At 40.4% G+C, this 72,089-nt stretch overlaps 1 protein-coding gene across 1 annotated transcript; it reads left to right on the top strand.

The window, feature by feature from the left end:
- Positions 1 to 30,288: 30,288 nt before the first annotated feature.
- Positions 30,289 to 70,691, top strand: LOC142660181 (uncharacterized). Its single transcript, XM_075836761.1, has 43 exons — positions 30,289 to 30,361; positions 31,402 to 31,416; positions 34,103 to 34,165; positions 35,244 to 35,297; positions 36,631 to 36,684; positions 37,004 to 37,265; positions 38,797 to 38,914; positions 39,498 to 39,588; positions 39,753 to 39,868; positions 40,540 to 40,756; positions 41,434 to 41,559; positions 41,677 to 41,794; positions 41,992 to 42,130; positions 42,896 to 43,006; positions 43,139 to 43,208; positions 43,324 to 43,461; positions 43,957 to 44,121; positions 44,337 to 44,431; positions 44,622 to 44,748; positions 44,877 to 45,132; positions 45,480 to 45,535; positions 46,013 to 46,113; positions 47,037 to 47,191; positions 47,293 to 47,431; positions 47,515 to 47,622; positions 47,753 to 47,932; positions 48,131 to 48,370; positions 48,581 to 48,737; positions 49,178 to 49,306; positions 51,774 to 51,918; positions 53,090 to 53,130; positions 53,910 to 54,257; positions 54,917 to 62,437; positions 63,315 to 63,447; positions 63,553 to 63,668; positions 65,923 to 66,021; positions 66,630 to 66,670; positions 66,998 to 67,126; positions 67,655 to 67,816; positions 68,030 to 68,158; positions 68,937 to 68,991; positions 69,219 to 69,351; positions 70,368 to 70,691. The coding sequence occupies exons 1-43, from the start codon at positions 30,289 to 30,291 to the stop codon at positions 70,606 to 70,608; spliced, it is 12,966 nt and encodes a 4,321-aa protein (XP_075692876.1). The 3' UTR covers positions 70,609 to 70,691.
- Positions 70,692 to 72,089: the final 1,398 nt, after the last annotated feature.

The following is a 72,089-nucleotide window of genomic DNA, read 5'->3' as shown; positions in this document are numbered from 1 at the left end:
ATTCGTGCATTTTTGCGCACCTGGTCTCCAGTTGAAGTCTATGTGTGCTGTCCGTGTACTGTCCATGTTTCACGCATCAGTTACAAAGAAATGCAGAGAAATTAAAAAAACAAACAAGTGCTTGCACGGATGTGAAAAATGTATGCCACACGCAAAGCAAACTGATGACATTGCACGCGAACATGTACTGCGGGAAATACCCTGTGATTTTTACGTACGCAAATTGGACACACTTGTGTGAATGTAGCCTTACTGCTATACATGACCCTGACCTTACTACATATGCACAGCATAAAAGTTTCCACAAAAAAAATAAAGATGTCAAATCTTAAAATAGTAACTGTGTAGCTAAGTATTTACATATGGAACATACCGTATTTGCTTTAACATCTTGAAAAACGAGACAATGTCCTACCACGTCGCTTGTTTAGTCATGTGTCATATGCTTTCCCACAACTTGCAGTTCTTTATGTAACTGTTTGGTGTCTTCAAGAACTGCCGCGTAGTTTAGATACAGAAGAAGGAGAAATTTCGATTAGAGGCATATTAAACTCCATTCCCTAAGGGGGGTTTTACACTGGCAGATTATCGTGCAAACAAGCGTTCATAGAACGCTCGTTGCCGATAATTGCCCTGTGTAAACAGGGCAGCGATCAGCAGATGAAGGAGCAAACGCTCGATCATCTGCTGGTCGTATCGTTTTAAAAAAGTAAAATATTATCGTTATCGGCAGCACATCTCCTGGTGTAAACAGTGGCGGATTAAGTAGACCATGGGCCCTGGGCTGTTACCCAAACTTGGCCCCCCCTTCCTCACAGCCGCCCTGCCGCACCGTAACTATTTTTAACACTACTTTTTTGGGCAAGCATTAACAGTGTTACGATTCCCCTTGTCACAGGGCTGTGTCCCTACATACTGACAGTATCACACTGTGCTAGGACACATCCTCCTGAGAAGGGGAATTGTCTATCAGTCCTGGACCGCAGAAAGACTTTTTGTGAAATACAAGGATTTCCTATAATAAACATGTCAGGAGAGGTGACAGATTCTCTATAAATCTAGTGACTCACAGGTGACGACGTAGTTTTTTTCCTCTTCTCCATCCAGTCCAGACTTCATGACGACTTTTCCCGGCCATGACCCATTTCTGCAGAATTTGCCACTCAGATGTCTTTGGCTCCTCAATTTTCCAACATTTCCACACCTATAAACAAAGATAATATTATCATGGTGCCACACACTGTGCCCCTAAATATAATAGCACCAAACACTGCGCCCCTGAATAAAATAGTACAAACACTGTGCCCCTAAATATTATAGCACCATAGACTGCGCCCCTGAATATAATTGTGTCAAACACTGTAGATAGCACCACACACAGCCCCCTGTAAATAGCGCTACACAGTCCTCCCCCTCTGTAAATAGCGTCACATAGCCCTCCCCCTCTTGTATATAGTGTTACACAGCAATCCTCCTTAGATATAGTGATACACAGCGCTCCCTTCTATATAGCGCTATACAACAATCCCTCCTTGTATATAGTACTACACAGCATCTCCACCCTTGGACCTGCAGCTCTTGTAATTGCTCAGTATAATGTCCCCCGTAGCTGCCCCCACAGTATATTGCCACCCATAGCTGCCCCCACAGTATAATGCCCTTCATAGCTGCCTCTACACAGTATAATGCTCCATAGCTACGACACAGTATAATGCCTCCATAGCTGCCTCTACACAGTATAATGCCCCCATAGCTGCCTCTACACAGTATAATGCCCCATAGATGTGACACAGTATAATGCCCCCATAGCTGCGACACAGTATAATGCCCCCATAGCTGCGACACAGTATAATGCCCCATAGCTGCGACACAGTATAATGCCTCCATAGCTGCGACACAGTATAATGCCTCCATAGCTGCGACACCGTATAATGTCCCCATAGCTGCGACACAGTATAATGTCCCCATAGCTATGACACAGTATAATGCCTCCATAGCTGCGACACAGTATAATGCCTCCATAGCTGCGACACAGTATAATGCCCCATAGCTGCGACACAGTATAATGCCTCCATAGCTGCGACACAGTATAATATCCCCATAGCTGCGACACAGTATAATGTCCCCATAGCTGCGACACAGTATAATGCCTCCATAGCTGTGACACCGTATAATGTCCCCATAGCTGCGACACAGTATAATGCCTCCATAGCTATGACACAGTATAATGCCTCCATAGCTGACACAGTATAATGCCCCATAGAGGTGACAAAGTATAATGCCCCATAGCTGACACAGTATAATGCCCCATAGAGGTGACACAGTACAATGCCCCATAGAGGTGACAAAGTATAATGCCCCGTAGCTGACACAGTATAATGCCCCATAGAGGTGACACAGCATAATGCCCCCATAGCTGACACAGTATAATGCCCCATAGCGGACACAGTATAAAGCCCCATAGCGGACACAGCATAATGCCCCATAGCTGACACAGTATAATGCCCCATAGCTGACACAGTATAATGCCCCATAGCTGACACAGTATAATGCCCCATAGCTGACACAGTATAATGCCCCATAGCTGACACAGTATAATGCCCCATAGCTGCGACACAGTATAATGCCCCCATAGAGGTGACACAGTATAATGCTCCATAGCTGACACAGCATAATGCCCCATAGCTGACACAGTATAATGCCCCATAGCTGACACAGTATAATGCCCCATAGCTGACACAGTATAATGCCTCCATAGCTGACACAGTATAATGCCCCATAGCTGACACAGTATAATGCCCCATAGCTGACACAGTATAATGCCCCATAGCTGACACAGTATAATGCCCCATAGAGGTGACACAGCATAATACCCCCATAGCTGACACAGTATAATGCCCCATAGCTGACACAGTATAATGCCCCATAGCTGACACAGTATAATGCCCCCATAGAGGTGACACAGTATAATGCCCCATAGAGGTGACACAGTATAATGCTCCATAGCTGACACAGCATAATGCCCCATAGCTGACACAGTATAATGCCCCATAGCTGACACAGTATAATGCCCCATAGCTGACACAGTATAATGCCTCCATAGCTGACACAGTATAATGCCCCATAGCTGACACAGTATAATGCCCCATAGCTGACACAGTATAATGCCCCATAGCTGACACAGTATAATGCCCCATAGAGGTGACACAGCATAATACCCCCATAGCTGACACAGTATAATGCCCCATAGCTGACACAGTATAATGCCCCATAGCTGACACAGTATAATGCCCCCATAGAGGTGACACAGTATAATGCCTCATAGCTGACACAGTATAATGCCCCATAGCTGACACAGTATAATGCCCCATATGTGCGTACCTAATAAAAAAGAAAACATAATTACTTACCTATCCCGGTTCCCACGACGGTGGGGGATGCGATGCTTCTCCTCCTCTGCACTGTGCTGTGCTGTGCTGTGAGTGACTCCGTGCAGACAGGCGCGATGACGTCACTACATCGCGCCTGCCTGCACCGAGCCGCTCATGGCAGAGTGAATGCTGGAGCGAGGCTCCAGCATTCAACCCAACTGAATCTGCGTCCTGCGGATGCAGATTCAGTTGGAAGCGGGCAGCGCTGCATAGTTTTTGAAGTTCGTGTGCGGTTCGGGCCGCGATGGGCCCCCTGGCAGCCTCGGGCCCCAGGCGACCGCCCGAAACGCCCATATTATAATCCGCCATTGGGTGTAAACAGGGAGACGCACTGCCGACATGATAATAATGTATGGGGACGAGCGATCGGAGTAACGACTGCTCGTCCCCATCCATAGATCCGTGTGACAGGAGCAAATGAGCGCCGATCAACGATGACTTGCTCGCTGCACCGGCTGAATATTGGCCAGGGTAAAAGGCCCTTAATACACAAGATTGTTTCCCAGAAGGGAACCTATGCTAAATGTTATAAGACTTGTGCACACAGGTTTTATTATCTTTTGCTCTCTATGAAATAAGCGTCTAACGAAGACAGAGGAAAGGTATGAGAAGCTCCACCATTCTTGTACCATATGGTAGGCTTAGATACAGGGCCCAGCAGACAGGATCACTCATGGGCCCGGTATCCACGCCTACATTGTGATAGACTTATCAATAAAATGGTTTACGAGGGTTGTGTGTAGGTTTTTTTTATTTCAATAAAAGATTTTTTCTATGTTTTGTATTTTTTTTAAACGTTATTACTATCGCCTCAGTAATTGCCGCTGGCTGATTGACAGCATCCATTAGTAAGGCGGGCTTAGTGTTAGCTGGTGAAAAGGCTAACACTAACCCCCCATTATTACCCCGGTACCCACCAGGGGTAATAATTTGTAGTGATGGCCGGGTACTGGGGCGGCCGAAGGCTGGTATTATTAGGCTGGGAAAGTACAAAAACAGCTTAATGTTAGGCGGTGAAAAAGTTAACACTAACCCCACATTATTACCCCGGCACCCACCTCCACCAAGGGTGCCGGTAAGAGCCGGGTACGATCCAGTACCTGACCATCTGCAGTGATAAACGGGCACTGAGAGGGCCAAAGGCTGGTATTATTAAGCTTGGAAAACCCAAAAACAGTGGGCCTTCCCAGCCTGGTAATGCTAGCCTGCTGCTGCTATGTTGTATCTGGCTGGTTATGAAAAACTGGGGGGACCCCAAGTCATTTAGATACAACATAGCAGCAGCAGGCTAGCATTACCAGGGTGGGAAGTCCCACTGTTTTTGGGCTTTCCCAGCCTAATAATATCAGCCTGAGGCCGTCCCAGTGCCTGTTCATCACTACAGATAGTCAGGTACTGGATCGTACCCAGCTCTTACCGGCACCCTTGATGGAGGTGGGTGCCGGGGTAATAATGTGGGGTTAGTGTTAACGTTTTCACCGCCTAACATTAAGCCCCGCCTTAGTAAAGCAATTAAAGTGCTGGAGCCTCAATGTTAGCGAGGAGGAGCACTCCCCTCATGAATACAGTAGACTTATGAATATAAGTCAATTGTATTCATTGCTAACTCATATTGGTCAAACTGCACAATATTTATTGTTAATTAATATTAATTTGTATTACTAGTGCAGCAGACCTGTTTCCATACTATCCTGCCCTATTGAGAATCTGTCATGGGATAGCAAACTTTAAACTACAGCTTCTATTAGATGCCCTACTTAAATGATGCCTGTGAGTGCTACTGATCAGCCTTTTGAAGCAGACTTATACTTGAAGAATCTCTGCCTGCTTACTACATAATTACTCTTAGGAGGATGCTCAGTGGGTGCCACGAACACTATTTAAAAAGGGTATCTAATAAATATCCTAGTTAAAAGAGGACTGTTTTGTTGTAAGCTGCGACCTAGGTGGTATACAGCTTCACGCAGGAATGTTGTGTAATAGATGGCAGAAAGACAGGAGGTAGTTTCAAACATCAAACTTTCATTTTCTTAGACCGGCGCCAATGGTGCACAGGCCCCACGTATATTCAGTTGTTCCCAATATATAAGGCACAACAATTAGACACGGTTCAGGGAGGCTAAGGTGGCTGGCTTGCTGTAGACACATCTCAGACATTACAGACAGGGCCAAGAGCAACCCTCCTCGATGTAGGGGTTAGTCTGGCAAAAGGCCTAGTAGGCGGCAAAATAGTTGCCAGCTCACCACTGGTTTGTGGGACAACTTCTACACAGGCCCAGCCACCACTACTCACACGTACAGACAACACACAATGGGGAGACTCCGACGTCAAACCACTGGTCGCTCTTCAGGACCTCTGCCACAGGCCTGACAATCAGCATCGACATCCACAGCAGATTTCCAGTAGCTCAATCTCCTAACCAACTTTCTATCTCAACACTCTCTCCTCACAGCATCAGAGCCAGGTCACGGCGACTTCAGCCCTCCACTGAACATGGTTTGGCAGGCTAACCGCTGTTTTATACCAGTAGCGTCACCCCCTAGCATGACTCCTACTAGGGGGGCTGTATGGCACTATATACAAGGGGAGGGCTGTGTGGCACTATATAAAAGGGGGAGGGCTGTGTAGCACTATCTACAGGGGGGAAGGCTGTGTGACACTATACACAAGGGGGATGACTGTGTGGCACTATCTACAAGGGGGGGTCTGTTTGGCACTCTACAAGGGGCGCTGTGTGGCACTATCTACAAGGGGTGGCTGTGTGGCACTATCTACAAATGGGGGATGTGTGGCACTATCTACAAAGGGGGGCTGTGGGGCATTATCTACAAAGGGGGGCTGTGGGGCACTATCTACAATGGGGGGGGCCCTGTGTGGCACTATCTACAAAGGAGGGGGCAGTGTGGCACTATCTAAAAGGGGGAGGGTGTGTGACACTATGTACCAGGGGGCTGTGTGGCACTATCTACAAGGGGGGCTGTATGGCACTATCTACAAGGGGGGGCTGTGTGGCACTATGTACAAGGGGGAGGGTTGTGTGGCACTATCTACTATGGTAGGGCTGTGTGGCACTATACAGTGGGAGGGCTGTGTGGTACTATATACAAGGTGGATGGCTGTTGAGCACTATCTACAAGGGTGGATGCTGTGTAACACTATCTAGAAGGGGGGCTGTGTAGCACTATCTACAAAGGGGGGCTGTGTGGCGTTATCTACAAGGGGGGCTGTGTGTGGCGCTATCTATAGGGGGCTGTGTGTGGCGCTGTGTACAGGGGGCTGTGTGCAGCGCTATCAACAGGGGGCTTTGTGTGGCGCTATATACAGGAGGCTGGCGCTATCTATAGGGAGCTATGTGCAGCGCGATCCACCGGGGATGCTGGGGTGCTATTTACAGAGGGCACGAAAGGGGCATTATTACTGTGGGGACACAAAGGGGTCACGGTTACTGATAGGGCACTTTTATTGTGTCGAGCACTGAAGGATAATTATTACTGTCTGGGGCACTGTGGATTACGAGTTTGTTTAGAGGATGGGGTATAGGTGGGTAGGGTGCTTGAAAAGCAAGAAACCATCATGTCTGTATGTCAAATTCTGCAGAGACGACTCGTGGTTGGAATAAGTCGTCACAGTGGTCTGGGCCAGATGGAGAAAATAAGGAAAAGTTAAAGACTTTAATCAGAAAAAACATCACCTGTGAGTCACTGAATATAAATGTGCTGTAATCACTTATCGTCTGCAGAGCTCCTGTGTATAACTGGCATCTTCCACTATATGGTCACTATATGCTGGTAACATTGGTCTTTGTATAGTGGTTTTTATTCAGTAACAGTATGGGGGTATTATTCAGTCACGATGTGGTTATGGTGTGGCAGTATTATTCAGTAACAGTATGGGGGTATTATTCAGTCACTATGTGGTTATGGTGTGGCGGTATTATTCAGTATCAGTATGGTGGTATTATTCAGTCACTATGTGGTTATGGTGTGGAGGTATTTTTTCAGTAACAGTATGGGAGCATTATTCAGTCACTATGTGGTTATGTAGTGGTGGTATTATTCAGTATCATTATGGGGTATTATTTAGTCACTCTGTGGTGGTAATATGTGGTTATGGTGTGGTGGTATTATTCAGTAACAGTATGGGGATATTATTCAGTCACTATGTGGTTATGGTGTGGTGGTATTATTTAGTCACTATATGGTTATGGTGTGGTGGTATTATTCAGTAACAGTATGGGGATATTATTCAGTCACTATGTGGTTATGGTGTGGTGGTATTATTTAGTCACTATATGGTTATGGTGTGGCGGTATTATTCAGTAACAGTATGGGGATATTATTCAGTCACTATGTGGTTATGGTGTGGTGGTTTTATTCAGTAACAGTATGGGTGTATTATTCAGTCACTGTGGTTATGGTGTGGCAGTATTATTCAGTAACAATATGGTGGTATTATTCTGTCACTATGTGGTTATGGAGTGGTGGCATTATTCAGTAACAGTGTAAAGATATTATTCAGTCACTATGTGGTTATGGTGTGGAGGTATTATTCAGTAACAGTATGGGGGTATTATTCAGTCACTGTGTTTATGGTGTGGGTATTATTTGGACCATATATTGTGTAATTATTGGTTATATTGGTCTTATAATAGTGAGTTGTGTTCAATAACAGTATGCAGGTAATATTTAATCTGGTATAGTGGTATGATTTAATAACTGTATATGTATATAGATTAAAAAAAATTGTGGGGGGACATATGCTTTGGGGCAACATTCTTGGACACGCTAGAAATCAGCGATGGCGTTCCCTGCACACCACCTCAGAATTTACTGCATTATTGATACAGTAATTCAGAATTTGGGGCCCCACTTTTAACTTTGCCCAGGGCCACATGACACTGTGTGTAGCGTCCATGGCCTTGGGCCGTCGGGTTTACTCACCTCCCGACGCCCACAGCCATGGATCCGTGAGCGCTGGTCCCCATCTCCTTCCTAGGAGACGCCAACGCTCACTTCCGTTCCGGTCTGCTGTGTCCCGTAGGGTGCGCGTGCACGCTCGTGCCCGGCCTTAAAAAGCCAGCGCGTGCACCAAGGAGATCGTCATCATCATCAACTGCCACGATTTCCTATAAATCAGGCCTTCTGATCCTTGCCTGAGCGTTGTTAGTTTTCCCAGTCTGTTGTTTCCCGTTCCAGTTGTTACCCGTGCCTTGTTCCCTGTTCCTGTTTCCCGTGCTGTGCCTTTAGTATCAAGCCTCCGGTGGATAGGTTATCAGTTTTCAGGAAGTGGACAACACCTTTAACATCTTGAACTCCATGCATACATTGTGTATTTTAAAAATATAATATTTTGATGTCCCCCCAAGTGTTGGGGCTTGTATGAGTAAAATTATGCACTATACTGTTGTTCCTCTGTACACAATAGTACATAATAAAAACATATTGTTTGAAAAAAATATGTGTGCGGTCAACCAAGACTGGGTGCTCTGTCTGTGAGCCCCATAGCACCCATGCAGCATGGACACCCTTGCAGATATGGGTAGTGCTAATGTAGCAGATCTTCTGCCAAAAAGAGAAACCACACAGTAGTTAGATAAAAGCCAGTACTATATTTTTTTCTCCACAAAAGGAACAATGTGCCTTCACTATAGTGAGCCACCATAGCCTTAGGGCTGCTGTGGCTACTACTACCATAGTTAGGGCAGATTCACACGAACGTTGCGTTTTTGCGCGCGCAAACAACGCGGCGTTTTGCGAGCGCAAAAACCATTTGACAGCTGCGTGTGTCATGCGTGTCTGATGCGCGGCTGCGTGATTTTCGCGCAGCCGGCATCATAGAGATGAGGCTTGTCGACGCCCGTCACTGTCCAAGGTGCTGAAAGAGCTAAATCTTTCAGCACCCTCGACAGTGAATGCCGAACACAACAGCGAAAAACCTGTAAAAAAAAAGATAAAGTTCCTACTTACCGAGAACTTCCCGGCCGTTGCCTTGGTGACGCGTCCTTGGTGACGCGTCCTTGGTGACGCGCCTCTCTTGACATCGGGCCCCACCTCCCTGGATGACACGGCAGTCCAAGTGACCGCTGCAGCCTGTGATTGGCTGCAGCCTGTGCTTGGCCTGTGATTGGCTGGAGCTGTCACTTGAACTGAAGTGTCATCCCGGGAGGTCGGACTGCAGGAAGGAGACAGTAAGTAAGAACTTCGGTTTTTTTTACAGGTTCATGTATTTTGGGATCGCAAGTCACTGTCCATGGTGCTGAAACAGTTTAACTCTTTCAGCACCATGCACAGTGAATGTCTCCCGACGTCGCGGACCGGAAATTTTTGGGCTGGGTTCGGCCAAAACGAGTTTGGCCGAACCCGGTGAAGTTAGCTTCGGTTGTCGGGGTTCGCTCCTCGCAAAGACACTCCGTTTGGATGCTTGGAAACAGAAAAGCACGTGGTGCTTTTCTGTTTCCATTCATCCTTTTGACAGCTCGTGCGCTGTTCGCACGGAAGTGCTTCCGTGCGACCTGCCTGGTTTTCACGCACCCATTGACTTCAATGGGTGCGTGATGCGTGAAATACACAGAGTTATTGAACCTGTCGCGTATTTTGCGCAGCGAACAAACGCTGCGCAAAATACACGGACTGTGTGTACTGCCCCATAGACTTCTATAGGGCATTGCGTGCCGCGCGAAAACCACGCGCCCTACACGCTGCCAAATCACGCTCGTGTGAATCCCCCCTTACACTTATGGATTGAAGTCTGTGAGTAAACTGTTTGGATTTTCTGAAGAAAAAAAAAGATAAACAATAACCTTTACATCTGATATAGGGCACAAACATATTGTGAACAATCAAAACTATCAAATATATCATATCAAGTCAGTACGACAGGTGTGCCTTAATATCCTCAATTCCTATCAACAGCCAAAGATTATATGTACATGGGGCATGTCAGAATGCCAGTATAAATACCCTTCTACACCTGAACACTTTTTATACATACAGATATGCCCTCTATACCTACTCAACATACAGTAACAGCACAATTAACATGGTATCTGCACAATCAATAAAATTTATTTTGTGAAATTAGTGATCTAACAAGGTCGCATGAACTCAGTATTCAATAGACACTATTCACTTTGTAGCAATAACTTGTACTCGCAAATTCTCTGTGATTACTGCAGCTATTCTTGGTGTAATCCCTGTATTTTTTTGTTATAATGAGATGATTACAGATTTAACTTTACGTTTTATCTCTGATGTTCCCTAAACTTCTCCCTAATCCAGATTTGTAAAAATTTACATAAACCTTCATCTGAGCTTCACAATGTCACAATGACTCAGACAGACTGTGGACATTGATCATTCCCTGCTCTAACCCAATTACCAGTGATATAACCTTCTCCTTGTATAATGGAAAAACTATTAATCAGCAGTGTTTGGGCTGGACTGACAGACTAAAGGCCCTTTTACACGGGCCAATTATGGGGCAAACGAGCATTCACAGAACGCTCTTTCCCAGTAACTGCCCTGTGTAAACAGGGCAACGATCAGCCAATGAGTTCATCAACTCGTTCATCAGCTGATCGTATCGTTTTTAATTCTGTAAACAGGGAGACGCGCTGCCGACATGATAATAAAGTATGAGGACGAGCGATCGGTGTAACGAGCGCTCCTTCCCGTAGTAACTACTTGTGAAAGTAGCAAACGAGCGCCGATCAGCGAGCTGTCTCATTGATTGGCGCTTGTTTACATGGCCCACGTCGGGCCGAGTAATACTACCTTAACTCTATAAATTCTTGCAGCAGAAGTATCTAGCAGCACCTTATTTCCGTCTCCCCAATGAAATAATCATGCATGCTTGGCCAAACGTCCATGTTTATGGGCAGTCGGGAGAGAAAGCTTGTGGTCGTATAAACAAACATTTGGTCAACAGCTATATAAGTTGTAGGGCCAACTTTCGTCCCTGGAACCCTGACGCTTCTTGGCAGAGGATTAAGGGTTCCCTGTGCTGTCAGTGGTTTTCTTACAGAAATTAAGACTACATGTTCATCATTTTCAGTTTTATTACACGGTTATAAATGTCTGTATGGAATAATGTTAGCTAATGATGGTTAGTAGAGCACGTTATCTCTTATATCCATAGCTAAATATGGGGCATGTCTTTCCATCCGCCCATGTATGTAAGCTGAAAAAGGTCAAACAACACAAAGCTTCACAATTCCTTATATCTATGATTTCTGGAGCTTCTAAATAAAGTTCCTGTCAGCACATTATGAAATATCAAAAATAGAAGAAAGTAGCACTCAATTGGGGATCACCAAAGTTAGCAAGGTCCAAACCAGTTCCAGATGTCCTATTGTGATCTGTTCAGGACCCTCATCTATAAGTCAGAATGGAGAACTGTTACAAAGAACATCGCTCTGTCTGGAGGATCCAGTACGTCCATATATTAAACTGTCAGCCCATTGATTTTAGTGGGCACAGTGTAATACTTAATTTCACCTGTGGTGGAGCTGCTGTAGAATTGAGCACTTGCTGTCAGGTTCTCCCACATATTGCAGTTGATAGCTGGTAGTCCCTGGAGCGGGACACTCTGTGATCAGCTTATTGACGGGAGATCCTAATAAAAAGAGATTTTCCAAAGTGGACCACCTCGTGTTCAGAATCCCCACCACTCTGGATGGAAAACTCATGAATGTACGTGGTCTTTTTGGAAAATAATACATTTGTCTGTAATAATAATAATAATAATAATAATAATAATAATAATAATAATAATAAGAAGAAGAAGAAGAAGAAGAAGAACAACAACAACAGCATGACTATCTGTTACTACTCTAGTTTCCAATGTGACCTCTATAGAATTATCAACCATATCTGTTGTATTTATGACTTCGTATAGTGTATTTTTCATAAATATATATAGTCTTCATAAAAAATAGAATACAATTGGCAGTTACAATATTAAAAAGTCTGAGCACGTCTAACAGCCACCAATATATAGGTTCCGGTGCAGCAGGCCAGACCATTTGTAAAATTTATAATCTGTCTCTCAGAGGTTTGACTTTTGTGGCCCCTAGTTTCATCATTTCTGTTTAACTTAGCATTGTAATTATTTCATTTCTGTTGTGTTTGGATATTGTTCATGCCATGGCAACCACAGCTTTCCTTTTCTCGGAATTGTGACGGCCTGTGACGAGTACTTTGCTTTTTGGGTGTGTTTGTAGACTTATTAGAGGGGCCGGCTGGACAAACCCGGAGAACAACGATCAGCCCACTAATGTACATATTTGACACATTTACTAATTGCAATGTGGTATTGGCTGTGTGCCATTTATACACATAAATAAAAAGTAGCAGGGGATTTGCAGGTGCCTGTTCTGATGTATGTGAACGTGGTTGGGTGTATTGCCCCATAAAGAAGAAATACAGAAACATTAAAGTGAAGAGAGTGTTTTTTCTCTATGTACTTCCATATTGCATGCAACACAATTGATCTATATGTATCGACTCCATCTTTGAATAGTCCACTTCTCCACTTCATCATTTGAGTGCATTTTTAGACAAAGTTAAATGTATCATTGTAATTAGACTATGAAGGGGTGTTATGATTTCAGCATATAAATGTAATTCTTTGTATATTGAAAATGTATTAAATTTTCCATTATATTTACTGTTTCCTCACAGTTGTCATGATCTCTGCTTGCTGTCATTCTATAGGAATATTTTAATTGCTTACTACCTGTGGATAAAAAAATTGTCATGGTACTTTCTTGATCCCGCAGCGCTCCGTGTTTCAAGGGTGCGTGAGTAGGCTTCCACGCCAACGTATAAAAAATGGGAACTCGGCACTCCAAGGTATTATGCAATAAGTGATATTTTAGTTCACATATAGCGAAAAGTAGTAATCCAAAAATAGGTTTAACGTTTCGGTCTATACATTCGACCTTCTTCAGACACGGATTACGTCCGTGGATAAGGATATACCTCGGTCGCTGTTCGGTATACCATGCATTAGACATACGTTTTTTTACTGTATGCTTTTGTATAGAATAGCCTAGTTTACTACACTAGTGCAGATCAAAAAAGGAAAGGTATGCTAACGCATACTGGCCCGGCGTATGCCAAAATTACACTCTTTTGGCATACTCTGGGTGAATGCGGGCTTATGGATAAGTTCTGCATATATGCCAGGAGCTTTCCTGGCGCATATGCCAGACATAGGGTCAAAATTTGATGTGAATAGGCCCTTTGTTTTATTATGGGGGTGTTGTCTTGACCATGGGCAAAATGTCCACAGGTAAAACAATAATATTGCTGGATCTTAACTCTCATATGAAAATCTATCTGTGACACCCACTTTACAAGTACTGGGGGAATGCATTGGTATGCCACCTGCACATTCACTCCAGTGCCAGTGGGCACAATACTGGTCCCCCAACACTAAAAAGAGAGGATATCTTTTTTTTTATATTGATCCTACTGATCAATATAAAAGTTTATTTGTGGGTAAGAACTCCAAGCTTGTATAACCTCCTTTCCCACCCCCCAAATATTGAACTAACCTGGAATTTCCATCCCCTTAAGCTGAGAGAAACGGACGTGTCCTTCCTTACCTTTTCTCTTAACATATTCTGAGATGTGTGGAGAAAAACGACCAGCTTTGAAAAAAAAACATGATTTTACAATACTCACGAGATGTCTATGCTACATGCATCTATGTGTGGCCACCCAGTGGTTGTGATGTGCTTTGCAGCCTGTCAAGGGTTTTGCTAGCATGTCGCGATATTTTATTGAATTTGTTTCATGAGAAATAGGAGTGCTTATAAATTTGAAGCAAAGATAATGGTGGGCACATCGGTATCTCTCATTTCTCCCCTTTCAGGAGTGTACCCGAGAAGGGAGTGACTGGCAAGGCATGTGCCATGGGTGCTGCTCTATTTTGCCATAATGTCTAACTTCTTTTTCCTTACAGAGGCTGTATTAAACGTTGAGGGATGCAGTACCCTATGTTTATGCAAACAGGCATTAAGTAATCAAAGTTAAACGTATCATCTGGTCACTACTATAGAACTATAGTTAAAGCGAACAGCCATCTTTGGAGCTACCTAAAAATGATTTTAGGAAATGGCATAAATAGCAATTCCTTATTATAATGCTGTGTTCAGAGGCACTCCTGTTTGTCGCAGTAGCATTTCTATAATAAGGCTGTGTTCAAATCTCGTTACGTGAACAGGTTTGGCGTACGCACCGAGAAAGCTCTGTCATCAAAATACTGCCATTGTCTGCTGACGGACTTGCAGGGTAAGCTCAATGAGAAAAACATTTCCCACAATTTTTTATGTTATTTCTGTAATTCTGCTGTAGCCAAATGTGTTCCTTCCCCACTCACTCTTCTGCCTTCTTCGGAGGTTCCATTTTTTTACATTTTCGGGAACACAGTTTATGAACTTTGTTGCTGGTCTATGCTTAGTATCGTTATTTCTTCCGCAGGTCTGCTCAGCGCCTTCTCTCGTTGTTATGGTCATTGTTCCAGTTATGCTTCATCTTGGTAAATAGTGATAGTAATTTGTAATACATGACCTCCCTTCCTTAGCACAGAGCAAACAATCTCTATCATGGCTTGACTAATTACATTTCTGGCAGGAATAATAATACAATGGATTAGGTAAGCAAGCGATGGAGAACAAAATACAGATACGATGGTCCAGGATGCCAATTTATGAGATTAACGCTCATTGTTGCTTTGGAAGAAACGAAAGGTAAAATTTTGTTCTCCAGGACAAAATATCGTATGTATATATATATATATATATATATATATATATATATATATATATATATATAAAGATAGTGAAGGGACAGGGGCTCACTGGACTGTCACATACCCCTGATGCTGCCGATCCCCACCAATCATATATTGATGGCCTATCTCAGAAAACCCCTTTAGGCCACATGCACATGATGCGTGATATCTGCGTATTTGCCACACAGATTTTCCTGTGCCAAATCTGCAGAGTAATACAGTACTAACAAAGTAAATAATTTTTCAAGTATTCTCATCTATACATTGCAGAATTTTTCTGCACGTAAATTGACCTGCGATTCACATTTTAAGATCTGCAGCATGTCAGTTTATCTTGCGTTTCCGTCTCATAATTGCATCTGATAAGTTTATCTGAAAAAAACGCTAAAGTACACAGCATAAAATCCTTTCCTGTTTCTGCATCAAAATGTAAAAAACTAACCTAAAACATATAAAAAAATTCACCATTAAGTGCGGATTATCTTTGCGGAACTATCTGCATTTATTGCGGCTTTAATGCAGATTTTCTGCACAAAATTACGCAAAGTGTGCATGTAGTCTTAATGTCCTTGCAGATTATGTGCTGGTGATGTGCATTCTGGGCGGTAAAGTCTTTACAACGGAAATTTGGTAATATTAGTAGGAAGAGTTAAATCTCCCACTGCATTATAGGAGCTTATCTAAACTGTTTGGTATGTGTCTGACAACGAGCTTGTTGACGGTTTCCAATGACAACCAACTTGTGAGTGCAGCTCTGCACTGTAATACATTATGTAACTTAATAGCGGGTAGAGCCTTATTAAAGCAAAGAAGTTACTCAAATTTTTATGTAGAGCTTAAACTAAAAAAATGATTATCGAAGGTAGAACAAACTTTTGACTGAGCCCCCCTCTCCTGGGTACCACACACAGCCCCCCTTTTAGATTGTGCCATACAGCCTCATCTGTAGATTGTGCGATACAGTACCACCTATAGATTCTCCCATACATCCCCCTGTAGATAGTGCCATGCAGCCCCCTGTACATAATGCCATACAGCCCCCTATAGATTATGCCATACAGCCCCCGCAGATAGTGCCATACAGTCCCCTGTAGATTCTGCCATACAGCCCTCCTTGTAGACAATGCTATACAGCCCCCACTGTAGATAGTGTCACACCCCCCTGTTAGATAGTGCCACACAGCCCCCCTGTAGATAGTGCAACCCTCCCCCTTGTAGACAGTGCCATACAGCCCCCTTGCAGATTCTGCCATACAGCACCCCATAGATTATGCCAATCAGCCCCCCTTAGATGGTGCAATACAGCCCCCTGTAGATTCTGCCATACAGCCCTCTTTGTAGACAGTGCAATACAGCCCCCTCCTATAGATAGTGTCACACTCCCCCTTGTAGATAGTGTCACACAGCCCCCTGAAGATAGTGTCACCCCCCTTATAGATAGTGCCCCTCACCTCCCCCTTGTAGATAGTGCCCCCATCTCACCCTTGTAGATAGTGCCATACAGCCCCCCACCTCCCCCATGTAGACAGTGCCCCCACTACCCCTTGTAGATAGTGCCCCCACCTCCTCCTTGTAGATATTGCCACCACCTCCACCTTGTTGATAGTGCCATACATCCCCCACGTCCCCTTTTAGATAATGCCATATAGCCCCCACGTCCCCCTTGTAGATAGTGACATACAGCCCCTCAACTTGTAGACAGTGCCCCCCACCTCCAACTTGTAGACAGTGCTATGCAGCCCCCCTGCAGATAGTGCCCCCAGCTCCCCCTTGTAGATAGTGCCATACAGTCCCCACGTAGATAGTGCCCCCACCTCCCGCTTGTAGATATTGCCCACACCTCCCCTTGTAGATACTTCCGCCACCTCCCACATATTGATAGTGCCATACATCCCCCACATCCCCTTGTAGATAGAGTCATATATCCCCCACGTCCCAATTATAGATAGTGCCATACAGCCCCCCACCTTGTAGACAGTGCCCCCCACCTCCCACTTGTAGACAGTGCCATGCAGCCCCCCTGCAGATAGTGCCCCCACTTCCCCCTTGTAGATAGTGCCATATAGACCCCACGTAGATAGTGCCCCCGCTTGTAGATAGTGCCCCCACCTCCCCTTGTAGATACTGCCACCACCTCCCCCTTGTTGATAGTGCCATACATCCCCCACGTACCCTTGTAGATAGTGCCATATGGCCCCCATGTCCCCCTTGTAGATAGTGCCTTACAGCCCCCCAACGTGTAGACAGTGCCCCCACCTCCCCTTTGTACATACTGCCCCCACCTCCCCCTTCTAGATAGTGCCATACAGCCCCCCCTTGTAGACAGTGTCCCCCACCAGCCCTTGTAGACAGTGCCATACAGCCTCCCACTTCTCCCTTGTAGTTAGTGCCCCCCACCTCCCCCTTGTAGATACTGCCTCCCACATCCCCTTGTAGATAATGCCATAAATTCCCCATCTACCCCTTGTATAAATGTGCCCCCCACCTCCCCCTTGTAGAAAGTGCCATACAGCCCCCACCTCCCCCTTGTAGACAGTGCTCCACACCTCACCCTTGTAGACAGCGCCATACAGCCCCCCACCTCCCCCTTGTAGACAGTGCCATACAGCCCCCACCTCCCCTTGTAGATAGTGCCATACAGCCCCCCACCTCCTCCTTGTAGACAGTGCTCCCCACCTCACCCTTGTAGACAGTGCCATACGTCCCTCCACCTCCCCCTTGTAGACAGTGCTCCCACCGCCCCCTTGTAGATAGTGCCACACAGCCTCCCACCTTCCCCTTGTAGACAGTGTCATACAGCCCCCACCTCCCCTTGTAGATAGTGCCATCCAGCCCCCACCTCCCCCTTGTAGACAGTGCCCCCTAAACAAATAAAACATACAAATTTTACTCCCGCAACGAACGGAGCTGCTCCACAACACTGAAGGCATCCTGTCCCTGCGCCTGATAGGCTGCCGGCCGAACATGGCCTGTAGCCTAGTAAATGGCAGAGCAGAGAGATACCTCCCTGCTCTGCCATAGTGTTCAATTGTATCTGCGTCCTCCCTGCTCTGCCGTAGTTTTCAATAGTATCTCCGCAGATACTATTGAATGTGGCATCGCTACTGCTGCTAGCAGCCATAGTGGCTGCTAGCAGCGCCACCCGGCATGCGGGGGTCGTGTGGGCGGAAGGGCCCCCTCATGTTGCAGGCCCCATAGCAGCCGCTATGGCTGCTATGGTGGTAGTTACGCCACTGCTTATAAGAGAGAAGGAGAGTGTGACCTTCTATTTTGTTTGCCAACAGAGTGTGTCTGAGGAGTACTAAAACCCAAAATAAGGATTGGGTTTACCTGGAATCTTCTCTCTATTCAGGCTGTGTGGCAATTGCAGGAATATAATTTATACACTCAGGTATGTCAGAAGTCTTAGTTAAAGAGGCTCTGTCACCAGATTTTGCAACCCCTATCTGCTATTGCAGCAGATAGGCGCTGCAATGTAGATTACAGTAACGTTTTTATTTTTAAAAAACGAGCATTTTTGGCCAAGTTATGACCATTTTTGTAATTATGCAAATGAGGCTTGCAAAAGTCCAAGTGGGTGTGTTTAAAAGTAAAAGTCCAAGTGGGCGTGTATTAGGTGCGTACATCGGGGCGTTTTTAATACTTTTACTAGCTGGGCGCTGTGAAGAGAAGTAACATCCTCTTCTCTTCAGAACGCCCAGCTTCTGACAGTGCAGACCTGTGACGTCACTCACAGGTCCTGCATCGTGACGGCCACATCGGCACCAGAGGCTACAGTTGATTCTGCAGCAGCATCAGCGTTTGCAGGTAAGATCGACTTACCTGCAAACGCTGATGCTGCTGCAGAATCAACTGTAGCCTCTGGTGCCGATGTGGCCGTCACGATGCAGGACCTGTGAGTGACGTCACAGATCTGCACTGTCAGAAGCTGGGCGTTCTGAAGAGAAGAGGATGTTACTTCTCTTCACAGCGCCCAGCTAGTAAAAGTATTAAAAACGCCCCGATGTACGCACCTAATACACGCCCACTTGGACTTTTACTTTTAAACACACCCACTTGGACTTTTGCAAGCCTCATTTGCATAATTACAAAAATGGTCATAACTTGGCCAAAAATGCTCGTTTTTTAAAAATAAAAACGTTACTGTAATCTACATTGCAGCGCCGATCACATGCAATAGCAGATAGGGGTTGCAAAATCTGGTGACAGAGCCTCTTTAAAGGTGTTTTCTCATGAGGGACATTTATGACATATCCTTCGGATATTTCCAACAAAGCAGTAGGACAACAGCACACGTTTCCAAATCTTCAAAAAGGTTTTATTGTCAAAATATCTTGCGACAAACTGGCAACGTTTCGACCCGCAGTGAGTGAAGGAACTTTCTCAAGCCTTCACTCACTGCTGGTCGAAACGTTGCCTGTTTGTCGCAAGATGTTTTGACAATAAAACCTTTTTAAAGATTTGGAGACGTGTGCTGTTGTCCTACTGCTTTGTTGGAAATTACATTATGCCAGAGAAGGTTTGCCTGGCTTGACAGCGTGGGACTTGTGCTGCTTCAAAAATTTCCTATTTTTTGCTCATTATCCTGCGGATATGTCATAAATGTCCCTTATGGGAAAAACCCTTGAACTCTATTTAAAATGAAACGTTTTAATTTGAGGGCAGTTTCTGCTGACAATGTGCTCAACTGCTATCTTTATTCCAGCAAAAAATGCTTTAATGCGACTAGTTCCTTAATGGGGGCACTTTGACCATATCTTGTGTGGCTTTAACTGCTTTACATCTGGACACTATAGCTGGTACAGTTATGGGCGTTTTAATGCTATGGTAAACTATTATTCGGAAATTTTTGACGGATTTTATCTGAGCACTATGGCTGTCACGGTTATTAGGCTTTGTTTACTGTGGCTAGCTCTGCTGTGGTTGACCTTGGCGGGCTTTGATCATACACATATAGGTCTTTCCTACAATGCTGTATTTCAGGTCCACGACTGCAAGGTTTTCCTTTGTTGGGATGCAAACCTGTTTAGCGGGGAAGGTGAGTGTGATAGATAGGGAATGGACTGCAAATATGCCATGTGAAAGAGCCATAGGCGTGTGTCCGTTTTTGCTTACTGTATGTCTACTTCTGACCGTGGCTGAATATGTGATGTCATGATTTTACTGTGATGGAAAAAAAAAGGGTCCCATTTTAGACCCCTTTTAATGCAGCAGGTTGACACCCTATAATAAAACAAGTAGAATTAGATTTAAATATGAAAGGTAACTAGAATATTTATTGTTATATAAAGACGATATTTCTTGGACTCGAAAGCTATTGGATAAATTGTTTTGCATAAATCTTTGGATTCCAGGTGATGGTTAATATCCTTATGACAATATAGTGAACCTTTGCCTCCTGTATTACGATCACAAATTAATATTTATTTGTAGGTGATCCGTATCTTATGTATTTGCTTTACATGTTACTAATTTGTTCCTGTAACCACAGAACATGACTTTAAGCCAAGGTAAACGGTATCAGGCTTAGTAACACCCTGATCTGAGCCAATACTTCCCTAGGGAAAACTCTAACAATATGGGGTATTGGTTACAGGATAATCAGCAGCCTGCAGTAATCATGACTACACAAGTTATGACAATGCAAGTATAGGACACTAACAACTGCATTATAGCATGTAAATAAAGTAATACAGTACTTCTGCATACAAAAAAAACTAATGTGTTAATTATTTTGGAGTGCTTTATGAATAATATAATCCAAATAAACTATAATCCACCTTAAAAAAAAATCTTCTAATATGTCATTAATATGACATAATCATGGTGGTGGTCAATAAGCTAGTACCCCAACTGATGCTCAAAATGTACAGTGCTAAGAGATGGTCAGTTGTCGTCAATAAACTGCATTATGGGGGGCTTCAAATATGACCATGACTCCTCTAAAGTACATCAAGATCTCACAATATATTCTGCCAGAGCCAGGCAATAGGAAAGCCAAGTGGGCACACAAACACACAAACACAGACACGCACACACATCAATGCCAATTTATTGTATGCTTGCCTTTGAAAATGGGCATTAATACCATTTTAAAAAACTTCCAAAAGTTTGGCTTAACTTCTTCCTTATTTTTTTTTAGTAAAAAACATTACATGTGAATAATATAATACTGTAGTTACATAATAAATTGATTGGCCTGAGGAAGACGCCGGTACGGCGTCGAAACGCGTAGCCTGTTGACAATAAATCCTTATTTTACTTCACCCACTGGAATGTTCGTGGATTATCTTTATCGAAGCAGCGCCGTTGGTCCCGTTTTTCTTCTAACTTCAATCGCACTGTAGTTACATAATGGAAGGGTAAAATTGTGACATCACAAATAGGTGTAATTTTTTGGTCGTTGTCTATGTAGAAGCATAAAAATGCTATATTTTAAACTTAACGTGAAGGTGGATCCTTAATAAATTCCAAATTCTGCCTTGGAATTTTATAATATATTTTTATAGGTGTCAGAGTGTCACTTTTTCTGATATAGAGCTTCTAAACTCCTCTGTCCCTTTAACAACCATAGGGTTAAAGGGTGACTTTTCAGAATTAGTTATGTGTGTACAGATATGTACATATAGAGTAATAACACCATTTCTGGCCATTATATTACTTGTATAGGGCATTCTTTTTAGTCGTTTTTGCCTCTGCAGGCTTCATATATATTTCTCAATTTTCCCTGAGCTTGTGAGCAGAGCCTAACTTCTATCATGTCTTCCATACACAGCACACATAGTGAAAAGAACATCCTGCTCACCAATCTCTATGTAGCACATCCTCAGAAACAACAGCAGCATGGAGGACATTATACAGCAGTAATGAGCAGTGTAGCTGTGAATCCAGCACTGGGGTGACAGCTGTAACCTGATCCCTCATTGAGCTAGTAGTCTGTCTTGTCTTGGGGAGACGGAAAAAGCAGTAAATTAAGAGTGAGTGGACATTAAAGTGGTTTAATGTGGGTACGTCGCTCAGCGCTCTTTTACTCCTTCGTGCTGTGAGAAGGAGGAAAGAGCGAGCGGCAATCTGAGGAGTGCTGGAGAAGCGCAACCCCCCTTCTCCGTGAGCGACCTGACTGCTGGTCGGTCAGGTCTCAAAGTTTAATTTTTAAGGAAAAAAATAAATAAATGATCCTGCAGCTGCCCACTTTTGCTGGACACCCCAGGCACTGCAGCCCCAGTGCCTGGTGGCAAATATGGCCCTGCATATCGGCAGCACATCTACCTGTACATACAGGGATATGTGCTGCCGACTAGCAATAATTTTTTGGGCCGATGAACGAGCAAGAATTTATTCACTTAACTTTATAGCAGTGTAATAGGAATCAGGGGATGTGGGGCCCTGCATCAGAAAAACAGAGCCCTAAAAAGTATTATATCGAAAAAGTAATCAGCACTAAATGTTAGACCTAAAAATGACAACGTGTTAAAAAAATAGACATTCCATTTAGAATTCCTAAGACAATTTATCTACTTTACTATATGGAGCATTATACAAAAAGAAACAATGGATCACAGTCCTTCTACAACATTTTTCTCACTCCCATACAACCACTTGATACCATAGGGATCCACAGGAGTAATATCTGGCTATGACTGAGAATGCTAGAATGTTAGAACTAAACTAAGAAGGAGGTAGTTGGATGTTGGGTCAAGTGCTTGCGGTAAGCGGCTTCCATGATCAGCCGTGGGAAGTGGCTGCAATATTATGCAGGAAAATTACTCTCTCATGGGAGAATTGGTTACTCTTAAAACTTAAATTTTCATGTATAGTGCATGATACACGGAAAACTAAAGCAAATAGAATATCATCAGGGACTTTGTTCAGAGTTGGAGCTTATATGAGGCATCAGACCGTGCTGACATTAACAGTTGTGGTTGAGAATTTTGTAACAATTTCCATGACTTCAAACTGATTTTACTAGTTTTTCTTTAACAAATAACAGACGTGGGAATGAGATATTAGTCTTTAGTTGACATATCAAACATCAGAATTATTTTCTCACGGTGAACCTATTAACAGCATTAAAAATGAAAGCAGTGGAAAATGGGGACAAAAAAAGATTAAATCAACTATTTTATGCAGATTGCCCTCTTTTTAAATATAGATTTATTTCAAGATATTGAATATGAAAAAATATATACTACATTTTTTTTGGCTGTACATTGACTGTTGTGTAAGACTGGGGATTCCTGGGGCCACTGTAATGACGGAGGTAGGGAAACGGACAAGTGAGCCCTAATCTACCCGCCACTCTGTCCCTGCCTACTTGCAACGACCCGCCCTAGGCGACGGGGTACAACTGGGCGGCGGTCCCTACGCTCAGTAAGTGCAAGAGACAAACAGACAAGGGAACACAAAGCAAAGGGAAATGGGGCAGTTGCCCACGGCAACACCGTGAGCAACAAGAGTGGTGAACGAGCCGAGTCAAACCAGGAGTGCACGAGGTACCAAACGCAGAGCAGGAGAGTAGTCAGAAAGCCAGGGTCAGTATGGAGCAGGATCAAATAGTCAGAAGCTGTAGCTGGGCCAGGAAACCACACGAGAAGAATCACAAGCAAAGGAGGAACAGGAAAGGCAGGTATAAATAGACAGAGGGCGGGAGCTAGCTCCGTCTGGCCAGGCTGCGATAGGCTCTCCCACTCCTAAGCCTGCTATCCTGAGTGGTGGAAGCTGGAGTCAGTCTCAGAGACATAGACTCAGGTGCAGACTGATTACCTATGGGCGTATACACAGAAGTTGTGCCTGGCAGATCCTTTACAGCCACTAAGGAAAATTATTCTAAGGGTCCGTCCTTCATCAATACAGAACATGCACACATCCGCTTTTTATTGCATCATTAACTTTGCTGTTAAAATTGCACATGCAAAACTTATCAATGACCCATTAGAAACAGATACTAGTAGCAAGTGATTGGCTCCAAACTCATCTTCTGTAGGACCTTCTGGATCCATTATTCTCTGATCCTCTGGTACTCTGGTGGGCCAGTCCAATCCTATTGTACACCATAATGCACATTTTGACAAGTAGGCACATGAAAATCCTCATGTGAAGTCTGTGTTTGTCTTTTCTTACATTTTTAAGAATGTTTCAGATTATGCAGTTATATCAGCTAAATGTATGGCACAGTGATGGCGCAAACTCAGAAGCTGTGCCAGCACCATCACCTGTGTGAGCCTGCTGTAACTAAGAAAGTGATGTGGCATCTAATAGTAAATAAATAATGGATGGGTTCCCTTTGTTGTCCCATCTGTGACCTTCCCCATCACACAATTGCTTTTTTGGGCATTTCTCCGCAAAAATCAATACAATTTAAAATGCAATTTTATATGTATTTCAGAAAGGTATCACATAAAAATACAACAGGTTTTCAGTCCCCGTCGCATGGACCCGGATGTTTGGAGCAGCCATTCTTGTAATGCTCGACACAGGCTCCAGGGGGAAGGAGCTCTCTTCTCCTTTCTGTGTGTCAATGACGCTAATGAAGGGGCTGGGTGCCTGGCTCAATTTGTCAACTAAGTTAGCCCCCTTCTCGGTCTCTGAGCCGTGACAAAGGACGGGGTGACGTAGATTAAGGCAGACAGCCAGCTCCTTCATCCGCATCATCGATACCCGGAGAGGAGAGGGGTGCTACTTATGCTGGAGCCTGTGTTTATGGGTCACCATAAAAATGGCCACTCAAGACTTCTAGGTCCACGCAACAGGGATGAAATCCTGCGATCTGTGCAAATTTGGAAAATAAAGTATCTTTTTTATTTTCGTCGGACAATCTCTTTAATGCCTAAAACGGGCTGTGTCCTTATGGGGTTAATACATTCATAAAATTAGACATGCTTGAATAAAATGCTTTAAGTCTATATTAAGTTCAGACGAGATCTCCATTTACATTGAACATTAGCATGTGTGGTCTTTCAGGAACCATTAATTAAAAATGTTATCATTTTTTTTCATTGGGCATCTTTCAGTAAAGAGAATTATGCTACTTCTGTTTAGTCATATTACTGTATGTAAGTCAAGACTGTTTCAGTTCTGTGTGTTCTGTGCAGTGGGCAGCACTGATCAGCTACAGAATTATTAATTTTTAAAGATTATGGACACCTTTGACATGGAAAAAGTGATTTTTACATACAGTATGTTAGTGGTCACCTGGAGTTAAAAAAAAAGTTGCAGGCTGCAATCTTTATTCCTTCATTTATATCAAGCCCGCTGATATTTAGTTTGTAACCTGCTCCTAGTTTTACACTTTTCATATGTGGGCATGTGTGTCCCTCCAAGTAATACATGTTGGATGAGATTTCAGGATGCTGCTGCCTTTACCTGCTCTCTTGTACCAGCACAGCTTCATTCCTGCACTGCTTTTTTCTTCTGCAATCCATGAGGTATCTGTTCTCCCTTGTGCTGACAGGCACTGATGCTGAGGAGTGTTTGAATTCAAACCGCACCCCATCCTCCCCAAATAGTTTGCCAAGGCTGCTCTTCTCTCCCTGTACATAGATTCAAACCATTTTTTATTCCTCCTCCTTTTCCCAGTGTTTTCTTCATTATTTTCAGCTGTTATTTCTAACTGAGAGAAGGGAGGGAGAGAACAGATTATGTCATTCCTTGACATGAGTAGTGTGCTGTCTGATCTATGCCAGAAGCAGCAGCATAGCCAATTATTCTACAGCAGCAAAATGACAGAAAATGTTTAATGAAGACTATTCAGAAAGCAAATTAACAATTAAAAAAAAAAAAAGCAGTGCAAAAGTGTACGTATAGGGCCAGTAAATCAGACTGACATACTGTATATTTACTCGTATAATCTGCAGCCTTGATCTCTCCAATCACATACACTCCCCTTTGGGAAGCGAAAATAGGTACAATTCACAACCTTTTTTAATTACCAGCCCCAAAGTTACTGACAGCAAGCCACAGATACCTATATGATAGTAAGCTAGCCAAAAACTCCACCTTATGGGTCTAAACCATATATTACCTGTTAAAGTCTATGTACACTATTAAAAATGTGCTGTTTTTTTATTTAATAAAAATGTCTATCAGTGTGTTTGGTGCAACTTTCTTAATACTCTTTATTAAAAATAATTTTTACTTTTTGAGATTTGTATCCTTCACAACAGCTGTATCGTGCGCTGAGAACTATATACGTCAGGACAGCGGTATTGACGGGTTCAGTGACAGTGGGTGCTGCGTGTCTCTGACACACAGGATTGAGCTGTTACCGAACACGTCTTTTTTTTGCTGGTCCTACCTATGATACCATTAGGAACTGAAGCTGGGCCGCAATGTATTGTCATGTTGAAATCACATTGAAATTTACCTGTCTGCTGATGGATGTAATACAAACCATTGTCTACAACAGGGTTTAATGCTACTACGTGATAACCTCGCTCATATTACCAGAATAGACTTAGCGTAGCTTAAAAAAAAAATAAAACACTTTTAAACAAGCAATAAATGTTCCCTATTTTTAGAATAAACATTATACAGCTTTTTCAAGTAGTACCATTTAGTAAGAAAAAGTTAACTCCTAGTTCAAGGGAATTGTGCGCTGAAATTACTTCTCCTTGGATTACTGTCAAATTTTAACTACTACATCTCAATTTCAGAGCACATTCTTTAGTGACAATGGTCTGGCCCAATGGCTGCTCTACTTCATTGTTTAAAGATATCGCCAAATGAATAAATAAGGACCAGCAATGATCTTCTGACACAGGATAGTGTCCTAATGTCTTAAGGCTCTGTTCACATCTGCGTTAGACGCTCCATTAGGAGCCCGCGTTGCAGATTCCGTCAAAAATGGCAGAGAAGATAGCGTAGCATGCTGCCTTTTTTTTTTGCCTGGTGAAATGCCGGACACCATGACGGAAATATAACGGAACCCATCAGAGTGAAAAAGGTCCAGCGGTTGCCATTGTTTTCCATCGTGTGGTGGATCTGTCACAGCATAAATTCAGTTATTCTGCTCCTATGAGGGAAAAGAAAAATGAAATTCTTAGTGCAGATGTGAACATAACCTTAGTAGAAAGAATCATTCGTTTTCACGTTCGCCTTCTTAAGGAAACAGAAATTAGGTGGGTGAGATGGGTGCGACCACTGATCAGTGTTCTTGGTAGTTAAGATGAATACATAACCTAGAGAGCTCCAAAAACCTAAAGAAACCATCAAAAAGTTAAGAAAATAGTTTTTATATTCTTTACTGAACACTACACTAAGAAACAAGCAAAAGACCATGGCAGTGCACCTTAACAATAACCAATCATCAAGCACAAGTAATAGTAGAAGCCGACCAGATATGCGCCTCTTCTTTGAATCATGTGCCGCCAAACAGCCAATATACTAAGTATTGAAAAGGGATACAAGTGCCATATTTGGGGGATTGAATCCATGCAGATATTACTATATGCACACAGACGTATTATGGCTCACTTTTGTACGGAGCCATAATAGGGCTGCCATGGAGGCGCATGGTGCTTTTACTGTAGCTCTGTATGCTTCTGATTTCATACGGAATCCATACGAACAGAGACAATTTGCAACATGCTCCATCAGAATCCGTAAGTACGGAGGTATTTTTCCCTTCGAGGAGTATGCAACTTTATGTAATCAGACTCGTATGGATTCTGTGCACTGTCATAGAATCTCCGTGCACATAGCTCTGCCGTTTTCATGAGCCCTAACTCCTCCAGTTCGTAGTAATATGTTAAGTTATTAGTGAGTTAATGCAGGCAGGGTTTATTATACAGTAGATAAGCCGACTATGTGCATACAGCCAATATAACCAAACATCTCAGTTTATTTTAGATGTTTGTTTGACTCAAAGACACATTATGAACCATTGTTATCTAATGTTTGTTATACATATATGTATTTAGATTGTATGCGTCAGATTTCATGGCATAAGAAAAAAGGTCTTTGTTCAATATAAATAAAGAGCTTATACAGCAATGTTTTATATATAATTAATTAATTTTTAATGGCCATGTCTACCTTTGCAACCATATTTTGTTTGGGTTTGTTTGTAGCCTATTTGGGCTTTGATGAAATGGTTGACGCTGGCTCTTGTAGAAGACAGAAATGTACATTAAGGTCTATTGATTTAGGAGTTATAGTTTTGTAATGCGGTTTAGTGTAGTATTGTCTATGTAAGATGTCTACAAGTTACAAGCTGGACCAAACACACTGAGCGAGAGTCTACAAGTTACAAGCTGGACCAAACACACTGAGCGAGAGTCTACAAGTTACAAGCTGGACCAAACACACTGAGCGAGAGTCTACATTGAAAATGAGACTCGTGAATAAATGTAAGGTCCTGTAAAATTGGCATGCACAATACTTCTTGGGGAAAAGAGTTTAAAACTATGAGAATTTCTAATTCATTATTATTTTATTATTATTAATATTATTATTATTATTAGCAGTATTTATTTTAAAGTGGCATTAATTCAGGGATTTAGGTAAGTCACTTGAGACAATAAAAACAACAAGTATAATAAAAATTACCCTAGTGAATGACAGACTGGTACAAAAGGAGAGAGGACCCTGACCACAGAGTAAAGCCCAATACACATGGATGTGTTATTGTGGCCGCAATTCACCCGCAAACCTGCGGGTGAATTGCGGTCCCATTTATTTCTATGGGCCCATGCACAAGACCGTGGTTTCCACGGTCCGTGCATTGCCCGGGAGCCTGGATCGCAAAAAGATTGGACATGTCTTTTTACGGCCGTATTTTGCGGTCCATTGAAATGAATGCACGCGATGTGCGGGTGGCCCGCGGATGACACTAACCACATCCCGGGCCATACAAACCACTATGGTCGTGTGCATGAGCTCTTAATCTGTTCTGTCTTTCATTATAAGGACAGCCCATAGATTTTAAAGTGCAATGTGTAACATTTACTTTTCCCTATAATGGCGCTAAAGAGAAACTGAACACTTACTGGCAGATTTCCCAATGTATTAATTACAGCTAATCACTGGGAGTCCCAGCATGATCTGCTTATTGTAAAAGGACTCGGGTAACAAGTAGGGATTGTCCAAAGTGGGGTACCCCTTTAAAAAGGATTTCTACGTAAAACTTAAAATCTGCTATATATTAGTAAACCAGAAATTAGAACGATAGCCAACATTTTTTAATTAGGTTTTATTTACTTACAAAGATAATTCAATTTTTCTATTTATTGGTAACTTGATTAAAGTGACAACTTGAAGTGCAGCCATATTGGTTATCACCTTTGAATTAGCTTCTCAAAAACTGATGATAGAATATGCTGACTGTCTTGTTATCAGTTTCTGAGTAGCGAAAAGTGAAATCTTCAAAATAAGTATTAACAGAGAATGTATGCAGCCTTGAGAAGATCCATTTGATGGGGACAAAATGAACTAATCCAAATATATAAAATATCCATACAAGAAATACAACACAGTATATACATATAATATAATAATACATGTTATTACCTGGCACAGCTGTCCATATGGTCAATGAGTTGCTGTGTTTAAGTCCTGGAGAACCCTTTTAAGTTAATACAAATACTGTAGGTTATCAAAAAGTATATACTTAATAAGGCTTCTCACTGAATACAACAGCGGAGAAAAATTAGATAACAAGAACAAACTGCAATGTAAAGATATAGAAATAAAAAAAATAATCAACATTAATGAGAATCTGACAATCATTAAGATTCTACCAAATCTAAAGGAATGTAGATGGATTTTCTTGTAAGGTTTATTAATTTTGTTTAATTTGTCTTTCATACATAATCAGATCACCTCCCATAATATAAAAATAAATCCTTAGACAGTTTCTCTGTACCCATTGACCTGAACACAATAGGACATCCCATACATTGGTAGTGCCAACATTCTCCACACTGACTCCACCCCATTTTATCCAGAAATATCACTGCCAAACCTAGGCTTACTCTATAAAAGGGTCAGATAAGACTCCTATCATCTGTTCCTCCTATCACAATCCCCAGTTCGGTATTCCGTTACCGAACTGCAAGCAACATGGGGACAAATAGGAGGCTATTGATATCTATAGGAAGCCTCCTGATGCTTCTTACTTGTATCCATGCAAAAGGTAAGTGTCACATGGTAAAGTTATCCTAAATTATTTTGTTAAAGCTATAGATGTGTATGACTGATATGATCAAAGTTTGTAGTCTGTCAGAATATGAACCTGATCCCGTATGTCTATAAATGTTACCTATACATTCATTTAGGTCTATGTGTTGACTCTAAAGGTGGTCATCCAAAGTCCAATACTTAAGTTAAGAATCATTTGACTTATGTAGATATATTGAGTTCTGATCACACGCAAAGGACTCAATATCATACTTCAACTTTCTACATGTTAGAAGATTTTAAAGTAATGTATCCCTTAAAAATACAAAAAAACAAACGAACGGACAGTATCGGAACCAGGAGAAGTCTCAACAGGGTGATTTTTCTAACTCAATCACCTTAGATAAAGCTTATTCAATTGTAAAAAAAATGTTTGCAATTACAATTTTTTCAAAATGCTGTGATTTTGCAAAACTGGAGTCTTTTTCCAGGTTTGTGAGGCAAATATTTCAATAAAACAGCAACGTGTATATATGTTGTGAGGACAAGTTAAGTCATATATTTTCAGAATACAGTGTATTCTGAAACGAGGCCATTTTTGGGCAGCTTTAGAGAAGTCTTTCTGTTTCAACACTTAGAAGCGTAAAGCTTTGATGATTAGAAGCTCTAAATCTCTCAGAAACAGAATTTTCAACATGTTTTAATATAATTTTCTATGAATTATACTATAATTTGCTCTTGTCATACAAAAAGTGAAAGATAAGACTAGGATAGGATAGGATGGCTTTTAGGGATGAGAAAATGTATTCTAAATTAGTCAAATTTGCTCTGAATTTCCCAAAAGTTTTGTTGGAGTTACTAATTATTAAAAAGAAAGCGGGGAGAAGAGGGCATAAAAAAAATTACCATACTCACCTGGTCTCCCTGCTGGCCCCCAGAGATGTTGTTGTTTTGTCCCATGTGACCACTGCTGCGATGCATCCCAGGTAGCCTTCTGAGATGACATTATTTTGTCCCATGTGACCGCTGCAGCTAATCACAGGTCGTAGGGGTTAGACGGGACAAAACTACGTAATCTCAGGAGGCCGCCGGGGACATGTTGCAGCAGCGGTCCCACGGGATAAAACAACATAATCTCAGGAGGCCGGCAGAACAGGGGAAATGAATATGGTATTTTATTTTATTTTAGGGGTGAAATCACAAGTGTCCTGATCGACTCGCTGATGTCTTCTAGGGCTGTATCCAACTTGGATACAGTACTAGAAGACCTCAGAGAGTCAGTCAGGGCAATCATGGCACGTGCAATTTACTGCAAATTTATTCGGACTGAATCGAATTGGAGAGCTGATTCGATAGAAACGGACAAGGAACACATTTTGGTAAATTTGGTCATCTCTATTGGCGAAAACATCTTACTATGCATGGTCAGCTTTAGACAACTAAGTTTATATGGACAGCAGAATCACAGAAAGTGAAAAATGTATTAAATATAGCATGAGGATGCAAGATAAGATATATTATACTGAACTATGGGATGAAATGAGCTATTAGACAGATAGAGGAGTTACGCAATGATGATATTAGGATAATGCTGGATTAGCAGTGTTTAACAAGTCAAGTCTACATGGGATTATACAGAAAAGCAAAGTTTATTTATCCCTTATGTAAACTGACTTCAAATGGTCAAAAGCAATCTGTAAATTGTCAAAGATGTTCCACTGCACTAAGTCAATATGCTAGGGATTATTGAGAGCTAACAATAAGGCAATCAGCTAATATAAAATTATTATATATGAGGTTGCAACCTGCTAACAAATCAACTGCAATTTATAATAACTAACAGTACCGGAAACAAGAGGATTTGTCCTCGTATGTGATAACTTGGTATGAACTACAGTATATACGAAATCCAAAGTAACTGCAGGAAACACACGGAAGCATGGGGAGAACATACAAACCTCATGTAGACAATAGTCAGATTCGAAGTGGAACACCTGGGCTCTAAGATTAACCATTGTGCCATCGTACTGTCCTTCTACCTTCAAATTATCACCTAGAAACCTCAACATTTTAAAATTATCAATTATATTACTTGATTTTACTTTTTATTTAATTTTAATACATCTTTTTAACCTACAGAAGACACTAGTACTAAAACGCTTTTAGGTGACATACGCTTATTAGTTTTTCATATTTTTCGATTTTTTTTCCGCATGACATCCAAGTAGAGCATGGTGGCTCAGTGGTTAGCACTGGATTTCTGGTTTTCGAAAGGACAACATCTGAATGAATTTTGTATGTTCTCCCTGTGTTTGCATGGGTTTCTTTCCGCACCAATTGCTGATAGGAATTTAGATTATAAGCCTCAATATAATAATGTACATATATAAATCAATAATTATGTTTATACAACTTCATGAGTTGCCTGAGGACAAGCTAATTGTGGTTGGTCTTACTGGTACACTTTAGTTAATAGAGAAAGGGTCCATATTGGGGGGATTACTCAAAATTGGTGGAAAAAACAAGTGGATGAGTTGACCATGGCAGCCGATCCGATTGCTTTTTTCATTTCCAAAAGGGCCTGTAAAAATGAGGGCTGTAATCTGATTGGATCCTACTGGTAACTGCTTTGCACAAGTTTTAATAAATTCCCCCCACACTACGGAAGACAGGGATGGATTGTAGGCAGATTTGTTCTGGAGAAGTCTATAATTGAATATAATTAAGTAACTAATATGTATACACCTAAACCTATAAAACTACTTATGGAGCATGTACTATATTTAGAACATAGGATACGACTCAGGATATCTACTAAATGCCATAAGCTAACCATAGAAATGAAATAAAAAGTCAGTAACTATGATTTCTCCATTAGGGTATGTTCACACGCAGAGTCAAAAACTTCTCAAAATACGGAGCTGTTTTCAGCTCCTGATTTTCAGAAGTTTTTTGTGCCACTCGCGATTTTTACAGCGTTTTTCGCGGCGTTTTCTACGGCCATTTTTGGAGCTTTTTTCAATAGTCTATGGAAAACGGCTCCAAAAACGTCCCAAGAAGTGTCCTGCACTTCCTGTCTGGAGGGACCCTGTTGGCAACAGATTGCTAGTGGATCCCACTGAAAACGGCATTATCTGTTGACTCCTATCTAATGTGAATGGTCAACTTTGAAATCGTATACTAGACTGCTTGTTGTAACTCTGTATGTGAGGAGGAGGAATTTGCGAAATTACAGAAGTACCTGGGATTGTAATTCTGTATTTTTGTAATTCTGTTATGTTCATAATAATTCCTTGACTTTGTTACATATTATTATGCATTTCCCGTTTATTTATAATAAAATCAGATGTTTCCTATAATGGCACGGTATAATAATATCACTTTGTGGTTCACTAGCCGATGTCTTTGATAACGTGTATATTTTAACACAGTCTGTACCTTTGTTTGTAGATCTGCTCTCCTAATCCTAATCAGGCGTAAAATAACAATCATTGTTTGTGTTCGTGGCCTTATCATATTGACTGAATTAAGGATATGTTTAATATGTAATTTCACTGCCAAGCCACAGAAATAATCACTTGTCATTCATTCCTTTTATTTGCTTACATTGTTACCTCTATCTTAATGTATTATTTAATGCTGTATTAATATTTCTTAAACTACTACTAGTCCCTACAGGGACAGGGAGGATACCAGCGATACCATGAGTTTTGCCAAGTTGTATCTTAATTTTTTTCATTCATGTTTTTTTTTTTAGAAGAAAATTGGGATTTTGTCAATCAAGTATACGAAGACATTGATGTAGAAAACATTAATATAAGTATGTACTTTATTTCTTACTGTATACTCCATATATGCAATAATAAGGTTATATAAATATATCTATCTATATATATATATATATATATATATATATATATATCTATTTATCATCTATCTATCTATCTATCTATCTATCTATCTATCTATCTATCTATCTATCTATCTATCTATCTATCTATCTATCTATCTATCTATCTATCTATCTATCTATCTATCTATCTATCTATCTATCTATCTATCTATCTATCTATCTATCTAGATATCCCCAAGTAATGGAGTTGGAGGTTGACTGTTCATAATAAAAAAGTGAAATTACCATTAGTATAGCACTAAGATCTTCCAGAGTGATTATTAAGGTAGACATAGATTATACGCATATAAGAGGAACAGTCAGATGCCTATTCAAAATCAGAACATTATTTTGTTAACATAACATAGGGCAAAAATGTAAAAAAAATTGTTTTGAATTGATTTAAATAAAACATATTTGTGCTCCAATGTAAGTTGCCCGCTTTGAACAATTCTACTTTCTTTTAAAAAAAAGTTGCAAACAGGTCAAAACTCACAAAGATTGCTACTTTTGAGCTGTTTCCGCTCTCAACATTTTTCTAAAAAGTGGGCAGAGATTAGCGGAAGATGGAATCCAAACACATTTATTATTATTTTTTGAAAAAACTGACCTAAATTACACCTGGTGTAGATTTGACTTAATAGCTTACGGACAGCCGAAGATGAGCCAAATTTATTAAGAGGCCTGTGAACCTGAGATCCTCATTTATTAACTCAGAATTCCGTTATAGGGCATTTGGAAATGGGTTTTCTAAACTAGGCAACCCCTTTCAGGAACATTTGACGATGGGAAACATTTCAACTAGTCACCAAGGACTATCTGCAGATGTATCGCCGTGTCATTGAGCAGATATTTTATACATCCAAAAATCCATAGATTAGATACAAACAATGCTAAAATAAATTGGGTCATATGAGTAATAAGGTTAAAACAAGGCAGCATTGTATCACCCACACTGGTTATTGTTCTATATTATTGATTTTGTCTTTGCATATTGACTTTTTAGCTGAAATACAACAGACTGTCGGAAATGAAGATGAAGACATACAGCAGCAGTCAGGTGAGGCAATATCACATACATTACAGAACTGTGGAAACATGAAGCTCATTCTAATATAATCAGTACCAGATTTACATCTTTCAAACCAGAGATGGCTGAACGCTGTAGAACTAAATATATCAGTGCTTACAGAATAGAGCTAAATCACATGTATATAAGTATTAAACGGAGATACTACAACTCCCATTGCATAAATAATTATCCATCCCTGACCACGACTAGCAGTCGCCCTTTCCCACAAAGCTGCCTATACACACATATCGCTTGTGCCCAATGAGAAATTTGGACCTTTACTAAATAGAAACACTGACAATTTTTTTTACTATGATAGAGCAAGTAAAGGGGGTTTTACACAGGATGATTATCGGGCAGACGAGCGTTCATAGGAAGCTCGTTGCAGATAATTGACCTGTGTAAACAGAGGAATGATCAGCAGATGAACGAGCAAACGCTCGATCATCTGCTGGTCGTATCGTTTTAAAAAAGTAAAATATTATCGTTGTCGGCAGCACATCTACCTGTGTAAACAGGGAGATGCGCTGCCAACATGATAATAATGTATGGGGACGAGCGATCGGCGTAACGACCGCTCGTCCCCATTCATAGCTCCGTGTGACAGGAGCAAACGGGTGACGATCATCGAGCTGTCTCGTTGATCGGCGCTCGCTGCACCGGCCAATTATCGGCTAGTGTAAAAGGGCCCTTAGGGCCTGTTCACATCATCATTGCCCTTCTGTTGAGGGGTTCCATCTGAGGTTTCTGTCTAGTCAACCTCCCAACGGAAAGGCAAACGTAAACGTCAGCTTCCGTTTCCCTCACCATTGAACTCAGGACTGTGCAGGATTGAACTTGACGGAAACCTCTGACCGAACCCCTAAGCGGAACACAGACGGTGATGTAAACACAGCCTTAGGCTTTGTTCACATATGTGCCAGGGTCCCGTTCCGACATTCCGTATTCCGTATTCAAAACGACGGAACCCTTGGACAACGAAGACAAATGTAAACCATTGGCACTGGATCCGTCACCATTGAAATCAAAAAGTTTGTTTTTTGTTTGTGTCAGTCAGGGATCCGTTCCGACGGAAAGCTGCGACGGAAGTCGGAATGGAGCCCTGACGCAGATGTGAACTAAGCCTTAGCTATAAGTGTAACAATAATCTAACATTTAATGGTCAATTTGTTACTGTATGAATGGTCCTTATTTGTTGTCTGAGCCGATGATTTTATGCCTCGGCTGTAATTGTAGTAGAAGTGACAAGATGTAAAGAAACTTCATACTGATGTCTTCAGATTTCATTGGCAATAAACTGACTACATAATACTTTTCACAGATGGAAGTCCTTCACGGGTGAACATTATTGCATCACCTTCTCCGGTTTACCGAAGTAAGTGAAATAGGCTAAAATATATGCTACTGTCAATAGTTAAAATCCATACCATGCCAGAAAAAAAATCCCATATATTAATACATATATTAATTACAGTAATAATGCATATACCAATTACTGATGTTGTGTATGTTTTAAGGCTGGAATATCTATCTATCTATCTATCTATCTATCTATCTATCTATCTATCTATCTATCTATCTATCTATCTATCTATCTATCTATCTATCTATCTATCTATCTATCTATCTATCTATCTATCTATCTATCTATCTATCTATCATTTAATATTCTTTAAACTACCTTACACCCACAGATCTGAATCCATCTCATAACCAAAAAATTTGCAGCACATTTGGTAACCATCACTTCAAGACCTTTGATGGAGACATCTTCCATTTTCCTGGGCATTGCAGTTATCAATTTATACGTCACTGCAAGAGCAATTATGAAGAATTTTTTGTGGGAATCACACGTCAGGTCAGGAAAAATGTTCCTGTTATCTCCGGCATTACCATGAAAATAGATGGTGTTGATATTTTATTGGCTGAGAAGACTGTCACTGTGAACAATGAAGTGTAAGTAATCATTATTGTATTATTTATATTCCTCAAGTACAATAAAGAATCAGGGAATTGTGCAGTAAAATAAAAATCTAACTTGTACATATATTTGATTTATAATCTTGTTATTGTATTAGGAAATATAATCTGTGCATGCACATGGATGTAATACAGCTTTATACAGCCTGTCAGTTGTACAGAGCGGTATTATGGTACCCAGGGCAGGAGTCAACACCCAGCAAACTCTGGCAGATGTACTGGGAGTGCTCTGAGCTCAGGGGGCCGCACACTGCCCAGGTTCTTCTTCATAATAGCGGCGCATCTCTGTTACCGCTGATCTGTTTAATTAATTAAAGTGTGCCTGGACCCGCCCACAGCATGATGTCACCGGTCTGCCACTAAACTTACATGCTCTGTGCTGCAGGAGGACATCAGAGAGCGATGTCTGCTGCTTTCCTAGACCCCAACCCTAGCACAGATTTGATTAATATACAGCAGCCAAAATCTGTTGGTGGTAAGAAGAAAATGCTGCATTCATTCACACAGCTTACAGGGAAGGGCTGGAAGTGTTTATGGATGGGGGATCAGGAGTAACAGGAGAAGCTGGACTTTGGGTAGTATAATATCAGTGCTGCATCCTGCACCAGATGAATGGTAAACTTTTGCGGTAGTATAGTTATACTAGTTATAGTACTCTTGTACCCTTTCTGGAGATTTTGCAAATATACACCCCACTTGCCTTCCCAGCATGACTAGAGAGCAGGACACATTGTGTGTCCCAGGAGCATCACAGTGAATCACTATAAAGTGTAAATGTAAATGTCATGTTAGAAAACAATAATCTGATTGGCACCGTTTTATAATAGTCTTACTAAAGGGTTGTTGCGCTGCATACAGGTTGGATCCTCTAGTGTCAACCACCAAGATTAGTACCGAGCAACATCAGCAGCTGTAAAAATCTTGGTGGTTGACACTAGAGCAAAAAAAAATTCATTCATCTGGCATACACCTCAAATGTGGGGTGAACGAAAAAAAAATTCAAACCAATTACACCACAAAAAATTGCTTTTCAAATTGTTCCTCGTAGTTACAATCCTTTTAATAATGTAAATGACCATCTGATGCTCGTATGGATGCGCAGGATTGTTATTTAATGAGGCTAATCTTGGGTGCGTGTAAAAAGAGCTGACTGCAACTCTGACGCCCAAGCGCCAGCCCCGAGGGTACCCATAAAAAGTATGGAGACCTACTGTACCTCTGCATGCCTCCAATGTCATACAAGCATGTAGAGATTTTTTCTTTCAGATTTCGTAAAAATCTGAAAGGAAAAGAATTGTGACATGCTCAATTGGATGCTGCATTTTTGAGGAATTAAAAATATCCTGCAGGAGCTCCTGCAGTTCTATAGTACAGAGCCACAGGGGATTCCACGTGCCACCATATAGCCCCCAGCAAATGTCTCTGTGGCTGTTAATTTATGTGAGTTATTAAATGATATGTGAATACATTTTGACATTTTATACTAACTCATATAATCTCCTAACAGTGTGGATAAACTTCCATTCAGTATTGGTGGAACGCAAGTCTCAAAGAGTGGTGCCTATATAATAATTGCTACCAAAATTGGCTTTCAAATGTTCTGGAATGAAGAAGACGCTATCACGGTAATAAAAGCAATGACTTCTATGCTTAGCAGTTTTTAATACTTTATTGTTATGCTATACCATGTTATTATCACTTAACTGTAACTGCATTGTCTATAGTATTACTCTCATATAAATCACTAGTCAGACCTAGTGTGCTAAATATTGTGTCATTTTGGACAGCAGTATTATCTATACTAAATTGCTTGAGATGAGAGATTGATTTAAGGAATCCATATTTGGATTCAGAAAGGAAGTTTTTTTTCCTTCCCAACTTGAAGACAATTCACAATTTCCTTATCAGGGTTTATGTTTGCCTTCCTCTGGATCAACACTGCAGGATACAAGTTTGTATCTTTGTTTAAACTTTGCTAACTACTAAGAGTGTAGCTTTGGGGGTTGCAGAAGTAGAAGTCAGACCAAGGGACTTGGTACATGAGGTGGTTGGCGAAGACCCCTCAGCCATATATGAAGACACCAGAATTATAAATTGCACATAACAGGTGGGAGGGCTGTTACAGATTTTGAATTGGTTCTATAAGTTAGACCTCTTGGGTACGTTGACCATTCGCAGCCTCATAGCATTTTTGCTTTACATTTACAGCTGGAATTAGATCAAAAATATGCCAACCAAACCTGTGGTCTATGTGGTGACTATAATGGGATTCCAATCTACAGTGAGTTTATCATGAACGGTAAGTACAATGCAGATTTCAAGAAGATACAACATCTAATATATTTAGATATATATGTGTATATGTATATATATATATATATATATATATATATATATATATATATATATATATATATATAAAATGATATCACTCTGAAATCACTGATTTCACTCTGTCTTTAGATGCCCATCTATCTGATCTTCAGTATGGTAACCTTCAAAAATACCATAACTCAGAAGAGGAGAAATGTGAGGAGTCTAATGAAATACCAGAAACAGGAGAAACATGTCCTATAAATGTAAGATTCTATACTTAGAGTTTGAAGACAATTTCGAAGGGAAGACACATCAATTACTAAATTGCTTCTTAAGAGTTTGTGTTACTAGCGGCTAAGGTATGCATGTGGGCTGTCATGTGGGAATTCCTACTTCAGTATAGGCATCTGTCCTTTGTGTACTAATCCAAATCCAGGCACAGGGGAATGACAATTGGAAGGATAGATATGGAGGGAGCAGAGGGGTTGGGGAGAGTAGGGAAGAGTCTGTAAATCTTTTTATAGCCTTTAGGGGATATTTCTCCCCAGTCTCTAAAAATGTTGACTATAAATACAACTTTACCAGCTGTGGTGACGCTTAGAGTAGAAAAGCATTCATGAACACATCAGTTTTACCATTTTGGGTGGAGATGTCATTTAAGGGCTGTAATAGTAGCTGTTCAGGTTTTAGCATCTTTACAGTTTAATGAAAGTTGATTGATGAAATGATTTCATTGTTTGGCGAGCGGTACAAGATGTAATGTGGTATGTTCTGAAATAATTTTATAGTAGCTCCAGAAGTCTATTATTCAAAAACCATGAAAAATAGACAAAATGTAAAACTATTATTTTCTGTCAATAATAATCACCTATGGGCTAGGAAATGGATAAATGTACTATTAATATTTTTAATAATATTTTTTTTTCCCCGATAGAAACAATTATGTAAATCTGTTCTTACTGGTGTAGCTTTCCAAGAGTGCAATAAAATTGTGGAAGTTCAGAAATACATTGAACTCTGTGAACAGGATATCTGTAGATGCACAGGAAATTCAACAGGGTTCTGTCTTTGTAACATCTTTACGGAGTATTCCAGACAGTGCACTCATGCTGGCGGAAAACCAAAGAACTGGAGAACATCTAAGATCTGCCGTAAGTCGTAATCTACTCATAATAACATTGTTATTTATTGGGACTAAAAAGTAGTTGCGTCTGGTTACTGAAGAATATTGTTAGGGACCATCTATACAGAACATGTGCACGTCCACTTGTACTACATTGTGAACCATAAGAAATAGATCCTAGGGGCAAGTGATGTCGTCAAATGAAATTGTCTTCTGCTGGACTTTAGGGACCTACTTTTGTGTCGGAGCCTGAGCCTACTGGAGGAGCCTGTGGTACTCTGGTGGCCCAATTCAACCCTGAACTGGCTGTGTATTGTGGAGTTCTCCTGCTCAGAACCTGGTTTAGACACAAGTCAGATAATGTAAAGCAGCAGTGTCCAACCTGTGGCTCTTCACACTATCAGCTTGAAGTTTTGTAACAAAGCCACTGATCTAGACGATCATGAGCAACTTTTTCCTTCCAGGTTTCCTAATACAACACCAAACTATCTAAAGCTATATGACATTTTACATTTATCGAAGTTGTGAGCAACTGTATAATGCACAATTGAAATATGTAATTTACCAATGTATGCATTTGAAGTTAAGAATCATTGGAAACTATATATAAGAGGGTTAAACCGGGATTACATGTCTATATGTTTTTATATAATTGAGACAATACAGTTGTTCTACTGAGTAACGTGCCAATTGTGTTCTTTTTAGCTCTGAGATGTGCATTCAACCTACAATTTAATGAGTGTGGCACTTCCTGTCCCGACACTTGTACTAACCTTGACCGTTCCTTGGTGTGTGGTGATCACTGCACAGATGGCTGCTTCTGCCCTTCAGGTAACTTACTGAACTTTTCTATACATGACACAAACCAATCATGTTAATATGTTACAGATAAACTAGTGGCCCTTGCAAAAAAGTTCTATCATTTGAAATCCTGTTTTGATTTTTCAGGATTGGTGTTTGATGACCTCAAACAAACAGGTTGTATTCCAAAGGAGCAATGTGCCTGTACCCATTTCGGAGATGTTTACCCATCAGGAACAGGATATTCAGAAAAATGTCAAGACTGGTAACCACTGCTGAATTATCTATCTTTACTATAGAAGAGATCACTCCTTTCAATAATCTTGGATTTATCACTGAGATGATTGCAGATTTTTGCCTGGCATCTCATAAGCATTTGTTAACCTTGTGTCTGTCTATGATACAATACTTAAAAATAGATAAATAAAATATCTTGCTTCTGATAACAACTTTTCTCACCAGCACATGTCAAGGAGGGAAATGGAGCTGTGTTAAAAAAGCATGCGTTGGTGTCTGTGCCATTGAAGGAGGTTCTCATATCACCACCTATGATTTTACCCGCTACAACTTCCATGGAGACTGTACATACACATTATCTAAGGTAAATAAAGGAGATACATCACAGAAACTAGAAATACACTAGTGAGGACACTCACAGTAGGCGTTAAAAATTTACTCCTCAATGGTTAAAACCAACAAAACACATCTGGATACAAGTTGAAGGGCATTACGTCAAGAGGTTACTTTTATACTTTATAATGCACAATACTTTACAAACTGATGCAAAAGGAAGTCTTTTTAAAGAAGTTTAGGAAATTGTGGTCACCAAGGGCATGATATATAGGCTGCCACTGCAATTGCCATGGGGTTTAGAAGGGAAGCTCAGCACAGGTTGGACCATCCACTCTGTTTATCGGCAGCAGAACTTAACAAAAGTTCCTCCTCTCCACAGCTCTACAATATTAGAAAGCACGGAAGGAAGGGAATGGCTTCTGGGTGAAAGCAAGGGATGGGAAAATAGTATGGGTTAAAAATTAAGCCTTCCTGTCTTAGGATGGTGGATGTGGTGGCCTCAACGAACATCAGGAAAAGGGCTTTACTATCCTAAGATGGGGGATGTAGTAATCTAAACCAGAAACGGTCCTCGATTTGTTTTTCCTTTCGGTAGCTCCTCTACCCTATATATCTTGTTAGTGACCATCCAATGTAAAAACATGCATTACCATCAACTAAACATATACCATCTATAGCCTTAAACATGTGGGTTCCTAGGCACCGTGGATCCACTTAATTTGTCAAATAATATTATTTGAGTTTATGACAGTATGAGTATAAATAACTTTTTACACGTTTGTCCCATTTACAGACATGTGACTCTAGCCTGTTCAGTGTTTTGGCAGAACTTAGCAAATGTGGACAAACAGACACAGAAACTTGCCTCAGGGGTATTTCCCTCAGTTTGAATGGCGGAAAAGAGGTATGTGAAGTAACTGAAGGAATTTTACATCAATTGGCAAATATAACAGATAATATTATGAAAACTTAAAGACTTGGTTGCTGTTATATTTTTTTATTGTAATATAACGCGATGCTATATATTCCTCTTCAGTTTATCTTTGTGAAGAAATGCGGCAGTGTATATGTTAATTCCGTTTACACCCAACTGCCATTCTCAACCGGTATGTATGATGGAGGAACCTGGGTGAAAGAAATCTTTACACTTATTATTATTATAATGGCGTTGTTTCCGTAATTTGGCATGTTTCATATTACAAATTTCTTTTATGTTCACAGCCGCTGTTACCATCTTCAAGCCTACATCCTTCTACATCATCATGCAGACTAATATTGGCGTTCAGGTTAAAATTCAACTGGTGCCCACCATGCAAGTTTATGTATCAGTTGATCCAAAATATATGGACAAAACTTGCGGTAAGACCACATAGGTTTTTTGTGCACTGACTAAATACTCTATTACACTGGCCAATTTTGGCAGGTGCCAAGAGTTCCAATCAACGGGACGGCTCGTTGATCGGCGCTCATTTCCTCCTGTCACAAGGAGCTAGTATAGGGACGATTGGTTGTCCCCATACTTTATTATCATGTCGGTAGTGAGTCTCCCTGTTTAGGGAGTTGTGCTGCTGATAACGATAATATTTCAGATTTTTAAAACTATACGATCAGCAGACGAACGAGCGTTTACACAGGGCAATTATCGGCAACGTGCGTTCTATGAACGCTTGTCTGCCCAATAATTGCCCAGTGTAAAAGGTCCTTTAGGCTATCAAATATTATAATGCATGTCTCCATGTTTGCATTACATTGTGACCGAAGAACAGCACAGCTGGTAAAATTACTGAATAAAGAATGAATCAATCTGAATAAAGAATGAATGAATGGCTTCAAAGCAAAATTATATCTTTTCAGGTCTTTGTGGCAACTTCAATTACATTCAAACCGATGATTTCAAATCTCCTGCTGGAGTTGTAGAAGGAACCGGATCATCATTTGGCAACTTGTGGAAGACTCAGCTTGATTGTCCAAATATCAAAAACAACTTTGAAGATCCTTGCGCCCTCATTGGTCAGAATGGTGAGTATTACTAAGGCTACTACTACAAATAATGAGAATATTACTAGTGAAATAAAACAATAATAATAACAACACAATTATTCTATGGAGTGATGACAATTTTGCAATATGATCAATATGTAAGCATTTAGTATTTTTTTTTTAGCAAATCCTATGTAAAGAATGAGATTTTGGTGCTACTTGCTAATTAAATGATGTATACATTTGGTTTTCAGAACTATATGCATCCCACCATTGCGACTTGTTGCTGGCCAGTGATGGACCATTTGCTAGCTGTCACAAGACTGTTACTGTCAAGCCCTACCATGAGGTACAGCTAAAAGTACTTTGATGTATTATATTGAAATCCTGGGAAGAAGTTACAATAAATGTAATAATCTAGTGGTAGTAGTACATTAAAAAGAGCCTATTATACTTCTGTGGACCTCATCAAATAAACTTCTTCTGCGGGAGTCCTCATCGTTTTTTTATATTAATTTACTTTACTTATGGCCCTACAGAACTGTAAGTTTGATGCCTGCAATTGTGATAAGAAAGAAGACTGCATGTGCTCCGCTCTCTCGTCCTATGTTACTACCTGCTCTAGACAAGGAGTTGACTTACGGGGATGGAGAACAAATACTTGTCGTAAGTTTTCCTAAGCAGTAAAAAGTTTTGTTTTTTTTGCTTTGTCCCTGCTGGAATGTTATTAAGTTAATGGGTACAATTGTTAGGGAACAGTTCTAATATATTTTATTGGTGTGTTTTATCCTTAGACTCATATACAGCCACTTGCCCGCCTGGTGAAACCTATAGCTACACTGTCAGTACTTGTATGCCCAGCTGCCGTTCTCTCAGTGAGCCTGATATCACATGTGGGTATCAAATTGGCATTGTTGATGGTTGCATTTGTGAAGGTGGAACTTATCGAGATGACAATGGAGATTGTGTTCTGCCTGCTCTCTGCTCTTGTTACTATAAAGGAACTGCCATATCACCTGGAGAAGTGTTTCATGAAAATGGGGCAATGTGGTAAGATATTACATTTTATACGTTAGCGCACCAAGGAACCAGCGTGGTAACTCACTACTTATTGGTATAGCATTCATACAATGACTTAAACCAATATCCCCATTTACCTAATGTGAAATCAAACCATAAATATTATTTTTTTTTATAGTGACTTTATAGTATTCAAGTTGCTATGGGCCCTTATGTTGTAATATAAATAAATGCTCGTCTTAATTTAAGAAGGGTTGTAAATTATATCTGCATGTTCACACGATAAATATCCACTAACCAGGCTATAATAGGTGCGGTCGTGTTGCAAATTATAAAGTATCATTATTAAATGTTTTCATTGTTCTCAATTGTTCTAGCACCTGCACAAATGGAAAACTGGAATGTGTTGGTGTAAATCCTGTGGTGCAAAAAGGTACTTGTTTGTTTTATTGGATGCGTTGATTCTTTGTGAACTATTTGGGTTCTGTATGAATTGTATTATTATCTAACAATATGGCTCTGTTTACACTTGGCCAACGGGGTCCTATTAGGGTTTCCATCAAACATTCTTGTATTTTTTTATGGCAAGATACCACAATATGCAAAATACTGAATCCCCAATGGACCCTATTAAAGTAAATGTTGTTCATTAGGAACTATCATAAAAAGGATTAATCACATCGGACTTGACATTTTTTTGTAGGGAAACAATATGATGAAATATCACAATACACCTATTCCAAGCTTCTGCAAATTTCTTATAAGTCAGATTCTTCCATTTGTTTATATCATTGTTTTGTTTTGTTTTTGTATCTGTTACTGTACACTGGTCCCTAAACGTTACACTTAGTATTTCTACACGTTTCAACAATGCAATTTCTGTACATGACAATATATTTTATTTTCATAGTATGTCAATACCCAATGGTCTTCTTTGATTGTGACACTTCCACTGCGGGGACTAAAGGCTCTGAGTGCCAGAAGAGTTGTTCAACCTTTGATACAGAATGTGTAAGTTAATATAAGTTCATTCTGTTTAAAGGGATTTTTTGGTACTTAAACATTGGTGAACTGTCCTTAGGGTAGGCTCTAAATATTTGATATGTGGGGTTCCTAACCCCCAGGCCTGCTTTTTTCCAGGATCAGATCCACTCTTGTCCATGGCATACATCTGATATTGTAGCTTAGCCTTATTAACTATTATTTGCAATACTAAAGCAAAGTCTTAGGAAAAGATGGTGTTGTTTCTAAGTCGACTGCGCTATTGGTTCCATCAAGACAATGCAACCCTGTCACAACGGTAACCAACGGAAACCATTAACAACGTTTCCATCACCATTGAGATCAATGGTGAGGGAAACGGAAGCTAAGGTTTCTGTTTGCCTTTCCGTTGAAAGGGTTAACCTGACGGAAACCTCTGACGGAACCCCTCTACGGAAGGGCAATGCTGATGTGAACAGACCCAAAGAAAAAAGACAAATCCTTTTTTCCCAATGCTATACAACCCCTTAACAAATATATTAGGCTGTTGTATAGCCAATATTTTGTTAATACACTCATACATTGGTAATAGGATATAAATAAATTATGGAATTTGAGTTATTTTTTTCTAGTCATACAATAGAACATATATATAATCCAAATGCATTGTACCTATACATGCAGTTAGTGTAGCGGACTATTATGGTACGTATTAATAAAATACCTTATGTGGATAGAGTGACAAATGAGCAAGTTAATTTATTCTGACAAATAATGTTAAGGCTATGTTTACCATCTAAACATGATTTACCAATGTTACTACTTATTTAACATGGTATTTTGAGACACATCAAATTCTTTAAATTTTAGCTATGTTTATTTGAAAATGTTGACATTTTATTTAGTTGAGTATACCAGTTTGTTTGACTTTTTTTTTTAAATTAATCCTATAGTATAGCTCAAGTTGTGTATCTGGCTGTGTATGTCCTGAAGGACTGGTGCTTGATGATGAAAGAAACATTTGCATTACCGAAGATCAATGTCCTTGTAGACTCAATGATGACTACTATGCAGCTGGAGAAACAGTTCAGGTCAAATGCAACACTTGGTAAGATGTTGGAGTTCATGGTGGTCCAGAGGTAAAATGTTTTTTAAGGATATATTTTTCGAATCATCTGATTGTGACATATGTTTTACCCTATTGTGCAGTACCTGTAAGCGTAAAAAGTGGCAATGTACTACAAACACGTGCCTGGGGACATGTGCCGTGTATGGAGATGGACACTACCTCACCTTTGACAACAGAAGATATCGCTTCAATGGAAATTGCTGGTACACTTTGGCTCAGGTATATGATTTTTATGTCTTATTTTGTGTTTGCAAGTAAAGTTTTACATGGTCATCTCACAATCTATCTGTGTGTATTCCTAGGATTATTGTTCAAATGACGCTTCTGGTACCTTCCGAGTTTTCACAGAGAATATTCCTTGCGGTTCACAAGGCACTACCTGTTCCAAAACGATCAGACTTTTCCTAGGCGTAAGTGTTTATTATTCTAAATATCCATCTCATAACTGTTCTTCTTTGTAATAACTTCCCACAATAATTTTTTTTGTTTTCATTTTATTTGTTATTACTTAAAGTTTTTCAATTTTGTCTCCATTTCTAGAACTATGAGTTGATACTTGGGGATCAGAAGTTTGATGTGGTTAAGAGGAACTCTGGACAATATGTACCCTTCAAAGTTCGGCAGATGGGCATCTATTTAGTTGTTGAGGCCGCAAACGGTTTAGCTTTGGTTTGGGATAAGAAAACTACTATCTTTATTAAGCTGGATCCAAAATTTGAGGTAAAAATGTTAACAATAGTCAATTACTATAGTTACTCTAATACAAAGCACACATTTCTGTTTTTTTGTAAATTCCCTTTGGTATAGAATAATATAAAATAAGAGCAAGAGTTAATTTCATTTTTGTTTTCTTAATAAATAAGCTAGTACCAATGACTCAAGTAATGTAATATCTAATTCAAACTTTTTGCTTTCCAGGGAAAAGTCTGTGGTCTTTGTGGTAACTACGATGGAAACGCTGCCAATGACTATATAACCAGAAGTCAGTCCGTGGTTGGAGATGTGGTTGAGTTTGGCAACAGTTGGAAGCTTTCTGAGAGATGCCCCAATGCTGTGGAAATTAAAGATACCTGTGCCTCCAACCCATATAAAAAAGCATGGTCCCAAAAACAATGTAGTATCATCACTAGTGGTGCATTTGCTTCCTGTCATGGTCTGGTGAGAACAAACTTATTTCAGCATTATAAATATGGTGCAGTTCATTTTTTATTGTTTTTGTTGTCATACTGTTCTTTTTATTGACCCATTGCTTCTCAAATAGAATTAAAAAAACCATAACATTTCCAAAACTGGCCCTAAGCAAATCCATAAAAAATACCTTTGTCTTCTTACACCATTCATAATATCGTCTTTATTTTCTATAATCAGGTTGACCCTGTTAAGTACTATGAAGCTTGTGTCAACGATGCGTGTGCTTGTGACAGCGGTGGAGACTGCGATTGCTTCTGTACTGCTGTTGCATCTTACGCCCAGGCTTGCAGTGAGGCTGGTGAATGTATCAGGTGGAGAACTCCAAATATTTGCCGTGAGTGTTTTTCTCTTGCAAAAATCAAGATAACATTTTGGAAGAGTTTTTAATCCCTGTATATGACAAATATCAAATAATTTGTCTGGATTAATTAACCTATTTATTGCATAGAACATGTGTGTGTTATCATTAATTCAAGTATTTTTCAGAAACAGAGCTAGCCTTGACCATGGGCTGAGTCTGGTATTGCAGCTCATTCCTATTGAAACTAATGGGGGCTGAGTTGCAATGTCAGCTGCAATACCGGCCTTTCATATGGCTAGATATGAGCCATAATTGATGTTTTCCATTCACCAAATGGATGTAAACATAAAAAATTGATGAACAGTCGAAAACTTTTGGAATCTATAAGTGTGAATGAGGCTTCATTTATTACTGCTGCTTGCCTCAAATACTGTACACCAGTTGAAATGCTTTTCAATTGCTTCCCTCCTCAGCTGTATTTTGTGATTTCTACAACGAACAAGGCCATTGTGAATGGCACTACAAAGCATGTGGTGCTCCATGTTTGAAGACTTGTATGAATCCAACTGGAGTTTGCTTAAACAAACTCATTGGCTTAGAAGGTAAGTGCTTTATTTATTTATTTATTTACAAAAAACTGACGATTTCCATAAATTGTTTTAGAGGTCCATCTATGTAGATAATACTAATGAAACATTTAATCCAACTAGTTACGTATTGGTATACAAATCCATGTTGATTTGTGGATATTTCACCTTTCGCCTCATATGGGACAATTAAAAATATTGACTAAGGCCAATCCCTGTCCATGTGTCCTACTAGGGCGTATAAAAATCATAGAGAGTCAGGACTCTCTCTACTAGACGGTTTGGAAAGTTACTTATCTAGAGGATATTCCTCTTTGGCAGACTCAGTCGGGCAATGCATTACTTGGTTGTCCATTTCAATTGGCACCATTTTCTCCCATTCCTTGGCTGAACTTGATGTACATATGTCTTTTTTCAATAGTACTAACTATATATGTAACAATGTAACTCTGGAATTCAACAGTTGTCAATACAGTATAAATATGTGGCCATGCAAAACTTTATCCAATAATATCACGAGTCCCCTCAGCTTGACCTGCGGCAATCAGCTGTTTGTCTCTTTTTTAACCCCTTTAGAGGCGTGAAGAAAGCCAATGTTGGGGCTTATTTTTGAAAAGCGCTTCTCAAGCTGCCTCAGTTGTGAGGTGCCCCCCAGTTGTTGATGAGGAGCAGCTAGTTGAAGGGGCAGTTTTGACAGATGTAATTATAGGCTTTACAGGCCTTTTTATGGTTGCACCAATCTCTAGTTTAGCAACATAATGAACCTCTTTTATACTTATTTTAATGTTCTACTGGGTTTAGGAAAGAAGTTTTGAAACTTTAGCCATGAACTATGACTAAGACCTTTGTTACATGGCAGTATTTTTTCGTCAGTATTTTGCATCAGCATTTGTAAGCCAAAACTAGGAGTGGCACATAAACATAAAAGTATAATAGAAAGATTTGCATCTCTTCCGTGTTATGTTCCCACTTCTAGTTTTGGCTTACAAATACTGATCCAAAATACTACAGTGTGACAGTGGCCTATTGGTGAGTCCCAGGCATCACCCTGTTCAGTCTGACTGGTGAGGCCCAGAAAAAAATGATTGAGAACTTGTGTTTTAGAATATGCAGTTAAATTACATTTGAATATAATATATTGTCTTCTAACATTTGTGAGTATTGCTAAATAGCACCTACATAACTTATATTAGACATTGGTGAATTAGTTTGGACATTGTGCCCAATAAACTGAGGTTCTTCAAATGAGTACATTAATCAATAGTTTATTATGTAGCTGAAGTCATAGTACCGTATATGTCGGCGTATAAGACGACTGGGCGTATAAGACGACCCCCAACTTTTACCCTTAAAATATAGAATTTAAGATATACTCACCATTTCGTGCAGGAGCGCTTCACTATGGCCATCGGCGGCAGGACCCAGGACTCTCTGTCTCTTTGAACTCGCGCATGCGCAGATAGGCTGCTTCATCGCGCGAGATCTGAGAGGCAGGGAATGAGAGGAAAGGGCGGGCCCTTTTTACAGCGTACACATCATAAATGATGCAAAAACATTGTTGTCCGCGCCATTACTGAATGTGTGTATTTTATGTATTGAGACTTATTTTAATGTTTATTGTAAAAAAGGTGAAGGTGTATTTTTTTTTACATTTAACAATACTTTGTTTTTACTTTATTTTTAAACTTTAATGTACTGACATATATCAGATATATGCCAGTACATTAACCTGTGGACGGATAATACACAGGCAGTTGTTAGGACATACTTGGGTATGTCCTAACAACATGAAATATGGTAAGACAGCCCTGGGGTCCTTCAATAGACCCTGGGCTGTCTGCCCATATATGGTATGGCCCTCGGTCGCGTCACAGGAATTCCCTGTGACGCGATCCAGGGGCATCCCCCCTTCTCACTTTCCCCTGAATGCTGCAGTCAGCTGTGATCGCAGCATTCAGGGGAAGAACGGCGGAGATGAGCGGTTTCTCTGATCTCCGCCGTTATAGAGCGGGGCTGCGGCTGTGTAATACAGCCATTGCCCCACTCCTGACAGGAAGTGTGTGCGCGGTCAGCATGAGGTGATGCGGCCGGCGCTGCACTAATGAGCGGTAGTTCAGGCACTGAAGACAGAACATGGGGGTGTTTTGTAGCGCGCCCGCCATGTTCTGTCTCCAGTGCCGCCGCTCATTAGTGCAGCGCTGGCCGCATTGCATCATCCTGACCCCGCGAACTTATCATGACTCAGGAGCGGGGCTGTGGCTGAATTACACAGCCGCAGCCGCGCTCCCATACATTCATGTGTATTATACTGAGCTGTGCGGCTGCAATGTGCATCCCTAATGTAGACAATATCCGGCATATAAGACGACCCCACACTTTTGAAATTTTTTTAAGGGTGTAAAAAGTCGTCTTGTACGCCGATATATACGGTATATGTGTGAAAGTTTCTCATTGTACCCATATTGATATCTCTTCACTTCAGGTTGCTACCCTACGTGTCCAGAAGAAAGACCTTTCTTTGACGAGGAGTCCATGCGTTGTGTTGCATCATGTAACTGTTACGATGAATATGGAGAAGAGTATAAACCAGGAGAGAAGATGCCAGGTCTAACCACATGTTCTGTTTGGTAAGAGTGTTAAATGCATACCTCGATATAAGTTTTTTTTAAATCTATCTATCTATCTATCTATCTATCTATCTATCTATCTATCTATCTATCTATCTATCTATCTATCTATCTATCTATCTATCTATCTATCTATCTATCTACCAGTAGAAAAAACGGCAGCACTCTATTTCAACGTACAAATTCCAGTAATGAAGGGTGCCAGCTGATAGTCCCGATCAAAAGACCATACGCATATCCAAGAAGAAAATTCAGCAGCACTCCAATGATCAAGGTGAAAAAAAAGTGAAATTTATTGTGCCAACATGGCAATGCAACGTTTCCGTCCCACCTTGAGAAAGGTCCCATGCTTGAGAAAGGTCCCAAGGTGGGACGGAAACGTTGCATTGCCATGTTGGCACAATAAATTTCACTTTTTTTTCACCTTGATCATTGGAGTGCTGCTGAATTTTCTTCTTGGATATCTATCTATCTATATAGATAGATCTTTGATTCCATATGTAAGTCTGAGTTTTTACAGTTAGAAAGATGGAAGGAGTTTAAATATTACAGAAAATCTGCATATATGGCAAGTTTTGGAACCCTCCAATTGCTCTTGAATAGGTTACAACCACTCCATTCCCTTTACCTAAGCGATTTTGTAGATTGATTAAGTGGAAGGGAGGTTTGAAATGCCTCTTCATCTTGTTGTTCAAGAATTTGCATTACCCTACGTTGTTGATCTGGATTTTTTCTATCATGAATCATAAGCAAATAACTATGGTTACAGGTTCAGGTTGAAATACATAAAAAAAAAAAAAAATCTTAAATAGTGTTGTCCACATGTTGCAGTTATCAGACGTGTGGTTTTAGAGCTGTGTAGTGTTATTTCAGACTGCTGCATGCTCTAACTGCTCCGGTAACCACAAGATTATGAAGTCTTTTTTTTCCCCATAGACTTTTATAGGGAAAAATGCAACCACATTACAGCTACAAGTAATCAATTATAATGTGGTAATTATGCGTTTATTTATATTAGAGGAAAAGTATGTAATTTTAGTGTGGTATCAGAAAATCGCATTACAACCACATTGCAAAAAACAGATTTATGCATTTTCCATACACTTCCAGTCTATGTTATCCTGGCGATTCCACTACAGAAAAATAGTAATACTTCTATTCTGTTTTATAGCAAATGCACAGAAAATGGAAGAGAATGTACCCAAGCACCAGGTATGAAATATTATTGTAAAACACTGTAGATTAGATACACCGTATTTTACATATCATTCATTCATTATCCAGATGTAGCAAAGTTTAACTTGACTCTGATAATGTGCTGCAGTGTTATATCACCCAACAAATGCCATTGAAAAGCCATTGAAAAAGTCAAGGTAAAGTTTCTTGGCACATGGTATTTAACGCATAGTCAAGTTAAAGAATGCTACATCTGTATACAGAATAATTGTTATGTTGTAGATGTTAGGCTCTGTTCTTATATGCATCGCAGATTCCATTTATAATAGAAGCCACAATGCAGTGCCAGATCTGTTATGCAGTGGACACCACTGCCCCCAATGGATCCCATTTGTTGTTAATGAAGTCCGTCGGCTTCCGTCCAGATTTCCGTCAATTTGATGGGAAAAAGAAGTATTGCATGCAGCGCTATTTTTCCCGTCAAATTTGTCACAATTTGCCACTAATCTTCAATGCAAATGTGAACACAACATTGCATTTCCGAAATGTGAAATAGTAAATTTATTCTAGGGACATAAGAATTATTGGCATATAGTTACCCCCTCCCCTTTACCGTAGAAAGCTTTATAGATATACTATCTGTCAGCATTTAATGTGTTATTAATATCAGCTAAAAAACCCTTTCATAAGATATTTATTACACAGTATGCAATGTTCTAAGTAGTTAAGTGAAATAATTGAATTTCAAGTAAGATAATTGTGATCATTTGCTGAAAAATATTAATCTTTTATGTTTGTTTTTTTTCCAAAACAAGCTTGTTGCAAATATGAAGGCAAAGAATTTCTGCCAGGAGATATAGTCTATTACACAGCTGACGGAACTGGTGGTTGTTTCAATGCCATTTGTTCAGATAATTCAACTATACAAAGAACTGTTGGCCTTTGCCCAACTACCACAGTTCCACCCACACAGTTTGACTTCAGTCCTTCACGTTCATCTGGAGAACCAAGTCATACTACACCATCAACTGCTTATGAAGGTTCCTCAACATCTTCTGGCACTCCAAGTGGTGGAAAAAGCACAGAACAACCAATTCCTTCAACTTCTGAAACGCCAACTTCTTCCACTGGTGATTCAAATACTTCAGGAGAAGTTCCATCAGGTATTCTGCCTATAAAACGCCATGATCTATACTATTTTGAACAATAATCCTCTAATGCTCTATGAGGTTTATTTTTTTATCTCATTCTTTTAATAGAAAATGTAAGAAGAATAATTTAAACTATTTTCACTTAAAGAAGTATTCCCATGTTAGACATTTATGACATACCCAAAAAATGCCATAAATCTCTCATAGATACAGACTCCACCTCTGGCCTCACCAGGTTTGGACGAGTGTCATGTATAGCATATTCTGCGGATATGACATAAATGTCTGAGATGGAAATACCCCTTTAAGTTTCTAAGAGACCTGGCAATATTTATTGCTTAGTTTGTATTCTATCTATCTATCTATCTATCTATCTATCTATCTATCTATCTATCTATCTATCTATCTATCTATCTATCTATCTATCTATCTATCTATCTATCTATCTATCTATCCATCTATCATCTATCTATCTATCTATCTATCTATCTATCTATCTATCTATCTATCTATCTATCTATCTATCTATCTATCTATCTATCTATCTATCTATCTATCTATCTATCTATCTATCTATCTATCTCATATATTTTATCATTATATTTGCTAAATACTAATGTATTGAATTGTAATTACTGTAGCTTACCCATTTTTTTTATCCTATTTTTCAGTTTCACCCACTGCTTGTGTTGAGGCACATGAGTGTACTTGGTCAGAATGGTATGATGTGAGCAAACCTGAAAACAATGAAGGAGATTTTGAACGATTTGAGGATATTGAGAATCAAGGTCACAAAGTGTGTAAAAATCCAAGGAATGTAGAATGCAGAGCAAAAGAATATCCTCAGCAAGCACTAGCAGATTTAACTCAAGATGTGACATGTAGTCGAAGAAATGGTCTAGTTTGTCTCAATAGCAAGAATCCACCTTTGTGTTACAATTATGAAATAAGGATAGAATGTTGTAAGTATAGGGAATGTACAACTAGTCCATCTCCAACAAGTTCTACTGTTGAATTGAAAACACCATCTCCCACATCTAAAGAATCCCCAACATCTTTGCCTGTTGAGTCAAATTCACAAACACCTCTCAGCACAAGTTCTACTTCCTCTGGAACATCCCATCCATCTGACACAGAAACAACATCACCTGAGCTTACATCTTCAGAGATGACAACACCTCAAGAGCCTGTCCCTTCATCCTCTGGGCCATCTAGCCCAGCGGCTTCTGCAACCTCTCCAACAACAAACTGTGTATATAAGATGGAATGTCGTTGGACTCCATGGTATGATAAGAATGCACCTAATACCAGAAGTGATGGAGGAGAGACTGAAAGTGTTGATGACATTACATCTAAAGGAACTCAAGTTTGTACAAAGCAGGAAGTTGAAAACAAAATACAGTGTGAAGCTATGGATGATAAAGCACTACCTATTGAGGGAAACAATCAAATATTTAGTTGCGATCTGAACGATGGGCTGATATGTAAAAACAGAGATCAAAATAAGAAAGAGAAGTGTTATAACTATCAAATACGGATTGAATGTTGTCAAAAAGTTTGCTTACCAATACAAACACCTCAAGTAACCACAACTGAAATGCCAGAACCAGAAACTACAGTAACCCAGGGAATAACCACTGCTTCACAACAAACTTCCACAAGACCTCCACCATCAACACCTTCAACATTATCAACTGAAAAACCTTCTATTCCTACAACATCATCTGAAGTCCCACCTTCACAAACAACTCTGTGTGTATATAAGATGGAATGTCGCTGGACACAATGGTTTGATAATAATGAGCCTAGCACAAAAAGTGATGATGGAGACATTGAAAGCATTGAAGATATAAAATCAAAGGGCATAGAAGTTTGTAATAGCAGAGAAGTTGAAGACAAGATTGAATGTGAAGCAGTAGACAAAATAGGTGTACCTATTATTGATAACAGTCAAAAGTTTAGTTGCAATTTGGAAGGTGGTGTGAACTGCAAAAATAGAGAGCAAGTAGGGAAAGAAAAATGCTACAACTACAGAATAAGGGTTTTGTGCTGTGAAGAAATTTGTGAACCAGTGCCTACACCTGCAATATCAACAAGTGAAACTTCCGAGCCTCCGATCATTTCTAGCGAAGCAACAACTCAAGGAACATCCACCACATCACTACCAGAAATGTCTACAGGCGTATTACCTACAGGAAAGCCCGGTAATGAAATAACTACCCCACCAGAAGGCACATCCCCTCCTTTAACATCATCATCATCTGAAGTTACAACCTCTTCTACTTCAACAACAACATGTTCATATAAAATGGAATGCCGCTGGACACCCTGGTATGATATCAATAGCCCTACACAGAAAAGTGATGGTGGAGACAGTGAAAGTCCAGAAGATATTAAATCAAAAGGGTATGAGATATGTACGGAGCAAGAAGTTAAACATAAAATAGAATGTGAAGCCATTGACAATGAAGGAGTAACAATTGCTAATAATCAACAAATTCTAACCTGTGTCTTGGGAAATGGATTGACTTGCAGAAACAGAGATCAAAAAAGTAAAGAAAAGTGTCATAATTACAGAATAAGGGTTCAGTGCTGTGCATCATATTGTGAACCAGTTGTAACATCTACCACATCTAGCCCAGTAGCAACTCAATCCTCTGCGCCTACCACAAGCTCGTTTACCAAACCTTCTTTATCTTCCCCCAAGAACTGTGAAAATGAAAGAGCATTAGAATGTCGCTGGAGTCAGTGGTTTAATGAAAATCAGCCATCTACAGAACTTACTGGTGAAGAAAGAGAAAATTCTGATCAATTAAAGTCTATAGGATTAGAAGTCTGTAAGCAGGGTGAAGTTGAAAATCAAATTGAATGCAAGGCTCAACAATATTCTGAAATAGCATCTGAACAAACACAGGCCCAAAAAACTACTTGTAATGTAAAAGATGGCTTGATTTGTAAGAATCAAGATCAGGCTGAAGAAAACTGCCATGACTACAGTATAAGAATTGAATGTTGTTCAGAAAAGTTTGCAAAATCTTGTGGTGAATCCACAACACCCTCATCTACTGAAGGTACAACCGTGCCAACAACTACTTCTGTAACAAAAACTTCTACATTAGGCTCTAAAACATCATCCCCTTCAACATCAGTTAGTGGCACTAAACTTCCTGGTACATCTGAAACTTCTCCAGGCAGTAGCACTGAAGTAATCCCTTCTCCAAGTTCAACCGCATCTGAAGTCACATCTGCCACATCATTGCCTACAACAGATTGCATAAAAAAAATGGAATGTCACTGGACTTTATGGTATGACAACCATGCTCCCAATCCTAAAGGTGATGGAGGAGATACTGAAAACGCTGAAGACATAAAAGCGAAAGGTTTTCAAATTTGCAAACAAAACGAAGTTGAGCACAATATTGAATGTGAGGCTATTGATAAAGAGGGTGAAACAGTGTCAGACAATCAGCAAAAAATGACTTGTGACCTGGCAAATGGGTTAAGCTGTTTGAATAAAAACCAGAAGAAGAAAGAAAAATGTTACAATTATAAAATACGGTTTGAATGTTGTGCAGAGTACTGTGAGAAAGTTGGAACACCCACAACTGCACTAACTACTACAACTTCAGTTAGTGAGATTGAGACTTCTTCAGTAGAATCCACACCACCTAGTAGCCTTGAATCTTTATCAACTGGTGATACATCTACAAGATCTCCAACAAGTAGCACAGGTGTCACATCTGCTCCAAAAACAACATCTTCTACCACAAATACAGAAGGTGCTTCTACTCCCCCTGCTACAACTACCAGCTGTGAGAAATTTAGACAGAGTGAATGTCACTGGACAGACTGGCATAACACAGAAAATCCTTCATCAGATGCCAATGGTGAAGACATTGAAAATTCAGGAAAGCTGAAATCTAAGGGAATTGACGTTTGTAAAAATGAGGAAGTGGAAAATAAAATTGAATGCAAAGCTGCTCAATACCCAGATTTGAATTATAAAGATATTGGACAAAAATCAATTTGTAATTTAAAAGATGGATTGGTTTGTAAAAACACTGAACAAACAGGTGAAAACAAAGTGTGTTTTGACTATGCAATCAGATTTGAGTGCTGTTCTAAAAAGTTTGTTGAATCCTGTGGAAAAACAACACCCTCTCCCACTTCACCATCATCTACTCAAGTAACAGGAAATGCTTTAACAACTTCCATAACAGAGCCTCCCTCACAAGGTCCAAGCGGGTCTACACCTGGTCAACCCTCACCCCCGGGCAGCTCAACATCTGGAGAGACAACTACAGCTGAGGAACCAGGCAGCACATCTCAATCACCTGGAACATCTGGTGAAACCCCTCCACCAAAAGGCACAACACCTAGTCAAACTTCATCCCCTGGAAGCCAAACAACTGGTGAAACTCCACCACCCAAAGACACAACACCTAGCCAAACTTCATCCCCTGGAAGCCAAACAACTGGTGAAACTCCACCACCCAAAGACACAACACCTAGCCAAACATCACTGCCTGGTAGCCCAACAACTGGTGGAACTCCACCACCCAAAGACCCAACAACAGGACAAACATTACCCCCTGGAAGCCCAACAACTGGTGAACCTCAACCACCCGCAGACACAACACCTGGTAAAACGTTACCCCCTGGTAGCCCAACAACTGGTGGAACTCCACCACCCAAAGACACAACACCTGGCCCAACATCACCCCCTGGAAGCCCAACAACTGGTGAACCTCAACCACCCGCAGACACAACACCTGGTGAAACGTTACCCCCTGGTAGCCCAACAACTGGTGGAACTCCACCACCCAAAGACACAACACCTGGCCTAACATCACATCCTGGAAGCCCAACAACTGGTGGACCTCAACCACCCGCAGACACAACACCTGGTGAAACTTCACCCCCTGGTAGCCCAACAACTGGTGGAACTTCACCACCCAAAGACACAACACCTGACCAAACAAAACCCCCTGGGAGCCCAACAACTGGTGGAACTCCACCACCCAAAGACACAACACCTGGACAAACATCACCCCCTGGAAGCCCAACAACTGGTGAACCTCAACCACCCGCAGACACAACACCTGGTGAAACTTTACCCCCTGGTAGCTCAACAACTGGTGGAACTCCACCACCCAAAGACACAACACCTGACCAAACATCCCCCCCTGGGAGCCCAACAACTGGTGGAACTCCACCACCCAAAGACACAACACTTGGACAAACATCACCCCCTGGAAGCCCAACAACTGGTGAACCTCAACCAACCGCAGACACAACACCTGGTGAAGCTTTACCCCCTAGTAGCTCAACAACTGGTGGAACTTCACCACCTAAAGACACAACACCTGGGGAAACATTACCCCCTGGAAGCCCAACAACTGGTGAACCTCAACCACCCATAGACACAACACCTGGTGAAACTTTACCCCCTGGTAGCTCAACAACTGGTGGAACTCCACCACCCAAAGACACAACACCTGGCAAAACATCACCCCCTGGAAGCGCAACAACTGGTGAACCTCAACCATCTGCAAACACAACACCTGGTGAAACTTCACCACCTGGTAGCCCAACAACTGGTGGAACTCCACCACCCAAAGACACAACGCCTGACCAAACATCACCCCCTGGGAGCCCAACAACTGGTGGAACTCCACCACCCAAAGACACAACACCTGGACAAACATCTTCCCCTGGAAGCCCAACAACTGGTGAACCTCAACCACCCACAGACACAACACCTGGTCAAACTTTACCCCCTGGTAGCTCAACAACTGGTGGAACTTCACCACCCAAAGACACAACACCTGACCAAACATCACCCCCTGGGAGCCCAACAACTGGTGGAACTCCACCACCCAAAGACACAACACTTGGACAAACATCACCCCCTGGAAGCCCAACAACTGGTGAACCTCAACCAACCGCAGACACAACACCTGGTGAAACTTCACCACCTGGTAGCCCAACAACTGGAGGAACGCCACTACCCAAAGACACAACACCTGGCGAAACAATACCCCCTGGAAGCCCAACAACTGGTGAACCTCAACCACCCGCAGACACAACACCTGGTGAAACTTTACCCCCTGGTAGCTCAACAACTGGTGGAACTCCACCACCCAAAGACACAACACCTGGCAAAACATCACCCCCTGGAAGCGCAACAACTGGTGAACCTCAACCATCCGCAAACACAACACCTGGTGAAACTTCACCACCTGGTAGCCCAACAACTGGTGGAACTCCACCACCCAAAGACACAACACCTGACCAAACATCACCCCCTGGGAGCCCAACAACTGATGGAACTCCACCATCCAAAGACACAACACCTGGACAAACATCACCCCCTGGAAGCCCAACAACTGGTGAACCTCAACCACCCACAGACACAACACCTGGTGAAACTTTACCCCCTGGTAGCTCAACAACTGGTGGAACTTCACCACCCAAAGACACAACACCTGGGGAAACATCACCCCCTGGAAGCGCAACAACTGGTGAACCTCAACCATCCGCAAACACAACACCTGGTGAAACTTCACCACCTGGTAGCCCAACAACTGGTGGAACTCCACCACCCAAAGACACAACACCTGACCAAACATCACCCCCTGGGAGCCCAACAACTGATGGAACTCCACCACCCAAAGACACAACACCTGGACAAACATCACCCCCTGGAAGCCCAACAACTGGTGAACCTCAACCACCCACAGACACAACACCTGGTGAAACTTTACCCCCTGGTAGCTCAACAACTGGTGGAACTTCACCACCCAAAGACACAACACCTGGGGAAACATTACCACCTGGAGGCCCAACAACTGGTGAACCTCAACCACCTGCAGACACAACACCTGGTGAAACTTTACCCCCTGGTAGCCCAACAACTGGTGGAACTCCACCACCCAAAGACACAACACCTGGGGAAACATTACCACCTGGAGGCCCAACAACTGGTGAACCTCAACCACCTGCAGACACAACACCTGGTGAAACTTTACCCCCTGGTAGCCCAACAACTGGTGGAACTCCACCACCCAAAGACACAACACCTGGCAAAACATCACCCCCTGGAAGCGCAACAACTGGTGAACCTCAACCATCCGCAAACACAACACCTGGTGAAACTTCACCACCTGGTAGCCCAACAACTGGTGGAACTCCACCACCCAAAGACACAACACCTGACCAAACATCACCCCCTGGGAGCCCAACAACTGATGGAACTCCACCACCCAAAGACACAACACCTGGACAAACATCACCCCCTGGAAGCCCAACAACTGGTGAACCTCAACCACCCACAGACACAACACCTGGTGAAACTTTACCCCCTGGTAGCTCAACAACTGGTGGAACTTCACCACCCAAAGACACAACACCTGGGGAAACATTACCACCTGGAGGCCCAACAACTGGTGAACCTCAACCACCTGCAGACACAACACCTGGTGAAACTTTACTCCCTGGTAGCCCAACAACTGGTGGAACTCCACCACCCAAAGACACAACACCTGGTCAAACATCTACACCAGGTAGCCCAACATCTGGTGATCCATCTAAGCCTATTGGCTCAACATCTGCTGAAACCCCTACGTCTAGTAGCCCACATTATCCTACTACAACATCAAGCTGTAAAGTACTGAGGGACAAGGAATGTCACTGGACACAATGGTTTAACACAGAAAAACCGTCTTCACATATTAGTGGTGAAGACAAAGAGAATTCTGAAAACTTGAGGTCTAGGGGAATAGAAATTTGTAAAAATGAGGAAATTGAAAATGATATTGAGTGTAAGCCTGAAAAATATCCAGATTCTTATCAGAATGTTGACCAGGTAATGACATGCAATGTAAAAGATGGTTTGATTTGTAAGAATAAAGAGCAAGCAGATGAAGCCAAACAGTGCTTTGACTATGCTATACGAATTGAATGTTGTTCTAAAAAGTTTGTTGAGGAATGTGGAAAACCAACTACAACTCCTACATCAACTATATCATCTGGGACATCCTCACCTGTAACCGAGTCTTCTGCAACACCAAGTGGTAGCACAGAAGTATTAACAACGACTCTTACACCAGAAGAAACTTCACTACCAACTTTAATTCCGGGCACAACAATAAACTGTTTCTGCAAAGTTAATGATATATTGTATTCCCCAGGTGAGGTCCAATAATTTAAATACTGATAAGTACTTGTTTTTTTTTTTTGAATGGTTATGTATAGTGAAATTCTGTACATAAGGAAATCTAGGATTGTTGTTTTCTGTATACTTGATCTCTCTTACTGCTGCCAACATATTGCATCCATTTCCGGGAGGCTGTACAGAAGCAAACAAAGTCCCTGCAGTCTTGCGCTATGAAGCTTTGGGCACTCCATATGCTGCCATATGTTGCTTCTTGCAGCACAACATTACGGATATATTCTCTACGAAAAGCAATGCTTTTAGGGAAAAAAGTGTTACATAATACAGCATTTTACGGAACATGTCACAAATACTTTTGCATGCTTCTGCATGAAATCATGCATATGTAGGTACAGTTTGGTACTATAGTAGGCCCTTTGTGCCATATTACCGCTCTGTACAACTCCGAGATTTTTCTTTAGGCACTATGCCCAATGATAGCCTAATCATAGCCCAGAGGTAAAAAAAAAAAAAAAAGACAATTTACATATGAATATGCTGGGCAGTGTCTATGTACATGTTAATTGGGCATATATATGTTAAATTGTACCTCACAGTGCAGTTAGCAGAAGAGGAGGACACCAGTTGAGGAACAAGCACAAGGCTTGTGAGGGAGCTAGATGTTGGGAGTGTTCCACAATGTTTTGCTTTACTGTATTTTGTAAGAGCAGTCAAATATTTTAAAGCCATATGGTCTACATAATGGTCGGAGTCTAAGTCACCAGACAATCTGTACTTACAGGGTCCTAAAATGTAAATCTCTTTAATGTGTTAATTAACTAGAACATGTGTCTTATTCAATGAACATATGTTAAAATATCCTGCACTACAAAGCTTTATAATTTATGTTTCAGGTGAAACTATCTACGAAGAAAAAGATCGCCAAGGCTGCGTATTCCATGCAATTTGTTCGAGCACATGTCAGATTGAAAGGTCTCTAGGAGAATGCTCCACGACAGAAGCTACACCTACTACATCAGAAAATACACCTACTTCATCAGAAAATACACCTACTTCATCAGAAAATACACCTACTTCATCAGAAAATACACCTACTACATCAGAAAATACACCTACTACAACAGACAAGGACCACATAATGGATGTAACCATTACTAAACCCCCATTGAGTAGACCTAGCAAGAAACCTACTACCGGCCCTAATTCAAATGGTACAACTTATGAACCTGGCACATCAACAGAATCCAGTAAGTACAAACCTGATAACCTGTCACAGTTTTGTGGTATAAGGAGTGAAACATTGAAAATGTTTAAGTAAATTTTGTGTAATAATGTGTATATTATATTTCACAGAGGAAATGGATACTTGGGAGGGTACTCATAAAAGTTGTTGTACAATATCTAAAGTGTGCCACTTTTTAAAGATCACTGCCTGCTGTCAGCCGATGGGAACATTCTATTTTTTATCCAGAGGCTGAAAATTTTACAGAACTAAGGCCTTATTTCACGCAAACATATTTCTCATTGCTGTGCTGATCGTTTTAACAACAGACAGCACATGACCCCATACAAGTAAATGGGGCTTTTCACACATCATTTTTTTTCAACCAAGTGTGTGTCGGTTGCAAGAAACTCACAGAATGCCCTACTGTCATCCATTTTTGCGGACCAGAATTGCCATTGACTTCTATAGGTGCGTGAAAAAACAGACATCACATGGACGACATTCGTGTGCTGTCTGTGCTGTCTGCTTTTCTTGGATCTGTTGCTAACTGATGCAAAACAAAAAGTGAACCCAGGAAGTGCTTGCAGAGAATGAAAACAGATGAGGCAATTGGATGACATACAGACGGAAAAACAAAGGACACACAGAACGTACACGGAGGCAACACAAACATTCATATGGTTGAAAAACGGTCTGTTTTTTTGCAGACACAAATTTGACACCCTCGTGTAAATAAGGCCTAATACTTGTTACAATATTATGTATCCTGTCTAGGGCAATCTACTGTGCCTTAAACAGCCTGGACTCCAGATTGATACATTGTAGCAACATATCAGGGCAGGAGGGAGATTTGAGTAGCAAATGATTTTAGCTTATAGAGGATTGTCTGGACTGGATACATTGTACCTGCCTCTAAACTGGGAGAAGTATTAAAGGGGTTTTCCCATGGAGGAAATTTATGACATATCCACAGGATATGTCATAAATGTCAGATAGATGCGGGTCCCACCTCTAAGACCTGCACCTATCTCTAGAACGGGGCCCCCTAAACCCCATTCTAGCTTTTTGTGCTCACACTGCCTCCCCGGCCAGTTACGTAATGACCTGCAGTCAAAATCTGGAAGGTACAAGCTTATACCAGGCCATTTGCTTCTGAGACCTCATTCACATGACTGTATTATGACTCTTCACAAACTTTGAGTTGTACGTAGCCGTAATTAAAGCACCCATAAAGCCTATGGAGAGCTACTGTTACTCCGCATGCCTCTGTTTTCACACAGAGGTTTATTTGGGGTGGAACTGGATTCAGATGCCGTATTACAGAAGTTATCTACCCTAGCAGAAATGTTTTCTAGTAATCTCTGTGATGATTACTATTATCTCTTTTGCACTGTATTTATATAGCAATTTCTGCACATCACTACTCTGGTAACGTAGACACAATTCCACATGACAACCAGCCGAAACAAAATGTTCTGAGATCTTACCGTTTAGAGGGATTAGGGGGCACAAATTAAACCAAAGGTAATTTGGAAGAAACATATTTCTTTGATTATTCCAAATTACTTTGGATGTGCTTGGGATGCTTTCTGATGAAATGGATGAATGCACTGATTTAGATGACTTCTCTACTCCGGGTCTTTTCCACTGTACAGCAACTGAGTAAAGACACCCCCACATTTATATGGGTCCAGGATAGCCGCCATCACAGCATTACACTATGTCTTTATTAAATTAAAAAATTACAGCACAAGAAGCCTATTCCATATGATAAAAAAATGGCTATATTTGTTGGCAAAATAAAAACAAATAAAACATTGAAGGGTTATTCCCATCTTATAAAGTGATAGAATATTGCTAGAAAAGGCCATCACTTTAATGATCAGTGTTAATTGAACCCCTGCTGAGCTGCACTGCTTTGAAGTTTTCCCTGCACAGGCCACTGGACTGTGCAGGGAAATGCAGCTGGCCATATTCACTTGTATGGGACCAAGCTGCAGTTCTCTAAACAGTGAGTTGTCGGGAAGCCACTGTGCTGGCAAAAATTGTGAAAGACCGCAATTCTAATCTCCTTTATTCTCAGGATCAGTGGGGTTTCCATGGTTGTGCCCACACTGATTAGAAAGTAATGGCATTTCCTAGAGATATGTCATCACTATATAAGATGCAAATACCCCTTTAAGGTAAATGATACTTCTAATGATTAACGCAATGAGAGTAGTAGTACGTTGTATACTGTGCAATATGTATTATGACCGTGTATGTTTATTTTGCAGAATGTGGACCATGTGAATGCTTAATGCCAGACTGTCGTACAGGATATCGTGTGGTATCTTATATGCCCCCTGGTGCCTGTTGTGCCATTATCACATGTGGTATGCACTATTTACTTTTTACATTATCAAATGTCCCAAAAGGGAACCGTTAAAACTTGTTAGGGTAAAAAAAATAAAAAATATTTTATCTTGTTTTTTTGCTGATTAAGGCAATGAGAAATTCAGGACATAATAAGAAAATGAGTAATTATAAAATTATAACAAGTCTAAATAATGACCTCATTTTCTGCTTCCACTTTTTTTTGCCTTTAAAAGTAAAAAATAAATAAAAAACTCTTCTGCTGCTACAAGGAAACCATCAACAAGCATGGTAGCAGACTATTTTGAGGTTTATTTGTTAGGTATTTTTGTGTTAATTATCTGAGGTTAGGTATCCACACAAGTCATTATAATATCCTTTAATGGCATATAGTCTGCTTGATAATTGTTTCCACAAAGTAAAATGTTTTCTCAATACAAAAAAAGTGAAAATAGTAAAAATAAGGATGAAGAGATATTCTACAAGAATACTGAATTGTATATGATGATATGCCCATATTAATGCTGCATGATGCAATATGATAGACACCCCCTGTAAATGTTACAAAATTTGGATAATATTGGGAAAAAATGTTTGCTTGAACAAACTTTTTTGTATTCCTTTCCAGAACCTGATTCAGTTTGTGTAAGGGACAATACCATATATCAGGTATATATATATATATATACACATGAAACATATATCTGTTGTCAACTTCACCATATTTTTCTATCATTGATTTGGGGAACAATTTTGTATAATGTCGAGCTTCTAGGCTGGGCACCGCTGGCACTGACATGTATTTAACACATTTTCTTTGTATCTACCCAAAGTATGGTTCACATGCAGGGGTTCATATATACTAATGTCTGAGCTTATGGACTAATGAAAAGACAACCTCAAAAAGGTCCATGACTGGCCATCAACAGCAATACAACAAAAGTGAAGATAGACCCATATTATATGTCTTACCCTTGTTTCTATATTTTTGCACAGCCTGGATCCACCATCCCACAAGATAAGAATACATGTCAGAAATGTGAATGCTCCAAGGATGAACAGGATGAATCTGGTTTCTATGCTGTAAAATGTCAGGAACTCCTCTGTGATAAGACCTGCGAGAAGGTGAGAAAACATTAATAGATAATTATGGGCTGTACACAGTAGAGAAGGGCATTGTATAGTAGCGACCATGCCAAATATTCAGAAATTGACGTGCCCTTAAAATGACATTATTACTTGCAACCATGGAGCATAAATCCAATCCAGGGACTTTTTGCCCATTGTCATAGATCTCCCAAGTTCTGTTTATTAAATGACATTGAACATTCATAATAGTTAATGATAAGAATGAAATAAGAAACTGTATATGTTGGTAACCAATAGCCGAAGAGAGAGGAACGGGAAAAGATGGCATCTGGGCTTATGTAGAGATCAGCCATAGAAAGGGATGTATTCAGAAGAAATGGAAAGCAACATTGAGAAGAAATACATCCTTATCTGTAGGGCTGCTGGGACCCATAAAGCTAAAGATGAAATATTATAAAAACAAAGCTTATACTAATCTAATAAAGTATCGTTCATACAAAGATGAGATATAATGAACACTATTTAATCTATTAGTTTGTTTTCTTTAAATTCTACTTCATCTAGGGCTCTGTATATGCTGAAAAGGAAGGAGAATGCTGTGGTGAATGTGTGCCAAAGCAATGTACCATGAAGAAGGAGAAGGTAGAGAGTGGAGGAAATGCAGAGAGTGGTCAGAATGAAGAGGGTGCCGAGAGCGGAAAGGAAGACACTCATATTCTGATCCAGGTAAGTGCAAAAATATCAAGCTTTAAACCGGAGAGCGAAATCATCTCATAATTTAGAGACTGTGTATACAGAACTAGAATATGACCTCAAATGTCACATTGAGCTGCTTGCCTTGAAAGCTTAGAAAGTGTCAAACAATTATAATTGACATCCATTTATTAATTAATTTATTCATTTAATTATCCCATTTAAAAAAAATAATTACATTTTAAGATTGGAGACACCTATCGTCCCGAAGGCAGCACTTGCAGTTATTACGAATGTGATGAAGAAGATGGCAAACCTGTTTTGACCAAAGTGAAGAAAGTTTGCCAAGAGTTGGACATCTCCAAATGCGAGGAGGTAATATCATGTATATATAATATTGTAACCCATATGTATTGGAAATTCCAATATTGTACACTTGCATTTCAGGTCTGAGGTTGATTTTACCTTTATCCTCAAATAAACTGCCTAGCCCTGAATGGTCAGTTATACTGGGCCTCCAAATTAAATAAAAAAATATTAGAATTTTTTTAGCAATAAGAAAAATAATCACCTAGTCCCTGTGCCCTTAACTCCTCATCTTCACTTCCACTGTAGGGTGGAGTGGGAGACACTGGAGAATGGTGTCACCAGCCTCTGCACATCCACTCCATAGCAAGGAGTGTGTAGATATCTAGGATTAAAAGGGTTAGTCCTTATAATAGGCAATCAATATTTGACAGGTGGGAGTCCAACCCCCTCCGTTTAGCACAATGAAGGAGCCATGGTGTTTGCAGGAGCACCCCACTGAAACACCAATGCACAAATAGAGGGTGCAATAAAAAAATAAAGTGGAGTGCTTCTTTAAGAATAGGACATCAATATTAAAATCCCAGAGAACCCCCTTAATTGCCAACACAGTCAAGAGGAGAAGCTCAGACTTGTGTTATCCTTACATTGCTATTAGGAGGAAGTGGAATTCTTAGGTTGTGGCTACATCCATCGCCTTGACTACCACTGCGATCATGCCCATGACTTTTTTTTTTTTTAGATCAAAGGCCACTTCCCCTTGAATTACAAAAATTTGAAATGAACAGTTGTTGCCAAAGCAACATAATTGTAGATGTGATTTTAAAGTTTTCTTTTTGTCTTCCAGGGATCAGTTAAGTCTGACGAAGATGGCTGCTGTCAGACATGCACACTTAAGACAGGCAAGTTAAAATAACGAATAACATTTAGTATGACATCATGTATTACAACATCTTACAATTGTTGGAGATCCAATTTTGAGACGATCCATATTAATAAATCCAAAAAATTCCTTAAAGAAATATAATCATATAACATAATTTTATTAAATCAAGTGAAACATGTTACAATATTATTAGATTGGGTGGTGAATATTTGCCAAGGTTTACAATTTCTATTTTATTTGCAGAAGTTAAAGTAGTAGAGAAACCAGTGGTTGAAAACTGCAGCTCTCGCAAGAACTTGACTGTGTTGAAAGAAGATGACTGCGAAGTTGAGGTAGAACTCACATACTGCGGAGGACCTTGTATGGGAACATCAATGTAAGTAACATGACCATAACCTGCTACAGTATTTCAGTTACATATGAACAATTTGAGACTTCAATATTAGAAATAAGGGGCACGTTTTGTATACTTTTAAAACTATTCCAGATGCTTGAAATGATTTTGCATACTCAAAAAGTTATACAAAATGTTAAACTATTTTAGATTCACACATACATCTTCTAGCATTAGGACTTTTCACCACAAAACAACCTAAAATGGTAATAAAGCTATCCATAGATATGAAAAGTTTGTAGGCACGGACGAACTTTGGCCCAAAGTCTGTTTGTGAAATATTGATTGTACTCATTAGAATTTTCCTTGATTTCCTTCCCTCTAAGATAAGTGGTGTCAGAGATATCGAGCAGATACATATTTCCCTTGCCTCCACAATGATTGATGTAATTATGATCTAGGGCTCATTCACATGGCAGTACTATGACACTGTACAGTTTCTGAGCTGTAACATAGGACTCATCTGTTCACTCACTTCTTTGGGGCACTACTATTCCCCCGTATGGTTCTGATTTTATACAGAGACTTTGGAAGTATTTAGTTTGTAACTCCAATGTTTCTAGGGGAGAATGATCGGTAATACAGTGCCGCATGGTGCACCATATTGTGGCACACAGAGTGCATGAGGCCTAAGACCTCATACACACGACCGTGTTTGTGGTCTGCAAAACCACGGGTCCATTGCGGTCCATCAGGCCTCAAAAAACACTTGTTTGTCATCCATGTGTCATTTGGACTCACGGATCCACACAATTCACCTGTATTGGTGAATCCGCAAATCCGGATCGTAAAATGACTTGTCCTCAGTTTTTGCGGTCTGGATTTGTGGCCCCCGAACGGATCCGTGTAAGTCACGGTCATGTGCATGGGGCCATACAAACGAATGGGTCTGCAATTTATCCACATATGTGCTACTCTTCCAAAATTAAATTTGCATTTTAATAATGGTAAATGTGTGTCTATCTTGTGATAATAAAATTGTTTATATGACCTTTCAGGTATTCAGTGGAATCACAAGGTATGGATCACAAGTGTACCTGCTGCACAGAATTGGAGGTTGCTCAAAGACAAGTAGAAATGTTGTGCGCCAATGGTCAGCGAAGAGCTCACTTCTACAAAGATGTGGTTAGATGTGGCTGTTCAGAAGCTACCTGCGAACCACTCACATCTGTCGAGATTCAAGAATCACAGCAACAGCAGCAGAGAGTCCAAACGGTCTCTAGACGGAGAAGAAGATAGACGAGAAACCAGAGAGCAAGACATCAATATAATGCTTTTTGAATAGTCACCTTGACTAAAATTCCTTAATGATTTCCCTTCTAATGTCTACATAATGCTACCCCATAGTCTGATGCTGGATAGAAGGAGGCATTTGAAGGTCATAAATATGATATGAAATGTAAATTCTAGCATTATTTGCAAAAAGCTTTATGTTGTTACTTGCTTTCTTATGCTTATCATTCCTTGTATATGTATATGTCATTAAACTATAAAAATCAATGTGCAATCATTTGCCTTAGGTGCATTATTTGACTGGACAACATTGGGCTTTGGTTACATAGTTACTTATATTAAAAAAAATTCACAGGTTCCTCAAGTTCAACATTTTTCAATAAATTAAACATGACATTAACGGCTAGATGCGTTCTAACCCTGATGTCATTAGTCCTTAAAGGGGTTTTCCCAAAATACAGGAAATTCCATAAGGAAAATTGCAGGGGGTAGGGTTTAGTCTATAGGTTCGTGGCTTCTGTCAGAAGGACAGATTTATCATAATTTATACCAGAAACTGGCGTACGTTATGGCACAAATCCACACTTGCTTATAGCAGGAGTAGAACTGCACTTATGTTGCATGGACAGCCAAAGTTATGCCAAATATATTAGGAGGTTTGCACCTCTTAAAATATGTGGCACATTTTTCTCTGATGTAAATTAGTTTAAAGCATATCTAACTTTTCAGAATAGGCTGTTATATGTGGAATAACACTATTTTTGGTCATTATAGGACTTGTATATGGCATTTATTAGCAGTTTTCCCCTCTGCAGGCACTACATCTAATTTCAGTTTTCTCTGAGCTAGTGGGCAGAGCCTAACTGCTATCATGTTTTCTGTGCACAGCATGCAGAGAAGTGGACAATCCTGCTCTCCTATCTATATCTATTACACACACACAAACACACACACACACACACACACACACACATACAGAATTTGCATGGATAAAACAACTAAATTTTAACAGTAAGCCAATTCCAAAGTTGATATATATCAACTTTACTATTATATTAGTATAAGTTGTTTGAAAAGTTAGTGAACGTTCAAAACTGGCATTTGAAATGCTAGTCTTAATATATTCCCTCCAACGAATGATGAAATCCTTCGTGAATTAAGTGAATTAAGTGAATTAATTATACAAACTCTATACTGTAGTTTCTTCTACCAGTTTAACCTTCCAATGACATGTAGCACATGGGGTAGGAGTTTTAGCTTTCTAACAGCTGGAGAGCAGCTTTAAGAAAAACTGTAGTATATCATAGTACTGTACAATATATTTTCAGGCCCCTTACCTCAGTCACAAGCATTGCTCCACTCTCCTCAGTCCTCAGCATGGCTTCCCTCTCCTCATTCCCCAGCATGGCTCCACCCTCCTTCTCATTAGTACTTAGCATAGCTTCCCTCTCCTCAGTTCCCAACATAGCCTACTTCTCTTTAGTCTC

This window comes from Rhinoderma darwinii, chromosome 9 (genome assembly GCF_050947455.1).
Source record: "Rhinoderma darwinii isolate aRhiDar2 chromosome 9, aRhiDar2.hap1, whole genome shotgun sequence".
In the NCBI taxonomy this organism is placed as follows: domain Eukaryota; kingdom Metazoa; phylum Chordata; class Amphibia; order Anura; family Rhinodermatidae; genus Rhinoderma; species Rhinoderma darwinii.
Note: the sequence above shows the minus strand (reverse complement) of the source record. Positions and strands in the feature narration are given on the sequence as shown.

What these genes read in the sequence shown, in the direction of transcription:
- LOC142660181 (XM_075836761.1), top strand. Translation starts at nt 30,289, where the DNA reads ATGGGGACAAATAGGAGGCTATTGATATCTATAGGAAGCCTCCTGATG. An exon ending in CCAACTGCCATTCTCAACCG is followed by an intron (nt 43,209 to 43,323) that starts GTATGTATGATG and finishes TTATGTTCACAG; the next exon opens with CCGCTGTTACCATCTTCAAG. An exon ending in TGATATATTGTATTCCCCAG is followed by an intron (nt 62,438 to 63,314) that starts GTGAGGTCCAAT and finishes TTTATGTTTCAG; the next exon opens with GTGAAACTATCTACGAAGAA.